Source organism: Lactuca virosa, chromosome 2 (genome assembly GCF_052849685.1).
Source record: "Lactuca virosa cultivar CGN04683 chromosome 2, Lactuca_virosa_CGN04683_v6, whole genome shotgun sequence".
NCBI lineage: Eukaryota > Viridiplantae > Streptophyta > Magnoliopsida > Asterales > Asteraceae > Lactuca > Lactuca virosa.
Window position 1 is genome coordinate 33287310 of NC_136427.1, and position 72089 is coordinate 33359398.

Consider the following 72089-nt stretch of genomic DNA (forward strand, 5'->3'; position numbering starts at 1 on the left):
CATAAACAAGGATTTATAAACAAATTTACAAACTACCATAACTTATACATCCTCTATGTCATTTATTAATAATAAACAACACAAAAAGTAGCATAAATTTTCCAGAATTGTTCAACACACCAACATCTAAAGACATTTCACAACAGAAGTTGATACATGAATACATCCTTTCAAAACTCAACTTTCATTCAACAAATATAATGAATCTATATAAATCATCTACCTACAATTACACAATATCCCCCATAATCAACCACCAAAATCCCATCACCAAAATCTCACTATCAACTCTTTCTTCAACAATTGATTACACAAAATCATCATCTTCTCAAGTAGTTAATACTTGTTTCTTCAATTGCTTTTATAATCAATTCATTGATTAATATTGCTTCTTTGTTTACTCCATTGTTTCTGGTATCAAACCACAAGTCAACCTGTATGCAAATATTGTATACAACCAGGGGCGGAACCAGAAAGTTTCGTAAGGGGTAGCACAAAATATTAAAAAAAGGTTGTACAACCATTGTACCACCGCGCCTTTGGCTGCTATTTGATTTTTTTCCATTATAATTTCCTAGCGAACGATACTCCAACACATTAATAAAGAACTACAACATATTTTAAGTTTGATCCACAAAAACACAGCTTGATGCATCAGATAAAATAATGATCTTCAACTACAAATGAGTTCTGCCATAACATAAATAAACAAACCCATAACATAAATAAACAAACCGACATCATTTATCAAACACATACAAAGACCCAATTAAGAAGATATCATATTGCCTTTGTTTCGAAGAAAAAGAATAAACCTAAACTATGCTCAGTCTAACTAATTACTATCTACAAATTAACATCTACATATATAAAATCAAAAACGAAATTCGACTAAATTGTAAAGGGATTGAAGAATTACCAGTTCTCGGTTTGTAGAAATCAGGGAACTATTCAGTTTCTTTTGTTGTTGGGATACATATGTGGACTGGGGGGTTCATTGCCATCGGAGATGGCAGCGCCGGGGGAGAAGTGGCCAACTAGTGGTGGAGAGGATGGCGGAATCGGAGATGCAGTGGGAAGGACGTCTGTGAAAGAAAGAGAATAGGGAAAGAAGTGAGATATTAGGGAAAACTACAACTTTACCAGTAGAAGATGCCGAGGGCGAAGCAGAAGGACCCGGAGGCGAAGGCGACATAAACGAAGCAGTCGGAGGCGGCAGCGAATCCGGTGACGGCGGCGGCTTTGCAGATCCGACGCAAGCATACGGCTGATGTCGGAGGGTTACAAACGTGCGATTGGAGATGGAGAAGAAGGAGGGGTCCGCGTTTGTGAAAGAAAGAGAAGAGGGAAAGGGTAGACGTACCAGGGCAAAAAAGGAACGCGCCTTCTTTTTTTTTTTAATTCAGACACGTCTCAAAATCTGAAAAGTTAAGAGGCATTTTAAAAATTAAGAGCCATAAATTCAGATGTTACCAAACAGTCTGGATCTTAAAATTTAAGAGACTACCTCTTAATTTTCCAATTAAGAGGCTACCAAACAAGGCCTTAGTGTGCCGGTTACCCACACACGCTCCACCAACGACTTGGTAAGGTACAAAGTGTAATTTCATGGGTTAGCACCAATTTCAAATTTTCCTAAAGTAACTAAGATTGGGAATTTATAAAAGGTTTAGTTACTTTATGTTTATCATTATACTTTTAATGAGAATTATAGTCCTTGTCCTACCCGTTCGGTAACGACCCTCCACCAGTCAAGGAAGCGGTGGGTGAGAGTGGACACCCATTAAACTGTCATTTTATAGGCAGTAACCTTATACCCCCTTATAGACCGACTTCATGAATGAGGCCTACTAACGGTAAGATTGACTTTTACTCTTATACATATATATAAATATTAAACCTATAATATTATAATAGTATAAGGGTTGAACTTTAAACTATTTAAAATTCTAGGGTTTGGAACTAAAGTATTCAAAAGTGCAACTTTACAAATTCCAAAACTTGAGGGCAACTTTTGAACAATTCAAGAAACTTTTGGAATCTATAACATATGAGTTTAATATGGATTTTAATGGCAAGACTCTTGAAAATTCATAACTTGAGGACAAGTTATGGATGTCATAAAACAATTTATGGAAAAAACTCTTCAAAACCATAACTCATGACTTTTAAAGACTCATTAACAAGAAAGACTTTTGGTTTTCCATAACTTGAGGACAAGTTATGGAATCCATTAAAGGCCATTTAAATCATCTAATAAACAAATAAACATGTCAAGAAAAACTATGATCTGGATTAAACTCACATGAACAAGACAATTCAAATCAAAAAAATTTCAAGGAATTAGCCTAACCATTAAACTAATACAAAACATGAAACTTTTGATAATTATCTTTTGAATTGGATTAGAATGATCATTACCACATCAAAAACAGGTTTATAAGTTCAAAAACAGCTTAGGGTAACGATTCTAGTCCAATTCCAGCCTTAAAAGTCGAAAATCTGCACTCAGGGCCTCCTACTCGTCGAGTGTATGAACCTACTCGACGAGTAGGATGAATTTCCTCTTGCACTCGGCGAGTCCCCCAGTGGACTCGACGAGTCGACTGTCCAGAAAGCCAGATTTTCGATTTTTTTAGCAATTGCATCAAGTATAACTGAAAACCAAGTCCAGGCTTTGATACCACTGATGGGTTTTGAGCATTCTAACACTCCTATGGTGTACATGCAACCCTAAAAACCTTGGATCTATGTTTTCTCTATTATACACGCAAATATGATTTTTCCAAGGTTCTCATCCTAACTAGCATACCATGGGGTACTAGTAATATAAAACTTAGTAGGATAACATACCTTTTTTCTTATGGTTGATTCCTTGGAGCTTCAAGAGCCTAGCACCAATAATGTGGATGCCTCAAGTGGAATCACAAATCACCAAAACAACTTGGAAAACTTTAGAGAATAGTAAGCACACTAGAAATCAGCCCACTCTTGTTCACTCAGACACTAGTGTCATTTCATGTGCCAAGGACCTATTTATACAGTATGGTGGATTAGGGTTACATCCATGTAAACCCTAATACCCATGACCTTTCATTTCCATAGGATCCATGGGTTAAAAACTCCATGTACTATCCATGCAAGCTTAGCCCATCCTAAATGAACTTTGGCCCATTCTTTATACATAAGAGTCCATATTTAATTAGTCTCTTTTTTATCACTAAATTAATTCCAAATTAATTTTTGATCAATACTAATTAAATAATATGATTTCATATTAATATATTATAACTTATAATATATTAATAACTCATAAACATACTATTCTCAAAAGGCTATCCATACAAATTGTTCCGGTGAAGTGCAAACCAAATGGACCATGCTACTCTCGGGTCCAGTACATACCAATAATAGTTATGTGCTTAGACATCTAATCCAACACTTATCGGTGGACGTTTTTGATGAGCTAATGGAAGAATTAAAGGAAGACAAGCCAAGCAAATCCACATACGCCCTTGAAGATGACTTTGATGTTGAAAGGGACCTGCAAGAGATAGAGAGAATGCATGAAGAATCTGAATATGAAGAAATAATCAGGAGCTCTGAACAGTCGACTCACCGAGTCACAGTCACTGACTCGATAAGTCCATCAGGAAAATCGCGATCAGTCGAAGATTTTAGCCTGGACTCGACGAGTCCCCTCTATGGACTCGATGTGTTCGGTGTACAGAACACGTAATTGGAGCTGAAAACCTTACCTAAACATTTGGAATACGCATTTCTCGAAGAAGGTAATCAAAAGCCTGTTATTATTGCTTCCGACCTCACCAAGGCTGAAAAAGAAGAGTTAGTACAAGTTCTAAATTAAAGAAAAAAAGGCCATCGCATGGAAAATCACCGATATAAAAGGAATAAGTCCTGCCTATTGTTCTCATAAAATAATTCTTGAAGAAGGTGCAAAGCCGGTTGTTCAACACCAAAGGAGTTTAAACCCAAACATGCAAGAGGTGGTGAAGAAAGAAGTTGTTAAACTTATAGATGCGGGAATTATTTACTCCATTTCCGATAGCCCATGGGTTAGTCCCGTTCAAGTGGTGCCAAAGAAAGGGGGAATGATGGTTGTGACAAATGAGAAGAACGAACTTTTACCAACACGAACCGTAACTGGGTGGCATGTTTGCATCGACTATCGGAAGCTCAATGATGCTACATGCAAGGATCACTTTCCGCTACCATTCATCGATCAAATGCTTGAAAGGATATCCGGGCATCTTTACTATTGTTTTCTTGATGGTTTCTCGGGGTACTTCCAAATTCCAATTGACCCACAAGATCAAGAAAAAACCACTTTTACTTGCCCAAGTGGGACATTTGCATATAGACGCATGCCTTTTGGGGTACGCAATGCATCGGCTACCTTCCAAAGATGTATGATGGCTATCTTCCATGACATGGTCGAGAAATTTATGGAGGTTTTCATGGACGACTTCTCGGTTTTTGGGTCTTCCTTTGACGATTGTTTATCCAACTAAGACCTAATGTGGTCAAGATGTGAGAAGACAAATCTAGTTTTAAATTGGGAGAAGTGCCACTTCATGGTCAAGGAAGGGATTGTTTTAGGACACAAGGTTTCAAAGTTGGGAATATAGGTGGATAAAGAAAAAATTGACACCATACCTAAATTGCTACCTCTAACTAATGTAAAAGGGGTACAGAGCTTTCTAGTCCATGCGGGATTTTACCGACGTTTCATTAAGGATTTTTCCAAGATCATGAGGCCTTTGACTCAATTTCTTTTGAAGGATGCCCCATTTGACTTTTCTAAGGAATGCAATGAAGCTTTTTAATTATTAAAGGAAAAGTTGACTAGTGCTCCTATCATGATAGCCCCAAATTGGAGTCTTCCTTTTGAATTAATGTGTGATGCTAGTGACTATGCAGTGAGAGCTGTTTTGGGACAAAGAATTGACAAACATTTTCAGCCTATCTACTATGCAAGTAAGACTTTAAACCCCACTCAAGAAAACTACACTACTACCGAAAAGGAGTTACTCGCGGTGGTCTATGCTTTTGATAAATTCTGCCCATATCTAGTTTTGTCAAAAACAATTGTATTTACCAACCATTCTACCCTCAAGTATCTCTTTGCTAAACAAGACGCTAAACCAAGATTGATACGTTGGGTATTGCTTTTACAAGAATTTGATATTGAAATTAGAGACAAGAAGGGAATGGAAAACGTAGTAGCTGATCATTTATCACGGTTACAAAACCCGCACTTGGAAGAATTAGAAGACAACAAGATTGGAGATGATTTTCCCGAAGAGTACCTTATGGTTATAGCAGGTGTAGTACCTTGGTATGCAGATTTAGCAAATTATTTAGCAAGTGACTATATTCCAAAGGATTTGACTATACAAAAAAAAAGAAATTCTTTTCTGAAATTAAGTATTACTTTTGGGATGAGCCATACCACTTTCGAAGCTGCGCTGATGGTATGATAAGAAGATGCGTGTTCGGGAAAGAAAGTCGAGAAATCTTGAGACATTGTCATAGTGGGCCCACCGGAGGACATCATGGAGCACAATACACGGCTAAAAAGGTTTTTGATATGGGTTTTTATTGGCCTACAATTTTCAAAGATGCCGCTCAATATGTTAAGGAGTGTGATTCATGCCAAAGGTCGAGGGAATATTTCATCCCGAAATGAGATGCCCCAAAATAGAATTCAAGTTTGTGAAAGATTTGATGTATGGGGGATTGACTTTATGGGAACATTCCCAATGTACAAGGGAAACAAATATATATTGGTGGTGGTAGATTATGTGTCTAAATGGGCGGAAGCACAAGCATTGCCTTCTAATGATGCTCGTGTGGTGGTGCGCTTCCTTAAGAAGTTGTTTTCAAGATTAGGTGTTCAGAAGGCTCTAATTAGTGTACACCATAGATTTTCAACATCTTACCATACACAAACAAGTAGGCAAACCGAAGTTACAAACCAGGAATTGAAGCAAATATTGGAGCGGTCGGTTGGAAGCAATAGAGAAGAGTGGTCGGACAAGCTTGATGACGCGCTTTGGGCATTTAGAACAGCTTTTAAAACACCTATTGGTACTACACCATATAGGTTAGTTTATGGAAAGAATTTCCACTTGCCGATTAAATTTGAGCATAAGGCATTTTGGGCGTTAAAACTATGTAATTTTGACCTAACCGAACTTCGTGCTAACCGGTCGATGCAAATGAATGCCCTTGAGGAACTTAGAAATGAAGCATACACTAGCTCCTTAATATATAAAGACAAGACGAAGAAATGGCATGATGCAAGGTTAAAGGGTAATAAAGAGTTTGAAGAAGGGCAAAAAGTTATCTTGTACAATTCAAGACTTAAGCTCTTTCCAGGAAAATTGCGCACTCGCTGGTCCGGGCCTTTTACAATCAAACATGTCTATCCATACGGGGTAATTGAGCTATGGATCAATGATGGGTCAAGCTTTAAAGTCAACGGACAAAAGGTCAAGCGATACGAAGAGGAACTGCCAAAGGATGAAGGACTAGAAGAAGGATTGTATTTGGAGAAAGCCGCTGCAACGTAGAGCGGGAAGGATTCGAGCTAAAGACTCCTCAAAAAAAGCGCTTATGGGAGGCAACCCTCCATTTGAGTTTGCTTTCTTTTTAACTTTTCCTTTTCGTTTTTTTTCTTTTTAGTTTTATTTTTCTTTGGTATGTTATTAGGATTTACAGTCTACATCTTCATTTTAGCTTAAAATGATTGCTTGAGGGCAAGCAAAGCTTAAGTGTGGGGTGTGGTGGAATAACTTTAGGTAAAACAAATTTTTTTCAAACAGAGTCAATAACTCGATGAGTCCATGATCAGACTCGGCGAGTCCATTTGAGAATTCATGACTTTTCTTCAAAATCAAAAACCTACGCGCCGACTCAGGACCCTACTCGACGAGTCGACTTTTTAACCGGAAAAAAAAAATAATTTTTACACTCTGTGAATTAGGGTTTTAACCCTAAAAGTAAAAACATTGTTCATTCCATCAGCCACCGCCTACCACTCGACGAACAAGGCTTCTCTCAAGCAAGCATCTCCATTTCTCGCGATTTCTTCAATTTCTTGTCAAAGGTAAGATTTTTTTACTCCTAATTATGTTAAAGCTTCGATCTTTGGTAGAATAATGGCCCTAATTTGTGAAAAACCCAATTTTAAAACTTCACTTGAATTCTAGGGTTTTGATTTTGGTCAAATTAGAGTGTCATAGTTGAAATTTTTTGTAAATTAACACTTGATATACAACCCTAGAAAAACCCCTGAAACAAATTTTGAGTTTCCACGGATGATTTGGTCCAAATCGGAAGTACGACTCGAGCAGTTCCTCCGACTCGCCGAGTCTGTTCATGGACTCGACGAGTCCATGCTGCAGTTGTCCAGATTTTAATTTTTAACATTATTGTGGTTTTGTGGTGTTGTTTTGTTTTGTGTGATTTTACAGAAAATGTCCCGAAGATCTGGAAGCAGCCATAGGGATATTCCTTGGTTGATTTTTTCACAAATAAATTAAAAGTCAGCATTGGTTAGGGCAAAGAGGAAACTCGAAATGTTAAGGAATAAAGAAATTTACGTACTAAATGAGATAAATTGGGAATGGATAGGACAAGTAGGGCTGGAAGAGGAGTTGGCTCCATACTTGGTCAAAGCTTTTGTACAAAATAGGGCTTCAGTCACATGCGATAGGTGGAGAAGGTTGTTTAGGATCCAAGATCCGGTTTACCAAGAACTCTGCTGGGAATTCTTTTCTACCATTACCTTCCGAGAGGGTAATGACTATTACAACCCAAATGTCCTCACAATTTGTCTTGGAGGGGAATTCCGTCAGTGTAGTATCGCGGAGCTAAGTTGGAGAATGGATATTTATGACCAATTTGTGGTCATGTCTGGGGCCTTTGGTACTTTTCTAGACAATTGCCATAAGGATTTATCGGAGGGTACAGTTGCTTCAACATGGTGGAACACAATAGCAAACAGAGTTTACATTCCTTCGGCAGCTCAAGAGGGGAGCATACGGTCCCCCATTCATCGTCTAATTCACCGCTTAATTGCAAGCACAATAAATATGCGAAAAGATGATGATAAAGTCCCGACTCTTGATATCTTCTACTTGTGGTGTATTATTATGCCAAATACATTTTGCAATATACCTTATTGTTTGGAAAAATATTTGGGAGAGGGGGCGATGAAGAATCAGACTACTTCAAAGATTAATGGTGGAATGTTTGTGACCCGCTTGGCGAGGTCGTATGGTGTGTTGGAGAAAGGAGCCGGAAGCATGTTAACTTTGTTGCCCACACCTCCATTTAGTATCATGCTTTACCGAAGGGTGAGAATTGTGGAAGATTATGGTGGTGGTCATTTTGCCATCCCGAGTGATGATGCGGTTTTGACGCCCGAGGAACTGGGTAGGCGGGTGAGACCAAGACAAGAAAATGTTCAAGTGAACCTGCCAGTGATCCCGGTTGACGAAGAGATACCAATGGATTGGTACAATATGGAAGGAAGAAGGTATCAAGATGACCTTGGAAGAAGCATGAATTACAACAATAGGTCACTTGCTCACTTGTTCAATCACTTGAATATTCCACCCATGGACAAGCCCGAATACCCGTATGTGAGGAGTTGGGAAGACAGGATTAATTCAAGAAAAAGTGGAGCCGGGGGGAGCGGAGTTGGAGGAAATGATGAAGAAGATAACGATTAGCTATCATTTTTGGTTTTTATTTTGGTGTGGTTGTTTCAAGACAATTTTTATTTTGCTTGTTTCGGTTTGTTTTTATTTTTGATGTGTGAAACTTGTAGTAATTAGGGATTATGTAGGAGTTTTAATTGTTTTCCTTTCCGATTACGTGTGTTTGCTTTTGGTCTTTTCAGTTTGAGGGTGAGGAATGAATGCAAGAGTATAGAGTTAAGACTAACCAAGGAAAAAAATCGAGTCTAGGCGAGAGAAATAGAAGGTGTGAGTCTGATTACGAGTCTGACCATTAGAACACTTAACAGTGTCTTTCTATGGAAGAAAAATGAAGGGGAAGGGTTACTTGATATTACTCAAACACCACAGAAATGGAACTGATGGCAGAAGCAATTTTTGTGCATACAACGCTGACTCGCCAAGTCTATATACCCAACTCGGCGAGTCCAAGTTAAAAAACCCGACTTTTCTGCCAAACGCGCTACAACTCGGCAAGTCCCTATATGAACTCGGCGAATTGCACGGTCTTCTACTTTCACGCTCATAATTTGATAAGGGCAATTGGCTATATTTTTGAAGATCATTTCCTGAGAATTTCCAAGAGTTTTTCATGCATATTTGGAGCTGTTAACCACACAAGATTTGACACCCAAGGCATGGATGAGCTGTTCCCATGTGTAAAGTCAATTGAAGATGGAGCTTTAAATGAAGAAGATCAACCACGCCACTACTATCCCAGGGAAGTTTGTTCCAATTCGCTATTTATTTTATTTTTTTTATCATGCATAATATGCAATGGGGACATTGCATAAATTAAGTGTGGGGTAGGGGGTTGGTTATATTAGTAATTTCGAATCTTAGATTAATTTTAAAAAACGTTTTGCAAAAAATTTGCTAGGGTTTAATTTAGAAAATTTTGGCAATTAGGGTTCATGCTAGTATTATGTTTGATGATTCTATGAGGACCTAAATGTTTAGTTGAGCCTATACACGTTATAATGCATTTGTGGCCTCCTTTATTCTAGTGATGGGACAAAAACACAACCTCGCTTAGTTTGAGGGATGCAACATGTTTAGCATCGTGTACTTGAAATGTATCCAGGAAGACTAGTACCTTTAGCCAATAAGGGTTGAAGTTAAGCTCCCTTGCGTAAGCATGTAGGGATTGAGTGAAAAAAAAAATGAGATATTAAAAAAAAGAGAGAAATTACCAAAAAGTTAGAAGAGTTTTGGAGCCATAAAAGAATAAAATTGCAGATCAAAATTCTGAAGAATTCAAAAGTTGAAGATACCAAAAATCAAACAAAAAGGTGGTGAATTCAAGAAATCAAAGATCAAATGTTCAAGAAACTGAAGAATTCAAAAAGCTCCATTGTGGTATCAAAAGTCTAATTTTTCTAGATTATGTGTGCTTGGGTAGCTTAACCAAAAATACCTTGAGGTTAAGAGAGTTTTCTGCGGATGGATTTGGAGGGATGCAAAAAATGAGCGTTGTTCAAAAGAATTGGGCGAGTGTTTATGAGGATTGTAAGAATTTAAAATTGAGGGGGGTCCTTAGGAAAAATTTTAGACACAAATGCATGCGTTGCGGTCTTGGTATAATGGTTGGGTTTGATTAGGATTGTTTTATATGGTATTAGTGTGTTAAAATTTAGCTTTGCTTGGGGGCAAGCAAAACTCAAGTGTGGGGTATTTTTATATATGCATATTTAGTTACATATTTTGTCTAAAAGCTTAATACGTTTTGGCTAATTTGTCCTAATTATTGAACAAAAGGTACTTAATTGTGTTTAAATTATATTTACAGCCTAAAAAGACATGCTCGGGTTAAAAAGGAAGCGAGAATAGCAAACGAAAGGTCGGGGAACAAACAAAGAAGTAAATGAGGCTAAAAGAATGAAGGACTCGGCGAGTTGGGCATCTACTGGCCGAGTAGACACGAATCTTCGCGAACCATCGGGTGCCTTACCGTGCACGGTTTTTAAGTGAGGGACTCGGCAAGTCGGTCTATGGACTCGATGAGTCGCCCCTGTTTTCAAAAATCTATATAAAGGGCACAAACTCACGAGACAAGGACTTCTCTTTGGATACTTTGGCGACTCCGCTGTGATTGAAGGGTTATTGAAGCTCTGGAGTTCGAAGATTTCACCCTAGAGTTCAATTCGAAAGTGATTAAAGGCAACATATACTCTCTTATTCTTAATCTATTGAACAAAACCATGTTTTTACTTCTAGATTTCGTTTTTGAGTTATTTTTTGCTGTAATTATGAGCTAAAACTCGTAACTTCTGGTTAGGGTAGATTAGCTTGTTAATTTAGTTTGATTTTATGGTGTGGATTATTTGATTTGGTGAAAACTGTTTGGCTAAGCTTGTAATCGATCCTTATGTGTTGACAATAACTGTTTTTCTGTTAATTACCAAGTCTATTAAGTTGCATAAACATCCTCTTAATTACTTGCGTCATATGATTTATGTGAAAACAACATTATATGTCTAGTATTAGTGAATATGAACCTAGGATTAATAGAAAACAGGTAAGTTGATGTGTAAGCTTGTGTGATGAACTACCATACAAGATGTTGATTAAATTAGTCATTTAATTAGCTAAACTACAAGTCTTGCTTAACCAGAATCAAAATACTAGGAAATTCATTAGTTTAACCAATTGGCCACTGTTTAAATTAATTAGTTTTCTAAGGATTAGTAATAGTGAACACGAGCCTAATCACATTTATCGGTAGCCAATGACAAAATAATCCATTGCACTTACCATAAAATCAACTATAGAAACAAGTGAGTCGAACCTAAACAGAAGTCTCTTTTATAATTGAATCTAGTTATCTTCAATTTCCTTAGCTGCTAGTTGTTTTTGTTTTGTTTAAGTATTAGTTAAATGTTAAGTTTCTAGTCTTGCAAAATTAGAGAAAACCCCTTCTTTTTATTATTTGTTTTAATTGGGTAATTTTAGTATTTAATTTAGCTGTTACCGTTCCTATGTTCGATACCCTACTTTCTTGAACTATATTGCTAGCGATAGGTACACTGCCGTTCGTGTGTTTATTTGTATTTGAAGTAGTAGGATTAAACTAGTGCGTTTTACACACATTAGTTATCCAGCGGGTATCGGTTTCGTAAAAATGAGGATTGGAACCGGAACCGCTTAAGGCGGTTCCTAGACTTTAGGAACCGGAATCGGAACCGCCTAAGGCAGTTCCAGTTCTAGAACCGGCAGTTCCGAGGCGGTTCCGCTTCCGAAAGCAGGTACCCACTTCCGCTGCTCATTCCTAAATCCAACAGTCTCCCACTTGGATAAGTCTAATAACTATAGTTGCCAGTATAACTTCTAAAATTAATTAGCAAATTGTAACTCTCAAAAGACGATGTCGAACTCTGACCCAGTCAGTTACGTGTCCTAAGATAAGTGATCAAATATTCTTCCTTTCTACAAGATATCGTACAAACATGAGACATGGATTGTAATCAATCTCAGTGTCTAAGTTTGTTTCCCGATTTTTTATTTATGATGTATGAAATCAGACTACCAATTGAACACATCAATTCAGTCCAGGCTTGGTCAAGGACTTTAGATCTCATCATGAAATCATCAAGGGGCCCAAAGATATCGCTTTTCTCATTAGGGAAAAATGAACGAATAAACTTTGACTTATATGCTTCCACCATTTACTCATCAAATCATGCACAACAATACGTTTTATAACATCAAGTTACTAATGTGTTTACGTATTATCAATACACAACTAACTTGTAAACAACAACTCATATATCTCTGTTTCAAGAATATAAGATATTATCGTCTCAGAATTACTCGTGATAAAATCCATGAAGTAATTCTCTGAACGTGGGTTAATTCAATACTCAAAATCCTCATTTTTAAAGTACTCAGGAACATTGTAGCAAAGCTCTTGCTATGTCTAATCCCCATAGACAATCTACAATTCTATTCATGGCAGTCTTAATTCACTACTTACTTCCAAAAGTACGAGCAACTGTGGATATTTGAATAATCCAATTATTCGGGAAGTAAAACATGCAAAGTAAAACACAATAATAACCTAATTAACTATGGTCTCAAAACTATTGAATATAAATAAAACCCTTATTATTTAATCACCATATTAATTAAACCTTATTTATTGTATAATGTTTCGAGTAGCCAACTAAACACTTGAATTAAACATCAGTCATTCCATGTTATAAACATGCATATCATGTCTCTCTATGGTCCTTCCTTTGTGAACAGATCGATTGGACACTATTCCAATGATACTCATTTCACAATTCCAAATTTTTGTCACTTCTAGAATATGTTAGAGTTCAACCTTACATGCAATTATCTTTTGAAATGTCAAGGCTTTAAGGTCACAGAGACTTAGCCAACGATATTACAAAGCGTTCCATTTGAACTTTGTTACTAAAAACAATTCCAAAATAATGAAGGTTCAAATTCAAGGTACACTCCTTGAACACCTTTCTTGCTGGTGGTTGTCGAGGCCAACAAAAATAAATAACCCTAAATCTTTTACACTAAAATAGTGTATAGTGGTAAAGGGATCGAATCCACGGGGATTGGTTCAATTTAATAACTCTATGAAAAATCTCTTTGTAAAAATACTTGGAAAATGACAATAAATTAAAACTGGGGGTTTTGATATTTTTGAAATACTTAAACTAAAACTAGAATTAAACTAGAACTTAAATGAATAATTTGGCAAAAATAAGAATTTGATGTGAAATCAATAAGAGAAAGATGGTTGACTTAAGGTTTCCTCACTTTGACTTTTGATGAACATATCATTAGAATCCAATGGTGCAATACTTGATTTAAATCCTTAATTTGGCTATAGTAATCCAAGAAGCTTGAGATTACCTAGACTTTTCTTAGTTGTTAAAATGGTTAGAGAAGCTCATAACAATTTCCTTAGTCAAAGTCACAATTTCCATTAAGCATGTAATTAGTGAAAGTCAACTAGCATTAAGAACCAAAAAGTCACCAAATCCAAGAGGGGTCAAATGCTTTCACCACCATGTTGGAGAAAATGTTTTTATGATTGTGTGAAGTAAAACTAACACAAGAATCACTTGTTGCTTGCTAATTTGAAGATCCTTTACTTAATCAAGAAATTAGCCAACTAATCACCACAAACACATTTAAACTCATGAATAAAAACATGCAAGTAATGATAAGATGTTAAAACACAAAACATTTTCATAAAGATTCAAACACAAATTCATGGATTCTTCAATATTCAACAAAAGTTCAAAGGATTCAACAAAAGTCAACCAAGATTAGTTTAGCCAAGCATGACTAAACTCAAGGAAACAAAGTTAGTTAAGATTGTACCAAACATTTAGCAAGAATTAAGAGATGAAATGGTGAAGTTCTTGAGGGTTCTTGGCCTTCAAAAAATGCTCCAAACTCCATAGAGAAAGTATCAAAATCGGACCTCCAAGATTCTGCTAAAGAGGCACACCAACCTTCCCAATATAGAGCTCTAAGTAAAATCCCGAAATTCCCATTGTCAGGAATCCACGCGGGCCGCGGGGAATCTTACGCGGGCCGCGTGACTTCGACGGAAATTTTTGGGCTTCTTCAAGTCTTGGGCCCCCACAGCTAATCCATTGGCCCAGTTCGAATCCAATCTGCTTCTAGCCCATTTCTCTTCAATATTTCTTCAATTTGAGCCCAATTTGTCTCTCCACATCACTCAAAACTTCCGCAAATTCCTAAACATCGATCTTGCACACTCAAGAATTCTCCCGTGGCTTTCAAATTTAAAGTTTAATTCTTCCAACCCTTCAAATAATTGACAATCCCACTCCATGCATCACCTCTATAGCCATCAAGCCTAAAATCCTCGTTGTCCTCCAAGTCCAATTGCTTTCCAAAAGATCCCGCTCCGCTAGTCTCCTTAAAATCTGTAATTAAGCTCACAAAACTCGAAAGAACCCGAAAGTGGTCATAAAATAACAAAAAGGAAAATATGCATGGAAATTATCTAAATTGTGAATGAAATATGCTAAAATAAACTATAAAAAGAAGTAAATAAAATGAAGCTATCAAATCACCCCAAGCTTAAACCTTACTTGTCCTCAAGTAAGACAAGACTAAAATGAACTCGGGATGAACTATCCTAGGGAAAATAAAAAGAATGGATAGAACCGCGGAACCTGATCACCGTTAGTCAACATGGTCAGAATTGATCTTGCTATTACCTCACAAATTTTTCATCCGATGACAATGGGACCATAAACCACAGCCAGGACAACTCCTTTAGGTGAGTAAGGAAGGATGAGCAGTCGCAGCCCAATGGAACATGCATACAATGAAGAACATCTGTAGTAGGGAGAAAGCAGTTGGATGGGCTCGTGTGGAGCTCTTCTTTTAAGTGTACACTCTGATCTCACATCTGCCGGCTACTCTCATGTGTAATTGGGTTTAATCGCTCGGGCACCGTTGTAGGAATCGGTTCACTTAGTGTTGGCCCAAACCTCTTGTAGTATCCGACTCGATAGTCTCCCTAGCATCACCAATTTGCGAAAAAAACAACTCGATCTATATACAATAAAACAACTCTATATAAATGAATATCAAACGCCGGGTGACCAAAATATAGGAAAATTTGTTCAATAATTGAACCGGTCACCTATCTACGATTATTGCAGCTTGAATTTTTTTTTTTTTTTGTTTTATTTATTTTTTTTTTTTTTAGTAAACACTTGAAGGTAATGTATTAACAATCGAAATTTTTAACAAGAAAACCCTTTGACTCAAAATTTGGTTCCCAAAAGTGTGTAAGTGGAACCGAAAGGGTAGTAATATAATCCGAATGGTCTAAGTGTGAAAATGACCATGTGTGGAGCATAAAGATGTAATGTAAGCTCCTTTTCAAACTTGCAATTTTTCAAAAATAACGAAAATGTCCATATGCGGACTAAAAGACTCTCTAAGATCCTAAGAAAATCGCAAAAAGATATGGTGATGTAAAGAGACCGGATATGGATTCTACTCGGGGACAAGCACCAGTGCTTCATCTTAACGGTTTAAACATGATCAAGTGTGATCCTCTCAGCGGTAGTGACCGTAAGGCTAAGAACATCCATTGCTATAGTATATCCTACAGTTGTTAGTATTGCATGCATAATTCTTCATGAAAACTACCTGGCCATGATCACTTACCCCTTTAAGCTTCCAGCATCTGATCCCAAGTATGAAGTCCCAAACTGCAGCTGGTGGTCCCGGTTCGATGGGTGAGATAGCAACAAGATCCTGGACCAATAATGATACAATAACTATGAACCTGTTCCATGGCATCCAAGGGGGTGAGAATAAACAGATAACAAAAATGCATGAATGCTAATGCCCTAAGCTAAATGTTATGCAAAAATAGAAAGTAGAAAAGAAGAAAATAAAATCTTTTTGGAATTTTATAAAAAAAAAATGAATGCAAATTAGCTTAAAACTAAAATGAAATGCAACCTAACAAAAAAAATGCATGAAAAAGTAAAAGCAAAAGGGAAATGCCCCACCCCAAGCTTAAGAACAAGCATTGTCCTCAATGCTTAAGGAAAGGGCGGAAATAACCTAAATCGGAGGGTCGGGTAGAGCATAGGGGTTTGTAGAGGAGGAAAAATGGTGAAGAATGGCGGTGGTCTCGCGGGATTCTGACCGGTAGATCTCTGGGAAATTGAGTTTTTGTACGGAGCGCGGGTAAGGAGCGGGTCGCGTGTTGGCCGCGTCTAGTTTTCTCGAAATCTCACTGATTCTTCTGACCTTTCACGCGGGCTGCGTGCTGGTCGCACGGAGGCCGCGGGACCTGAAGCTTGAAAATGGCAAAGAATCGGAAATCTGCGCGGGCCGCGTGGAACCCGCACGATGGCCGCACAAAGTCTTACGCGGGCCGCGTGGAACCCGCACGCTGGCCGCGTGTGCTGAACAGGGTTGGAGGTGATTCTTCTACGCGGGCAAGGAATGGGCCGCACATAAGCCGCACAAGACCTTACGCGGGCCGCGTGGAATTTCACGCGGGCCGCGTGACTTCCTACACTTCAAAATTTAAAATTTTTCTAAAAACTTGATTTTTGGCCAAAATGATTCCCGCAAAATCCCGGGTTTCAAAAACACAACAAAAGTTTGGACGAAAGGTGAGAATAAAGCTTGAAATTTTTCAAAAATGAACATTTTCAAAATCATTTTATTCGCTTTATAAAAGACGAAAGCACAATGCTTCCCAAAAATGCCCTTCTTTAACGTCTTCGGCGAGACGCCTCCAAACTTCACTTTAACACTTTGGTGCGTCCAAATGGACGACATCTTGGACATTTGAATCAAAACCTTCATATAATGGCTTCAACCAATGTCCATTAACCTTGAAAACTTGCCCCGTGTCAACATTTTTTAATTTCCACATCTCCATTGGGACTCTTTTCTTGTATTTGACTTTCTTTTTACGGAAAAACCATACCGGACTTAGACCTTTGATAATAGAAAGAATCCAACCATATTCTTTCTTGTACTTGTTTAGTAAGGTGACCAACTCTTCCATATTCGACATAGCGGTCGAGTTGGTGACCGGTTGGGTGTCTTCCTTCTCGGGATATGTATCATTTAAAGGGTTCGACAGATTTATCGTTTTCGGCTCTTGTGGTTTGTCTACCACTGGAGTTAGTTTATCAATGGTAGTGGGTGGCTCAAACTCTCTTTCGTTAACCCCCAACACGTCCTCTATAGTTTCATTGACATCTTTCTCAATTTCTTCTTCCTCCTTGACAGCCTCTTCCATTTCTACTCCTTCTTCCTCTTCTCCACATAACACTCTTGGGCCATCAAAACTTTTCTCATCTTTCAAAGGAATGGCACATGTGCTATGCCTTGGGCTCTCTTCAGACGGTAGTTTGTCTTGAGCTTCCATTATACTTATTGTTTGAGAAATTTTTGTTATTTGTTTCTCTAAGCTTTTGAGGCTAGCTTGGGTTGTTTCTTGGAAAATTTGGGTAGATGTGGCAATGCTCTTCACAATGTCCTCTAAGGACATGCTTGGAATTTCAGGTTGTTGAGGAGGTGGAGGATATGGATGTTGGAATTGTGGAGTTGGTTGGTGTTTTTCATTTCTCCAAGCTTGATATGGGCTTTGGTATTGGTTGTATCCCCAAGCTTGGTTGTTGTCCCACCATTGATCATGTTGAGGTTGATCATAAATCCATTGGTTTGACCAGTAGTAGCTTCCCTTCTCTTGCACTTCTTCCCATTCTCCTTGTGAATATGGACACATATCGGAATGATGTCCATTTTGGGCGCAATTATCGCAAAGAAGAGGCGAGGGTTGCACACTTTGGTCACTTTCAATCATCATAACTAACTGAGCTAGCTCAGAAAGTTTATCTTCAATGCAAGGAGTGTTCATTTTTGAACCATAATTTTTTTTTTTTCAATTTTTTTTAGTTTTAAACTAGAGTACCTGCACAATGAGATCTAGGCATAGAGAAACAAACTGATTAAATATAAACCAATCCCCGGCAACGGCGCCAAAATTTGGTGGTTGTCGAGGCCAACAAAAATAAATAACCCTAAATCTTTTACACTAAAATAGTGTATAGTGGTAAAGGGATCGAATCCACGGGGATTGGTTCAATTTAATAACTCTATGAAAAATCTCTTTGTAAAAATACTTGGAAAATGACAATAAATTAAAACTGGGGGTTTTGATATTTTTGAAATACTTAAACTAAAACTAGAATTAAACTAGAACTTAAATGAATAATTTGGCAAAAATAAGAATTTGATGTGAAATCAATAAGAGAAAGATGGTTGACTTAAGGTTTCCTCACTTTGACTTTTGATGAACATATCATTAGAATCCAATGGTGCAATACTTGATTTAAATCCTTAATTTGGCTATAGTAATCCAAGAAGCTTGAGATTACCTAGACTTTTCTTAGTTGTTAAAATGGTTAGAGAAGCTCATAACAATTTCCTTAGTCAAAGTCACAATTTCCATTAAGCAAGTAATTAGTGAAAGTCAACTAGCATTAAGAACCAAAAAGTCACCAAATCCAAGAGGGGTCAAATGCTTTCACCACCATGTTGGAGAAAATGTTTTTATGATTGTGTGAAGTAAAACTAACACAAGAATCACTTGTTGCTTGCTAATTTGAAGATCCTTTACTTAATCAAGAAATTAGCCAACTAATCACCACAAACACATTTAAACTCATGAATAAAAACATGCAAGTAATGATAAGATGTTAAAACACAAAACATTTTCATAAAGATTCAAACACAAATTCATGGATTCTTCAATATTCAACAAAAGTTCAAAGGATTCAACAAAAGTCAACCAAGATTAGTTTAGCCAAGCATGACTAAACTCAAGGAAACAAAGTTAGTTAAGATTGTACCAAACATTTAGCAAGAATTAAGAAATGAAATGGTGAAGTTCTTGAGGGTTCTTGGCCTTCAAAAAATGCTCCAAACTCCAGAGAGAAAGTATCAAAATCGGACCTCCAAGATTCTGCTAAAGAGGCACACCAACCTTCCCAATATAGAGCTCTAAGTAAAATCCCGAAATTGCCCTTGTCAGGAATCCATGCGGGCCGCGGGGAATCTTACGCGGCCCGCGTGACTTCGACGAAAATTTTTGGGCTTCTTCAAGTCTTGGGCCCCCACAGCTAATCCATTGGCCCAGTTCGAATCCAATCTGCTTCTAGCCCATTTCTCTTCAATATTTCTTCAATTTGAGCCCAATTTGTCTCTCCACATCACTCAAAACTTCCGCAAATTCCTAAACATCGATCTTGCACACTCAAGAATTCTCCCGTGGCTTTCAAATTTAAAGTTTAATTCTTCCAACCCTTCAAATAATTGACAATCCCACTCCATGCATCACCTCTATAGCCATCAAGCCTAAAATCCTCGTTGTCCTCCAAGTCCAATTGCTTTCCAAAAGATCCCGCTCCGCTAGTCTCCTTAAAATCTGTAATTAAGCTCACAAAACTCGAAAGAACCCGAAAGTGGTCATAAAATAACAAAAAGGAAAATATGCATGGAAATTATCTAAATTGTGAAAGAAATATGCTAAAATAAACTATAAAAAGAAGTAAATAAAATGAAGCTATCACTTGCATTAAAGTTTCTAACTCACATGTAGATTTTAATAATCAATTCCCTCTATGGAAACATTTCCATATTCCTATATGACAATCAATTCTGATCGAGAATCATCCCAATCTAATATATGTCACTATTGTCCGTCCAAATTAATACTTATACTTCCAACTGTCTACAACAAACTTGTAACGCCCGGGTTTCGGGGCTAAGCATTAATAGATGATGTAATAGTTTAGGTCAACTATTGTAACTCTTTTTGAAGTAATAAAAATGAATTATTTGAGTATTATGTGAATTATGTGAATTTATGTGTTTTATACTTAATTATAAAGGTATAATTAATACAGAATAAAAATAAGCGTCAAAATTAAATTGTGAGATAAACCTGATATCTTTACATAAAGTGGTGGTGGTTGAAACAAGGATTCCTGGGATATAAAGAACGCCCAAATCTAACTTTGTATGAGGAAGTTATGATTTTTCTAAGATTTGGCATAGCAGTGCACGACCCGAAACTCGAATTTTAGTTCGAGCGGTTTTTGGCTTACGCGACCTAAATGAGAGTTAAAGATCTCATTAATAGGAACTCAACGATAAAAAGACAGACGAAAAGGGAGTCCGTATGTAAAAGTTATGAATTTTACGCGGACATTTAACAGTGTAATCACCTCCTACTGTTAAATTTAAGATCGGTCAAGAATTAGCCGACGGAGTAAAAAGGAAAGTTGTAGATTTTATTTTTACCAACGTGTGGATATAAATAACGTCAAAAATGGAGCTCGTATGCGAAAGTTATGGACGAGATTAGTCTCTACTTTTCGAGCGCGACGAATTTGATACAATTTTGTAAATCTGAGATAGAATGAGAATTAGCCAACGGGGTCTAAATGAAAGTTGTAGTACTCGTAAATACCAACGTGTGGATATAAATACCTTCGGAAACAGAGCTCGTATGCGAAAGTTATGGACGAAGCTTAGTCTCTACTTTTCGAGCGCGGCGAATTCGATACAGTTTTGTAAATCCGAGATAGAATGAGAATTAGCCAACGGCGTCTAAATGAAAGTTGTAGTACTCGTAAATACCAATGCGTAGATATAAATAATGTCGGAAACGGAGCTCGTATGCGAAAGATATGGACGAAGCTTAGTCGCTACTCTTCGTGCGCGATAAATACGATACAGTTTTTGTAAATCTGAGATAAAAAGAGAATTAGCAGATGGGGTCTAAATGAACGTTGTAGTACTCGTAAATACCAACGCATGGATATAAAGATAGTAGAAAACAGAGCTCGTACGCGGAAGATACGGACGAAACTTAGGGGCTACTTTACTATAAAATCCCTATAAATAAAGGGTGAACTCTTCATATTTTCTTCACACCATAAGCCTTTCTTTCTCTCTCTAACTTCTCTCTAGCCTCCCTAAACCCCTCCCTAGTCTAGGGAACCTACCTAGAACGAGAAGGAAACCCCGGAGAGCCCGACGGCTCCGAGAAGAAAAGCTTTCGGTTCGGAAACGCTGCTCCAGCGAAGCCCGATTTTTAATAAAAACCCGTTGTTTTGTCGAGGAAAATTGTTTTAAGAGTAAAGAGTCACCACCTTTTCAGGTGAGTGCATAGTCACATTCATCTTACACATAGATATGAAGTATTTAATATAAATTACATGCTATATGTGCATATTGTCTGAATACTTGCTGTCTATGCTGATGAAAGATTTTTATACATGTTTTAAATGATTTAAATTGTATATGTATTTTATATCTACAAAATGTTGGGGTAAAACATGGGTAGATGTAATAGACGATGTGTGATAAAATGATAAGAGGCCTCGATATTGTTGTTGTATATTCTTTCATCTAGCGGAGTATGGATGACGACCACAGACTCTTCTAGACAGTCCAGTGGAACGCTAGCAGGCTCGCAACCTGTAGGTGTTTGTGAACGATGTGTTCACCGGTGTACTCCATCCCCCTCATGGTTGCCTTTAGGACATTTATTGCTGAGGAACCCCCTTAGCAGTAGTCTCCATCCCGATGATGATCCTTAGGCTAGGTCCCTTATGATAGGAGTTTAGGGACGTAAAGTGAGGATAACGGGAACGGGTAAACGGGTTATTGTTGGTTGATGAAATTAATAAACTTATTTATTGTGGGTTGAAAACCCTATGTGCTCACCAGGCTCCCAAGCCTGACCCACTCAGTTTCTTGTATTACAGGTAGTGGTGCACGAGCACAGATATGATGTTTGGGATGAGAGATTACGGATATAGGCCTGTGGATATGAATAAATGTAGTAAGGCTTATATTGTACTGTTTATGCTTTTGATCTGTATCGAACATGAAATCCCAAGGTTTTTAATGAAATACATTTCTACGGAAATGCTTTGATAAATCTTTATCATATTTTATTTTGGGAACAAATTCCGCAACACTTTTATTTAAAATGTTACTCTAATTTTTAAACAAAGCATAAACAAAAAAATCGGTCTTTTCTGGCCGTGAAAATGGGGATGTCACAAAACTGATCCTTTGGTAACCTTAGAATGTTCCTGACAGTTGTTTAACAACTTTAGTCACACCAAGCTCTAGTCCTTTTTCCCTCTCAATGCCCTAGTCATTTGGAAAAATCAGAACAAGCGAATATTATAGCATATGTAATAAATCCTATATCCGAAGCATATGGGACTCGATTCATAATTTCTTACATAAAGACCTGATATCTAATCAGTCTCTTGGTATAATATTTCCATATATCGAATTCCTATGTTGAATCATTTCAGCACGATATTCATATACGTCCAAGACTAAGTTCTTTTTAAACTATTCAATCTAAACTTTTTAGATTCGAAACGAAGTACGAGTGCCCTCTCCCTTGAGCCTAACTATAGCAAAACAATTTTCAAACTTTGTAACTTTCTAATTTGTAGACTTTGTTTCCTACAAATAGTATTTCCAACTTGCAACACTCAGTCATAACAATTATGCTCCTGCCAGCATAACATTTATGCTCCCACTAGCTTTTACATGTACCTAGAAATCAACTGGACTTCTAGAAATCAATACTCTTGATTTTCTTACTAAAGTGTAGATTTCTGATACGTGATGCTTTGATAATTATCTAACTAGACTTCTCAAGCTTATACACCTTCATTAGATAGCATATGTGTGTGTTTAAACCCTTTCAGAAGTTATAGCCATCTGTCTTGAAAGTTCAAACATTTCCTTGCCATTTCTCTCAATTCGAGCTATTAAAAGCGATGTCGTAATCATATTGTGAATTTAAGAATGAAATTATTACAACTACTAACCATAATGATATTTATTAGATCTTTAAAATCTACTAGCGAAAGTGTTTCCTCATAATCGTTCTCATGAATCAGAGTGAAAACTTTTCTTCTTAGATTTTAATGGTTTATATGTTCCCATCCATGTGAATATATCATTTCCAACCTACAATCATAGGACAAGGTTTAGGATAAAACCAAATTCAAATTTAGCTTTCATGGACCGAACTTTGCTTATTCTTAATTTCTTGCCATCTTGTAGCACAAGGGCCTACCAGTGCTTCCATATTGTTAAGCAGCTCACCCATATTGATCAACTTACTTTCACTGACCAACGTGCTCTGCTTTGGCAGTCAAATGAGAACCATAGAACTCATAAGCATTGCCAACCCATCTAAAAGGTGCACAGAAACAAGAATGTATCGACTTAACATGATAGGTTATCAACCTCAGGTCGTGTGCTAGTGATAAATAAAAGGTTTATTCTTGATTGACTCTTGAAACTCTTCAAGATCATTAAGAATCTCACTAACTTCTTGAAATATAAGTTTCTCTCTCAAGGAACATTCTTTCACGAGCAAAACAAATATTCAAAAAAGTTAGTGTGAATTCCCGACAAGAACAACATTTCATTGAATTGGTCTTAGTTTATCCTTTGTTTTAACCAAAACATCATAAATACCAATTCCAAATGTGCTAGAGTAAGAAAAGCTACATAGTTCGAAGTGAGTTTCTAAATACGATTCATAGTTACTAGAGTATGACTCTAAAACTTGATTGAAAACGAAATATGATTCATCTCTTGATTTGAACCATTTCAACAATATCTAATTCTTCTTCTTAGTTATACATTTGCACCAAGATGTTCTTCGAGGATCAATTGTGATATAGTTCCATAATCAGTAAGATGATCATAAAACATGATGCTAAAGTATTCTCCTTTCCTTACAGATTGGAGAAACCTTTATCTTTCTGCCTAATAGATTCTTCTGCTACTCTTTGAACCCTTTCAAAGTATCATAATTATGTTTAATCTTATAAACACAACCATATTTACTGAAACATCACCAAATTATGACGAACAAAATTTTTCATCCTTTGTGGCAGATATGAATTGTCCATATCAAAGGACTAGATTCATTAATCCTTCATTTTGACTCACATAACACATGAGATCAATGAATTAGTCATAATCTTCCAAAGATCAAGATTCTCATACGTCACATAATTCGAATTGTATGACTCTAAGTTTCTATCCAATTGAAACTTGGGTGATGAGAATCCCTTATCACTTAGTCAATTATAACATTTACCACAAGTGAAATAACAAGAATCAAATCCACATTTAACATTGCTAATAAGAGAAATGTAACCAACACTTTCATAGATTCCATTGCAAGGAAATATAAAGTAAACGAACTATGTATAAACCAAAAGTTTCACTTTTATTGATAATAAACGAAAAATCGGAACTTGTCCTTACAATGCATAATATGAAAAGAATGTTTCTAGACATTTCCTAAGCAATCTTATTAAATTATCATAACCCCTAAGTAGTAGCTTCCAAAATCTTATCATTGAACCATGCGACCAAAATCCATATCTCACGATCAGATTCAGCTCACTCTTCTCAAGCTTCCTTCTTTCTATTAGATCCTAGAAAACATCAAAATGTGCTCATCATATCATGTATTACAAGTCTATGAATAGGAACTTATTAAAATAATGGAGTTAGATAATGGATGTACCTAAAGTAGAGTCACACGACTTGAATTTACCATCTCTGAGATCTTTTAGGTAGTCAGGGCAACTTCACAACCAATGTCAATTCAATTGGAAATAGAAACATATGGACCTTTTAGGGTTATCACATGGAACTATCTCAGAACTAGCCTTTATCTTTACCATACAATCAAACGGTTTGACCTTGGCCGATCCTTTTCCATTGGGAAGAGTAGTCTGTTCGGGACTACCATTGTCACCATTGTCAATGTTCATGGAAACTTTTGGAATTTGTTCCTTCAAACACTTTTGCTTCATTTGTTCTCTTAAGCATTTCTGCCTCAACAATAATTAACATATGTGTCAGATCAATTAGGTTCACGTCGTGGTCGCTCATATAAAAGTTCTCAATGAACTGACTATATGACTTAGGAAGCGAAAGTAGAACTAAATCAATGGCATGCTCCCTTGGGAAAACGACACCCATTCTATCCAATTTGTCAATGTGCGATTTCATTTCCAAAACATGCACACACACAAATTTTCCATCTTGATGCTTGCATGCCAATAGGGCTTGAGTAGTTTCATATCTTTTAACTTGTAACATGGGGAGAGTCACCGGAGGAGGAGGAGGTAGAGTTGGAGAAGCATGATATCCATTTCCACCATTTCTTGAAGAAGGGAACATACTTTCACTTTGATCAGAATGTGGAAGACCATCTTCAGAAGGAAGAGGAAAACCACTTCCCAAAGAACGAGGAAGACCATTGTGTCTTGACTTGACATCTACAATAGGAGAAAAGAGAATTCAAGTTAGTTGATATTTAGTCCTTAATTAATTAATCCATAAAATGGTTTAAATTTAATTAAATTAAAAGTTTAATTTATTAAAAGATTAAACCCCTAGAATTTTTAAAATACACCTTATACTATATATAATTAAAAGTTTAAATATATATTATATGTATAAGAAAAGTCAGTCGAACCGCTAGTACGACTCATTCACGAAGCCATACTATAAGGGGAGTTTAAGGAACTCTTGGATTAGGTGTCCAAGCCCATAATTATAATTGATATACACTTAAATTGATAGTAGCACAGTCTTTTTGGGTTGCCCTCAAGACTAGCAACTAGACATGATGACATTTGGAGAGAGAGTTTTGATTTATTACTTGATTCATAAATTGAAATAAATGATTTATTAATATATTATGAAAATAATATATTAGTTAGAAATGGTAATATTTAATTAATGTTTAATCAAAAATTAACCGGAATTAATTTTGGGATTAAAGGAATTAATTAAAAGTGCAGGGACTGAAATGTAATTGTTCAATAGTTGAGCAAGAGGCAATCTAGAACCCTCCATAGGCTATGGACGGTTTTCATAAGCCTTAGGGTTTCTAGAATAGTCTTAGGTGGATAAACATGACAGTGGATAATTACCGGGTTTAAGATGATCTTGGATTTGGACTTATCTAGGGTTTCCTGACTGCATTATAAATAAGGAATAACCCTATGATTTTCGGCTAACTCTTTCTTTGGAAGACCTGGCCGAAATTTATATCATATATCCTCCTTCTCACTCATTCTCCTTTGCTAGTGTTGGATGCGAACCATTAGAGGCATGACATTTGTGACGCTTGCTCTCAAGGCTTCAACAACACAAGGATTTTCATTGTTATTACTATATAGCAATCAAGGTATGGTTCTTCTAACTCTAATTGTGAATTTCGATTATATATTAGTGTTCTAGGGTTTTCTATTTTGTTTTTCAAAGTTGTATGTTCAATTAGAGAAAACATAGATCAATTATTTAGGGTTGCATGCACACATAGGATTTAATGTTTTGCATAATACCCATCAGTGGTATCAAAACGTAGGTTTAGTTTTCTATTGAATTGATACAATGGTTGAACTTAAACAAGGAGAAGAAAATAGAATCGTCATTCTGTTCTGCCAACACGGCGTGGTGTTCTTCCACCACGGCGTGTTGACCTGAGAAATTGTCCAACCATGACATGGTGATTGTTTACGACGACATGTTGGACAGTCAGATCCACAAATTTCATATTTTCTGCTTATCTCATGATTTGATTAGGATAATTACCTTGAATAATGTTTTAAATAAGTAAAACTGAATAATTATCTAAGTAATTGGATATCCTTATCTTGAATTCATGATTGGTTTATTTTTAAAATTAAAAACTTATTTATTTATTAATTAATTTTTGAAATTTAAAATATAAACCCTAGTATTTTAAAAAGTTTAAAATACATCCCTGTGGATCTTATTATTAATTTAATTAAGTGATTAATTAAAAGACAATTAATAAATCCAACATCAAGTACTTCCGGATCCAATGGGAGGAGCTCAAGGTGATCGCATCATACACACCACATTGTTCCACATTTTATTTAACTCAGATGTATTTGGATGTTTTGGTTATACTTTGATTCTATTATGGTTTTATCAACATGTTTTCAAAGATGGTTTTATTATTCTAAAAATTAAAATTTTTGGACTTGATTTTTGGGACGTTACAATTATACTACAATTATCATGAAAGTATTATAATAGAAATACTTACCTCCGGCATTACATCGTTGACACCACCATTGTTGCATAGTTGCTCGAAAGAAATCAGTCAACACTTTATTGGGTAGTTTCCGTGCGTCTCTTGATAACGCATTGATGGACTCGACGCTGTTTGATGTCATAATATTATACCAAACCACAGGGAAACACGACCTTTCCCATTTCTCGTAACCTATTTTGTCTAGCCATGTACGATAGTCTTTGTTTAGTGCACGACGTAGCCTAGCCACGCTTTCTTTGAAATTAGACTGTCGGTAAGCTTTTGCAGCCTCCCAAAACAAAATATCCATTCTCTCTTGTCTGCCGATCTTTGTTCTCATATTCATCAACAAATGGCGACAACAGAGTCCTTGATATGCGTTTGGGAACACAACCTGAATGACCATTTCAATTAAATGTGTTCTATCTAATATGCCAAAGAGAGCATCTCCCCAATACATGCTTTGAGTCTTCATAAAACCATATCCATGACTCCCCACTTTCTGTTTTCCTAACACTAAATGAGATAGGGAGGATTTCGTTATTACCATCCATGCCTACTGCTAGGAACATGGTGCCTAAGTATTTCGCTTTCAGGTGTGCTCCGTCAATGATAATAATAGGATGCAAACTTGTTTGAAACGCTTGAACCTAAAAAGTAATTAATATTAATCTATAACTCATTAAATCGAACACATGCGTAACAACAATAAATATAAAGAACTCATTATATAAGAAATATTATTACCGCACAACCGATAGCCATGAAAAGGTATTCAAATTTGTTGTCATAAATCGTCTTTATATGTGTAATTGTTCATGAATTCTTCTTCTCCAAGTTATAACAATATAAAAAAGTGTTTAAAAGATTTCTTCAGGGGTCCCTCTCAATAGATTTAGAGCATACATTTTAGCACTCCATGCTTTCCAGTATGAAATATGTACACTATGATGGTCATTTAAAGTTTTTTGTATTTATTTCCGCCGCAACATATTACCCGTACTATAAGCTAATATGCCCATCAAGAAGTAACCCAATACCTTTTGTTGGATTGTCTATGATGGAGACGTAGTTGTGTGTTTGAGAAAGTATAGCTCTCCGATAGTTTAACCACTTGCAATGTATCAATATTTTTATCTTTTGTCGCCCGTATCCGTCAGTCACAGTTTTCCACAAAGCAAACAACTTCAAACCTGTCTTTGGTAGATTTTATCACTTTATATTGGAAGCCTTCAGTAACACCTTTGAATCCTAATTTAAGCTTAAGTTCTTCTTTGCTTTTGAAGAGATGGAATAACTTCATATAGGAAGTATAATTGTGGGCTGTGACACCTTTACGTTTTTGTTGAGCTAATTCAGGCAATGCTAAAGGTTCAGGCATACCCCAATGGGTGGTTTGTGGTTCTTCAGAATCAAAAAAATAAAAAGGAAACTTTTACTCTTGTTGTTTTTGGGGGTTTAAGGGCTCGGTTTCCTCTTCTTCACATTCAGTATCATCCGATAAAATTCAAGTGTAACTATGAAAATGTTCAACTGCCTCTCCATGTGGAATTATATTACCATCATCAACCAACATCATTAGTTTTGCCTAATCGTTTGCAGATTCAACAACATCAACTGTAGGAGAAGCGTCAGCAACAACCTTACCTTTATACTTATAATCAACCTCATCTATAGGGTCATTGTAAGAAGGAACATGGTTGGTTTTCATAGCTAATAAATTACAAATTTGGTTACTTCCAACACCGGGAGACCCATTTCCACCTGAATGATTTTCCCCGGCAAATTGATGAATACCACTTTCCATTACATTATTAACAACAAACAATTGTATTGTGCTAGGAGGCATACTACTAACAAAACTAAGAATTATATATGACATCACTATCGTCAAGAATCTGCATAACTATATTTGATCCAAGACATTGAAAAGATAGACGTACTTGATTAGTGTGCAACATGGAGTTGGAAGCAACCAACATAATTAACCTAATGAAGTTGATATCATTGCTTATATCTACACTAAAGCATGTGTAGTCTGGAACAATATACTACATAGATCCCTCGACAAGCTGCCATTGGCCTCCACTAGAAACTGACACTTGAAAAAAAATCTTGTATACATACTCAATCCGGAACCTATATGAAAAATATCAAGAACACAAATATGCAATCTATTGCATATATGAAACAAGACACACAAATACCCCAAATTTACCTCTGCGGAACAGCCATCCGGAATGTAATGCCATTCCGGACATAAGTCCGGCACGTACGGGGTGTCAGATTTCGAACTCAATTCCTACCAACCACCACCACTAACTTCAGAACGAAAATAAATATCCTCCAATATTCTATTCCGTAATACTTTGAACGACCCATGTCCAGAATGACCTTACGTACTCCGGAATACAATATTCTAAAGAAAGTGGTCATTTCTCAAAAAAAAAAATATGGTGGTTATTTTTATTAACAAAGTCGTTTATAAGATTAGATTACTCAATTTCCCATTTATCAATTTTGAGTAGATTAATAGTTTTCTCTTTTTTTCATTCACCAACATTATCATTCAAACACATTTGTTACGTGTCTCTATGGCTGTAGGGAGTGGTGCCATGTTTGCCATGGTCCACGTATGTCACACTGCTTCAAATTTTTGCCATTTACATGGCGTGAGTTGCCACATTTGTCATGCTATTTTTTTAAAATTAATTAATATAAAAATAAACATTTTAAACATACTATTTTTTTTAAAAACTAAAATCATTAAAATAGAAAAGAAAGTTACAACACAAAAAAAAACAACAAAGAATTTCAAATTACGAACCTAGAAATTTAAGTAACGAAACCACAAAACTCAAATAACGAAACCTAGATGTTATATTTTTTCGCAATCTCTTCTTTCACTTTTATCGTCATTTCTTTTTCACGCCCGATGATATTGCTAGTGTTTTTCGTTAAGATCGCCATGGCACGTTTTGTTTCTTTCTCTTGTTTGACCGCTTAATATTGTTTCAATGACGACTTCAAGTTGTCCATTTTGGTTGTTAGTTGCTCGATGTCACCCGAACCACTTGCCACCGCTTTTCCTTTTCACTTCGCTTGGTCTCTTCTCATGGGACGAGTGACTCTTGGAACCTCAAAAGGCTCCACTTCATTGAGGCCGGTCACAATATGCACATCGGACAATTGACTATGCGTCGTTTCGTCTTGCCAATTTTTTTTGACAATTTTACAACATTCCAAACATGTAGAAATTTGAAATTCGCCCAATTCTGACTCTGGTATAGTGAAAAAGATTTTGGACTCAATTCCTACCAACCACCACCACTAACTTCAGAACGAAAATAAATACCCTGCAATATTCTATTCCGGAATACTTTGAACGACCCATGTCCAGAATGACCTTACGTACTCCGGAATACGATATTCTAAAGAAAGTGGTCATTTCTCAAAAAAATAAAATTATGGTGGTTATTTTTATTAACAAAGTCGTTTATAAGATTAGATTACTCGATTTCCCATTTATCAATTTTGAGTAGATTAATAGTTTTCTCTTTTTTTTCATTCACCAACATTATCATTCAAACACATATTTGTTACATGTCTCTATGACTGTAGGGAGTGGTGTCATGTTTGCCATGGTCCACTTGTCATTTACATGGCGTGAGTTGCCACACTTGTCATGTTATTTTTTTAAAATTAATTAATATAAAAATAAACATTTTAAACATACTATTTTTTTAAAAACTAAAATCATTAAAATAGAAAAGAAAATTACAACACAAACAAAAAACAATAAAGAATTTCAAATTACGAACCTAAAAATTTAAATAACGAAACCACAAAACTCAAATAACGAAACCTAGATGTTATATTTTTTCGCAATCTCTTCTTTCACTTTTATCGTCATTTCTTTTTCATGTCCGGTGAGATTGCTAGTGTTTTTCGTTAAGATCTTCATGGCACGTTTTGTTTCTTTCTCTTGTGTGACCGCTAAATATTGTTCCAATGACGACTTCAAGTTGTCCATTTTGGTTGTTAGTTGCTCGATGTCACCCGAACCACTTGCCACCGCTTTTCCTTTTCACTTCGCTTGGTCTCTTCTCATGGGACGAGTGACTCTTCCTCTTCATTGAGGCCGGTCACAATATGCACATCGGACAATTGACTATGCGTTGTTTCGTCTTGCCGTTTTTTTTTGGCAATTTTACAACATTCCAAACATGTAGAAATTTGAAATTCGCCCAATTCTGACTCCGGTATAGTGAAAAAGATTTCGGACTCAATTCCTACCAACCACCACCACTAAATTCAGAACAAAAATAAATACCCTGCAATATTCTATTCCGGAATACTTTGAACGACCCATGTCCAGAATGACCTTACGTACTCCGGAATACGATATTCTAAAGAAAGTGGTCATTTCTCAAAAAAATAAAATTATGGTGGTTATTTTTATTAACAAAGTCGTTTATAAGATTAGATTACTCGATTTCCCATTTATCAATTTTGAGTAGATTAATAGTTTTCTCTTTTTTTTCATTCACCAACATTATCATTCAAACACATATTTGTTACATGTCTCTATGACTGTAGGGAGTGGTGTCATGTTTGCCATGGTCCACTTGTCATTTACATGGCGTGAGTTGCCACACTTGTCATGTTATTTTTTTAAAATTAATTAATATAAAAATAAACATTTTAAACATACTATTTTTTTAAAAACTAAAATCATTAAAATAGAAAAGAAAATTACAACACAAACAAAAAACAATAAAGAATTTCAAATTACGAACCTAAAAATTTAAATAACGAAACCACAAAACTCAAATAACGAAACCTAGATGTTATATTTTTTCGCAATCTCTTCTTTCACTTTTATCGTCATTTCTTTTTCATGTCCGGTGAGATTGCTAGTGTTTTTCGTTAAGATCTTCATGGCACGTTTTGTTTCTTTCTCTTGTGTGACCGCTAAATATTGTTCCAATGACGACTTCAAGTTGTCCATTTTGGTTGTTAGTTGCTCGATGTCACCCGAACCACTTGCCACCGCTTTTCCTTTTCACTTCGCTTGGTCTCTTCTCATGGGACGAGTGACTCTTCCTCTTCATTGAGGCCGGTCACAATATGCACATCGGACAATTGACTATGCGTTGTTTCGTCTTGCCGTTTTTTTTTGGCAATTTTACAACATTCCAAACATGTAGAAATTTGAAATTCGCCCAATTCTGACTCCGGTATAGTGAAAAAGATTTCGGACTCAATTCCTACCAACCACCACCACTAAATTCAGAACAAAAATAAATACCCTGCAATATTCTATTCCGGAATACTTTGAACGACCCATGTCCAGAATGACCTTACGTACTCCGGAATACGATATTCTAAAGAAAGTGGTCATTTCTCAAAAAAAAATTATGGTGATTATTTTTATTAACAAAGTCGTTTATAAGATTACATTACTCGATTTCCCATTTATCAATTTTGAGTAGATTAATAGTTTTCTCTTTTTTTCATTCACCAACATTATCATTCAAACACATATTTGTTACATGTCTCTATGGCTGTAGGGAGTGGTGCCATGTTTGTCATGGTCCACGTATCTCACACTGCTTCAAATTTTTGCCATTTACATGGCGTGACTTGCCACACTTGTCATGCTATTTTTTTAAAATTAATTAATATAAAAATAAACATTTTAAACATAATATTTTTTAAAAAACTAAAATCATTAAAATAGAAAAGAAAATTACAATGCAAAAAAAAACAACAACAAAGAATTTCAAATTACGAACCTAGAAATTTAAATAACGAAACCACGAAACTCAAATGACGAAACCTAGATGTTATATTTTTTCGCAATCTCTTTTTTCACTTTTATCGTCATTTCTTTTTCATGTCCGGTGAGATTGCTAGTGTTTTTCGTTAAGATCACCATGGCACGTTTTGTTTCTTTCTCTTGTTCGACCGCCAAATATTGTTCCAATGACGACTTCAAGTTGTCCATTTTGGTTGTTTCTTTCTCTTGTTCGACCGCCAAATATTCCCTTAAGATCGCCATAGCACGTTTTGTTTCTTTCTCGATCTCACGGGATGAGTGACTCTTGGAACCTCAAAAGGCTCATCTTCATTAAGGTCAGTCATAATATGCACATCGGACAATTCACTATGCGTCGTTCCGTCTTGCCATTTTTTTTGACAATTTCACAACATTCCAAACATGTAGAAATTTGAAATTCACCCATTTCTGACTCCGATATAGTGCAAAAGTTTTTTACAAAATTTCTTTGTCATTTGCACCACTTTTCCATTGCTGCTTGACACTCGAAAACACTACATTAAACACCGTCATAACTTTGTTGACATTTCTCCACTTCGAGTAAATTTGGTACTTTTTCCTTTAGTCTCCAAGATTCATTTCCGTGAGAAAACAACTAGTAATATTCTGAAAAAAGTAGGACAATCTTGGTTGTTGCCGACCACCGGATCCTCAGAAACATCCACCCACCCACGCACGAGCAAACGACGTTTCTTCGGCTGCAGTCCATTGCCTTAGAGCCTCCTTTCCACTTTTCTTGGGTTGAAGTTGATTTTGAAATTGAAGTTGGTTTTTGATTTGAGGTTGGTTTTGGACTTGATATGGATAGTAAACCACACCAAAGTGTAAATTTGGAGTGAATAAATAGGCTGATCACTTTAACTTTGAATGAAATTAGGTGAAGAATGTAAGATTGAGTTTGTGTTTTTGGTGTTTCTTTTGGTATTTTTTTGAAGTTTTTGGGTTGGAAGGAGAAACTATTTTTTCACAAAAATGAGGTTGTTTAAGTAAAAAAAATTAAGGGTAATTGTCACTGTAGCCCAATATCTTTCGTATATTAGTTTAAGTGGTCCCTCATGACTATTTTTTGCATTTAAAGGGCTTGTACTTGTAATTTTATGGTTTAAAAAGTCACATTTTAACATTTGAAGGGTGCCGCCGGTTACACCCATCCTAATAGGATCTTTGTTTATGCCATATCATTGCCTAGTAGATTAAAGATGCCATGTTATTAACATGTGTGTGTGTGAGTAAATGAATCCTAATATCCATTTAAACCCCCCTGAACTGTCCTTTTCATCTACTTTGTTTTACTACCTTTTCATCCATATCCTTTTCTCAAATTGCTCTTTGTACGAATCTGTTTCTTAAACTCCTCGTCGCTCAAATCGGCCAACATAGTCATTGCTATGGCTGTTTACATGAAGATAGATCTCTATTTTTCTGGAATTTTTATGAGTTACCCCGCTATTTGTTACTCAGATGGAGCAGATCAAAGGTTTGATGATGTCAATTTTGCTGGAATGGACAAGAACAAGTTGTTGGTGTTCCTTCAAAGATTTGCTAATGAGTTATGCGTGAATGTTTACTTTTGCATGCCCGATATTGCATTCCCTAGTGGATTAAGGATAATAGCTAATAATTTAGACTACCAGGAGGTCATCGAAGTATGGTATGCTTTTGATTGTGTAATTCATGTCTACATGGACCATCTTGGTGTTAATGTACATCATTGGATACCTGACGATCTAGCCGAAGTATGCAGTTCATTAGACGAATTGTCTGTTGGAAATGAAGTTCATGAAGAAGTGCAAGGTGGTACGGATGGGAATGATGGAATTGACATTGAGTCTAGAAATGAAGTTCATGAAGAAGTGCAAGGTGGTATGGATGGGAATGATGGAATTGACATTGAGGATTTGCTAGGTCATAATTTGCAAGGTGATACGGAGGATTTGCAAGGTACTAGGGAGGATTTGCAAGGTGAGGAAGATGATGGCATTGACATGGAAGTTGAAAATGAACCTGATGAGTGTATTCCTATGAATAAGACAAAAGATGATGAGTTTTTGAGCTAGTTGTGCCCATAGGACCAAGTTACCCCTAACAGTCCACCTCGTGAAGAGCCATATGATCATCCACATGACGATAAGGTAATATATAATGACCAAGCTATTTACAATGAGAATGTTTATTGGAAAAAACAAAAGTATGTATTAGGTATGAGATTTGTGAGTCCTAAACAACTGAAACACATGATGTGTAACTATGCTGTTGCAAATGGTTATTGGTTATGCTACAAGAAAAATGATAGCATGAGACTTTTAGTGAAATGTTGTTATGGTGCTTGCAAGTTTAGAATGTGGGCTTCTTGGATGAGTGAGGAAAAATGTTTCCAAATTAAGAGTCTCATAAATGAGTATAACTATGCAAGAAACTTCAAATTAGGTTCAATTGTGAACTATGCCTGGATAGGTAGCCATTACACCACCCAATTCTTACAGAAACAAAACGTTAGTGTGAGGCTCCTTAGGGAAGAGGTTAAAGAGAAATTTGGGATAGATGTAAGTATAGGACAGTGTAGAAGAGAAAATAAGTATGCAATTGAATTGATTGAGGGAACACTAGTGCAGCACTATGCAAAGCTATGGTCATATGGGGAGGAGATAAGAATATCAAATCCTGGATCAACAGTCAAAATCGATGTCAATGTTATGCTAGATGGTAAGACTTGTTTTAGCAAGTTTTACATTTGTTTTGATGGCCTAAAGCAAGGGTGGAGAGGGAGCTGCAGAAGAGTAATAAATTTGGATGGTTGCTTCATAAAGGGTTTATGTTCAGGAGAGCTAATATGTGTTGTAGGAAAGGATGCTAATAATCACATATTACCAATTGCATGGGTAGTTGTATGTGTAGAAAACAAAGCAAATTGGAAATGGTTCTTGGAAAATCTAAAAGATGACCTTCAACTGGATAATGGTTTTGGTATAACATTGATGTCGGATCAGCATAAGGTATTCCTATACTTTCAACTTTTATATATTTCACATTTAGGTTACATTATGTCTAACATATCACCATTGTTTGATAGGGGTTTTTAGAGTCCGTCAAAGAAGTGTTTCCTACTGCTGAACATAGGCAGTGTGCAAGGTATATTGTTTCCAACTTTAGGAAAATATTCAGTGGTGTACACTATGAGACCAAGTTTTGGAAGGCAAGCAAAGCATCCACTGAGCCTTTATTCAGTGCTTCCATGAAGGAGATTCAAGTGCCTAACCCTGTAGCCTATGAATACCTTATGGAAATAAACCCCAAATCTTGGAGTAGAGAATTCTTTCAAGAAGGAAGGATGTGTGATGCAATGGAGAATGGATTATCTAAGAATCATTAAACTAGAAAAGAAAATTATAAAACAAAAAAAACAACAAAGAATTTCAAATTACGAACCTAGAAATTTAAATAACGAAACCACGAAACTCAAATGACGAAACCTAGATGTTATATTTTTTCGCAATCTCCTCTTTCACTTTTATCGTCATTTCTTTTTCGCATCCGGTGAGATTGCTAGTGTTTTTCGTTAAGATCGCCATGGCACGTTTTGTTTCTTTCTCTTGTTCGACCGCCAAATATTGTTCCAATGACGACTTCAAGTTGTCCATTTTGGTTGTTAATTTCTCGATGTCACCCGAACCACTTGCCACGGCTTTTCCTTTTCGCTTCGCTTGGTCTCTTCTCACGGGATGAGTGACTCTTGGAACCTCAAAAGGCTCATCTTCATTAAGGTCAGTCATAATATGCACATCGGACAATTGACTATGCGTCGTTTCGTCTTGCCATTTTTTTTGACAATTTCACAACATTCCAAACATATAGAAATTTGAAATTCGCCGATTTCTGACTCCGGTATAGTGCAAAAGGTTTTTTTTCAAAATTTATTTGTCATTTGCACCACGTTTCCATTGCTGCTTGACACTCAAAAACACTACATTAAACACCGTCATAACTTTGTTGATATTTCTCCACTTCGAGTAAATTTGGTACTTTTTCCTTTAGTCTCCAAGATTCATTTCCGTGAGAAAAAAAATAGTAATATTCTGAAAAAAGTAGGACAATCTTGGTTCTTTCCAACCATCGGATCTTCAGAAACATCCACCCTCCCACGCACGAGAAAACACTGTTTCTTTGACGCACTCCATTGCCTTAGACCCTCCTTTCCACTTTTCATGGGTTGAGGTCGAATCTCTTCCGCCTCCGAATCCATTTCGGGGACGACTTCGGGTTCTACTTGAGTTTGGAATTGGTGTAACGTCCCAAAAATCATAGAATAAAAATTTCATTTTTATGATAATCAAAACACTAATGTAACTTTTATCCAAATATTTAAAAACAATCTAAAATAAAACTATTATCAGAGTTCATTCCCAAAATCAAATATTGCGGAAAACACGGGTGTATGCGCTGCGATCAAGCCGGGCCCTTCCCTTTCAAACCAGAAGTACCTGAAACCATAAACCACAAACTGTAAGCACAAAGCTTAGTGAGTTCCCCAAATACCACATACCATACATATCAAACGAGTCATACATATCATACATATCCAATCAATCAATAAAAGTGTTATGTGCCAACCATAGTCTTGCCATTATGCCACGAGCCGCCTCGTGATCTTCCTTGTCAGAACGGGGGCCAAAAACCCTGAGTCTTACAGACAAGTGCCAAGATCCACCTCATGGTCTTCCATGCAAACATCACAAAGACAACTAGCATACAATATATAGCTACTTAACTAATAACTGCCAGAGTTCAGACTCTGGTCTTGCATACAGGTTGCCAAGGGCCACCCCCTGGTCTTCCTAAAATAAACAACCCAAATGGGCCGACATTGGTGATGGGTTTTTGAGCACAATAACATCCTTATGGTGCACATACAACCCTAATTCTTTGGATCTAAGTTTTCTCTAGTTATACATGCAATTTTCTTTTTCCAAAGCATGAAGCCTAACTAGCATACAACATTGATAATTGAAACATAAAAACAAGTAAGATGATTACCTCTTTGTTGTAGCTTGTATAACTTGGCCTTATAAGAGCTTAGCACCTCAAATGTGATGCCTCAAATAAGTCACAAACACCAAGAACAATGGAGGACAATGAGAGAGAGCTTGGAGGCACCAAAATCGGCTAGCTTCTTCTTAGAATACTCTTGTCTCCGATTTTAGGGCTTAGGGGTTACATATATAGTGTAGAATTCCAAAAGTCACTTGTAAACCCTAATCCATTCACTTAGGCTTTTGATCCAATAATTCATTTGGACTAACACTTCATGAAACCTCACATAAGCTTAGACCATTTCTAATCAATTTTGGATCATTAGCCCAAACTATATGTATCACTGATTAACATAATCAGTCCCCGTTAATTTAATTAGTCTCTTTTGATCACTAAATTAATTTTTGATCAATACCAATTAAATAATATGATTTCTCAATTAATATATTATTCTTATAATATATTAATAAATCACAAATAACCTTTTTCTCAAATATCCATCCTATCAAATTGTTGAAGGCAACCCAAATGGACCATGCTACTATCGGGTCAAGTACATACCAATTATAGTTATGAGCTTAGACACCTAATCCAACAGTCTCCCACTTGGATAAGTCTAATAACTATAACAGAAAGTACGAATTCAAAATCCGATTAGCAATCGTAGCTCTCAAAAGGCGTTGTCGAACTTTGACGCGTCCTTTAGATAATGGATCCTATAATCCTCTGTTCTTCAAGATATCGTGTGGACAAATACATGGAACATAGCCATACTTATTGTCCAGCAGTCAGTTTCCCGATTTCTGATTTGTTTGACATAGAACATAGTTGAACACATCAAATGAGTCTTGACCAGGCCCGACACATAAGTCAAAAAAAATCATCAAGGGGCCCAAGATATCGCTTTAATTCTCTTAGAATAAAAGGAACAAATAAACTTTAACTTATATGCTTGTACTGATTAGTTGTTAAATTATACACAACAACACGTTTTATAACATCAAGTTACTGGTGCGTTTTCGTACTATCAATGCACAACCAACTCGCAATCAACAACTCATATATCTTGGTTTGAAGACTATACGATATTATCATTGTTGGATTAATGTCTAAGTCCATAACTATATTTGGTATGTACTTGACCCGACCCGGCATGGTCCATTTGGGTTGCACTTCACCGGCACAATTTATATGGATAGTCTTTTGAGAATAGTATATTTATGATTTATATTAATATATTATAAGTTCTAATATATTAATATGGAATCATATTATTTAATTAGTATTGATCAAGAATTAATTTAGAATTAATCAAGTGATCAAAAAGAACTAATTAAATATGGACTTTTATATATATGGAATGGGCCAAGTTCATTTAGGTTGGGCTAAGCTTTCATGGATGGTCCATGGAGCTTTTAACCCATGGATCCTATGTAAATGAAAGGTCATGGGTATTAGGGTTTACATGGATGTAACCCTAATCCTCCATAATATATAAAGGGGTCCTTGGCTCACAAAATTGACACAAGTGTGTGAAAATAAGAGTGGGCCGAATTTAGTGTGCATACATATTCTCTCAAGTTCTTCCAATGTGTTTTGGTGATTTGTGATTCCATTTGAGGCTTCCACACTATTGGGGCTAAGCTCTTAAAGCTTGAAGACATCAAGCTACATCAAAAGGTATGTCATCTAACTAGAACTTTGTAGTATAGGTGCTTCATAATATGCTAGTTAGGATGAAACCTTGGAATATTTAATATTTGCATGTATAATAGAGAAAACATAGATCCAAGGTTTATAGGGTTGCATGTACACCATAGGAGTGTTAGAATGCTCAAAACCCAACAGTGGTATCAGAGCCATGGGTTGTTTTCTGTTATATTGATGCAAATGTATTTTTGTTTTTCAAGTTGAAGGAAAAAAGAAGAAAAAAAAACATGAAGTTTGTCAAATTTTATGATAATTACTTGATTTTATGAAAAACTAATTATTTATAAAATTTGAGTCACTTTACTACAAGAGTTGAATTAGGTCAATTTATTAAAAGATAGAATGATATGATTATTTTATTTGTTTTAAAAGTTTGATCTAAATGGTTTTAAGGAGTTACAAATTTTGTCATAAAATTTTGGAACTCAAATTTTTTTTTTAAAGTTATGATCTTAAGAGTTTTGAAACTTCCATAAGTTATGGATGTGAAATGTCTCATTTATTAACTATTTAGGTTATGAATTCCAAGAGTCTTCAAAGGATAATTGTCAAAGTTTCAAGATTTGTATTAGTTTATATGATTATCTAATTTCTTGAAAATTGTTGATGTGAATTATATTTACTTATGAGTTTAATCTAGATCATAGAAAAATTATTTGATTATTGTGTTAATTGGAATATTTGATCTTAATGGTTTTTATGAACTCCATAACTTGTCCTCAAGTTATGGAAAGTGAAGAGTTTTTCTTTTTAAAGTGTCATTAAGTCTCATAGGTTATGAAAATAGAAGAGTCACTATTTTTAATGTCATCATTAAATGATTTAATGTCTTCCATAACTTGTCCTCAAGTTATGGAACTTGAATTTTTTTTTTCATTTAACCTTAATTAAACTCATAAGTTATGAAATGAAAAGTTTTGAATAGTTTCAAAACTTGCCCTCAAGTTTTGGAATTTGTAAAGTTTTCACTTATGAATATTTTAATTCCAAGTTAAGCCCTTAGAATTTTAAAAGTTAAAATTCAACCCTTATACTTTATAATATTATAAGTTAATAATATTTATATATATGTATAAGAGTAAAGTCGTCTTACCATTAGTAGGCCTCATTCACGAAGTCGGTCTATAAGGGGGTATAAGGTTACTGCCTATAAAATGGCAGTTTAATGGGTGTCCACTCTCACCCACCGCTTCCTTGACCGGTGGAGGGTCGTTAGCCGAACGGGTAGGACAAGGACTATAATTCTCCCTTCATTAAAAGTATTAATGATAAATACTAAGTAACTAAACTGTTATTAATACCCAATCTTAGTTACTTAGGAAAATGTGAATTTGGTGCTAACCCATGAAATTACACTTTGCACTTTACTTAAGTCAGTTAGTGGAGTGTGTGTGGTTAACCGGCACACTAGCTTGATTTAACAAGGTAGCCAAAGGGTAACTTAATGTTTATCATAGTATCGGTGGAGCGTGTGTGGTTAACCGGCACATCGATTGAGGGGTAAATATTAAGGGTACCAAGTATATTTGCATGGTTATTCACACCTTGTTTTGTGATCCTCGGCATCCCAGTCACAAAACCTGAAGGGCACACTCGAGATTGAAACATGCCTTTGAAAAGTTCAATGAATCTCAAAAGAATCTAGGAGTTTCAAAACCAAATAATACATTTCGTTTATCTTGGTGGAAATTGGTGAATCGTCATTCACCTACCTTCAAATATTTTATAGCTTGGATTACGGCATCCCTTTTCCAAGTTATAAAATAGTTTGTTGGGTCCTAGCCTTAATATTTCATATTGGGTGTTATATTAAGGACTTTAGATCAACTATCTTGAATATCTCCCAAAAAGATGTCTGGTTCAGACATCTATGATCCTCCCAAATCTCTTGGAACTTCACTTCCTCCACCTCCTCCAATTATTCTCCCTAACCCACAAGTTCAAGGTCACTCAAGCCCTATTGGCAAGCAAGGTCTATGTGTGATCGCATCTTGGAGATGAAGTCACATATTGACAAGCCGGGAGAGTTGGGTGTCAAACTCTTGAGAAAGTTGGTGGTTCAATCACTTTCTAAGTCACATAGTGAATTCCTTTGGGACTACTATGAAACAGACTATGACATGACCCTTAATGATCTTATCTATTTGCTTGGTGCTGCTGAATCAGCAATAATTTGGAGCACTGGGAGAGCAGATTTGATTAGTAGATCAACTTCCCAAACTACCATGGACATTGACAATGGTAACATTGGATATCTAGAAAAGCCTTCTCTTCCCAAGGAAAGGGATTAACCATAGTCAACTAGGTTGACCAAATGGTAAAGAGAAAGGCTATGTCTGAAAAAGTCCCATTACCAAAGGGTCCATATGTTTATTTTGCCAAAGGAAGGGGCGTTGATTGCAAAGCTGCCAAATTTACCTAAGGATGTTAAAGTCAATAAGTTTGACTCTACATCAGGTAGAGCCCATTATCTAACTCTGTTAAGTTCTATTCTGAGATCCTCATTACATGATGTGACTGGGTCACATGTTGATGTTTTAAGAATCAAAGAATAGAGAGAAATCTTAAAGGAAGTATATGCTGATTCTGATCGCGAAGGTGGATTTCGATCGCATCAGAATTTTGAGCAGTTGCTTAAGAAGTTATGATATATTGCTAAGGAATAGATAACAACAATTTTCCATGTGGATTGTAAGGATAAGTTTTTCCGGAAAGTTTTAAAATAAAAGAAAAATTGTTTAATTTTATTTATTTGAAGTATCCTTACAATGGCATTTGTGGAAAATTGTTGCTTATATGATTCCACTGACAGCAATATTAGAAAATGGATTTGATTCTTTCATTTGTGGTAGTGTCTAAATTTACCAAATCAGGAAAGTTCCTCATCACCCAAGTTTCAATTGGACTGAAACTTGGAATCATGCAAGTTGAATACTATGATGAATGAGAACTTTCAAGCATTGGAAAATCAAGACTAATTACTTGTTCACATGGATGTGTGGGTCAAGTGAAGGACTAAAGGGATCGAGTACACATTCTTGTGCACTGGTCATGTCCACCACAAAGCTCGTTAAGACTATTTGATTTACTAAAGTTTAGTAAATATGGTTATACTTACAAGTTTAAGTATAATTCTGAAACATTGGAAAAGTCTCAATGTATGGCAGAACGAATGGGAAGAATCAAATTAGGCAGAAAGATAAAAGTTTCTCAAATCTGAAAAGATGGGAGAGTACTTTAGTATCATGTTTGTGATCATCTTAATGATTTAGAAATCATATCACAATTAGTCCTCTAAAGGTCATCTTAGTGCATTCTTATGACTAAGAAGACGAGTCATGAATTGTTGAAATGGTTAGATCAGGAAGATGAGTCATACTACGTTCCAAAACAATTCTTAGAGTCATACTCCAAGATTGTAACTTGAGTGACATATCTTAAAGAAAGGTTTAAAACACTTGTCAAATGTAAGAGTAAAAGTGTCCTACTCTTGTACATTTGAAATTGGTAAGTTGTGATGTTTTGGATAAAACAAAGACCAACTAAGGCCAATTGTGTGAAGTGTTTGTCTTGATAAAGAATCTGAACTATCTCTTGAATATTTGGCAAGATAGTCTTATATGTCAAGAGGATAGTGGGAGTCTTAAAGATCCTAAAAAGAATTTCAAGAACTAATCAAGAATAAAACCTGAGGTTCTTCACTAGCACACGGCTTGAGGTTTATAACCTATCGTGTTGACATATTCTGTGCCCATTCCAGTTAAAGTTGGCTTTGCATAGGAGTTCTGAAAGTTCTTAATGGGTTGCATAACAACTTGGAAGCAATGGCAGGCCCTGTACTGCCAGGTGGCAAGAAGTTAAGATTGCATAAGTTCAGTCCATATGAGTTTGGATTTGTCATTATCCTTGTCTTGTGACTATGGTTTTGACGATTCACATGGATAAGAACACATACACCATAAAATCTAAGGGTCATAAGCTTTCTCTCCGATTCATGAAAATGATGGTGAGGAAACACTTCCACCAAGTAGATTTGAAGAAGATGGCAAAAGGTCTAAACAATTGAGACTATGATTACGGCATCCCTTTTCATAGTTCTGAAATTGTTTAGACACACATGCATGCTATCTAAGGAAAGGTGTATGATTTTGATAAAGTTTTATCAAAGCATCTCGTATCAGAAATCTGAACTTTGGTAAGAAAGTCAATAAAGTATTGATTTCTAGAAGTCCAGCTGATTTCTGAGTACATGTCAAAGCTAGTGGGAGCATAAGTGTTATGCTAATAATCATCATGTTAGTAGGAGCATGATAATTATTGTTAGTGTTGCAAGTTAGCAATGTTAATTATAGAAAACAAAAGTTTCAATTCGTGAGGCTGCAGGGATTGAAAAAGTGGTTTTGCTATAATTAAGGGAGAGGATATACTTCATTTCAGTTCTAAAGGCTTAGATTGAGACCTTAATCATCTTTAGTCAAGAATATATATATGAATTTCATGTTGGATTGGTTCAACTTAAGGAAATTCTATATATTGTGTTCTCAAAATTCGATTATGATTACGGCATCCCTCTTCATAGTCAAATTTTGAAAACATGGCAAATAAAAATATTGTAGCAAAAGACTGGTCTAGAATCATGTCTTTATGTGAGACATCATGAATCGTGTACCATTTGCTTTGGGTACAGGATCGATTGCATGTGCTATAATATTTGTCATTTCTAAATTTTTTCAAATGCCCAGAGGCATTAAGAAGGGAAAAGGTCTAGAATTAGATATGACTAAAATGATTAAGCAATTGTCGAGGACAATATGAGGTTTACCAAAGATTGGTTGCTCAGGGACAGTTGGAAGTATAGTGCTAATTTTAGAAGGACCATATTGACATATTCTGAAAAGAGGCATCTCTTATTCAGAAGTGATAGTCAAAATGAGAATATGGAGTTGTCTCCATAGGTGGAAGTTATCTGTGTAAGATTAGAAAACTTAAGGCAAGAAGCATGTCCAAAGCAATGTACTTTGAATATGAGACTTAGTTTCCATGGAGTTGATCTCCATTGGAATACCTTATAATGACTGTTGACAAGTCTTTGTGACTTTGTACATATTCATTACAGGAGGGTCAGTGCATATAAGTTTAAAATCTAAACAGATTTCGATAAATGATAGGAATTTGAAATTCTCACATTTTTCGATAAGGATTTGGGAGTGTGAAATTAGAATCATTGAAATTATGTTCAATTGGTTTATTTCACAAAGTAAGGATCATAGACAAACATAGAGTGCATACTTGGTGTATGGCAAAGCTATTGTTTAACAAAAACATAGTGTACATGCTTGGAGCATGGGACAACTAGTGTTTTTAATTCAAGTATAAAGTTGATAAAACCGAAACAATGAATAATGAGTAATCAGTATGGTGATAAATAAAAGTGTTTATTTATATTCATAGGGTTTAATACCATATTTGATTCATTTATTCTTGTGTTTCACTTTGCATGTTTTGACTTCCAGAATAACTAAGTCGTTCTTCCTGAATGATTAAGTTATTCAAACCAACCACAGTCGGTCATATGTTGGAAGTAGATATGAATCAAGACTGTCATGGGTTGGTTTGTAGAGGTCCAAGTTGGTGGACAAAGTGGTGCTACAACACTCATGAGTGCTCATAAGTTCTGAGTATTGGATTCAACCCGCGCTCATTTGAATCACTTCATGGATTTTATCACGAGTGATCATGAGACGATAATATCTTATATTCTTCAAACCTAGAGATATGAGTTGTTACTATGAGTTGGTTATATATTGATTGCACGAAAATGCATTTGGTAACTCGATGTTATAAAACGTGCCTTTGTGTATGATTCAACAAGTAGTAAAACAAGCCATATGAGTCGAAGTTTATCCATTCCTTTTACCTTCGGGATAAAAGCGATATCTGTAGGCCCCTCGATGATTTAGCGATGACACATGTGAGTGCTTGGCCAAGCCAGGACTGATTTGATTTGTTCAATCAGTCAGTCATCATAAATCGAAAATCGGGAAACAACAAATGGACAGAGAGAATGATTATAATCCATGTCTCAGTCCATATGATATCTAGAATGGAGGAATATATGATCCCTTATCTAATGGACAAGTCATTGACAAGGTCAGAGTTCGACAGCGGCTTTAAGAGCTACGATTGCCAGTTAGGTTTTTAAGTCATACTCAATAATAGTTTTAGACTTTTCCAAGTGGGAGACTGTTGGATTAATGTCTAAGTCCATAACTATATTTGGTATGTACTTGACCCGACCCGACATGGTCCATTTGGGTTGCACTTCACCGGCACAATTTATATGGATAGTCTTTTGAGAATAGTATATTTATGATTTATATTAATATATTATAAGTTCTAATATATTAATATGGAATCATATTATTTAATTAGTATTGATCAAGAATTAATTTAGAATTAATTAAGTGATCAAAAAGAACTAATTAAATATGGACTCTTATATATATGGAATGGGCCAAGTTCATTTAGGTTGGGCTAAGCTTTCATGGATGGTCCATGGAGCTTTTAACCCATGGATCCTATGTAAATGAAAGGTCATGGGTATTAGGGTTTACATGGATGTAACCCTAATCCTCCATAATATATAAAGGGGTCCTTGGCTCACAAAATTGACACAAGTGTGTGAAAATAAGAGTGGGCCGATTTTAGTGTGCATACATATTCTCTCAAGTTCTTCCAAGGTGTTTTGGTGATTTGTGATTCCATTTGAGGCTTCCACACTATTGGGGCTAAGCTCTTAAAGCTTGAAGACATCAAGCTACATCAAAAGGTATGTCATCTAACTAGAACTTTGTAGTATAGGTGCTTCATAATATGCTAGTTAGGATGAAACCTTGGAATATTTAATATTTGCATGTATAATAGAGAAAACATAGATCCAAGGTTTATAGGGTTGCATTTACACCATAGGAGTTTTAGAATGATCAAAACCCAACAATCATCTCACAATCACTCGTGATAAATTCCATGAAGTGATTCATGTGAGCGTGGGTTTAATCCAATACTCAAATTCTTATTTCAAGAGCAATCATGAATGTTGTAGCAAACTTTTGCTATGTGTAAAACACCTTAGACAATCTACAAGCCAATTCATGGCAGTCTAACCTCATAGCTTACTTCCAAAGTATGATCGACTGTGGATAGTTTGAATGATCATATTATTTTAGAAGTCAAAACATGCGAAAGTTAAACATAGAATAAACAATTGACAAAAGACAGTAAACTTTACTTATAAATAAAACTTTATTATTTATTCATCAAATGTCAATTACATTTATTTATTACAAGTTTCTAACTGTTTATCTAATTACTAAAACTAATATTGTCCCTCAGGCCAATGCTCTTAGCATGCTGCAAATGCTTAACCCTACTCAGTCCCTTCGTAAGGGGATCTGCTGGGTTATCCTCTGACGATACCCTCTTCACTACAAGGAGTCCCTCTTTTACTCGATGTCTTATGAAGTGATATTTTCTGTCGATGTGCCTGGATCTGCCACGATCCCTCGGTTCCTTGGTTAAGGCAACCGCACCCTCGTTGTCACAGAAAATTTCCATAGGCTCCTTTATAGCTGGTACAACTCCAAGGTCTCCAATGAAGATTCTTTAGCTATATTGCCTCCTTCGACGCTTCGCTTGCTACTATGTACTCTAATTCTCACATTGAATCAGCTTCAGTCTCCTGTCTGGAACTGTTCCATATTACTTCTCCTCCATTTAGGGTAAATACCCAGCCCGAATGAGAGCGGAAATTATCTATGTCGGTCTGAAAGCCGACGTCACTATACCCTGTTACTCTCAAGTCATCACTCCCACCGAGGGTAAGGACATTGTCCTTAGTCCTCTGCAGGTACTTAAGAATGTTCTTTACCGCAGTCCAGTGAGCTCTACCAGGATTCCCCTGATATTTGTTGACCATGCTCAAAGCAAAGGCCACATTAGGGCGAGTACATGTCATAGCATACATGATCGAGCCCACTACGGAAGCATATGGTACTCGGCTCATCTCTGCTATCTGGGAATCGGTACTCGGACTCGGAGTCTTACTCAGTTTGGTATTGCTCTGCATAGACAATTCTCCTTTCTTGGAATTCTCCATGCTGAAACGATTCAACACCTTGTCCAAGTAGGTACTTTGACTAAGTCCTATTAGTCTTTTACTCCTATTTCTCAATATCCTTATCCCCATAATGTAAGAAGCTTCCCCGAGGTCCTACATAGCAAAACACTTTCCAAGCCAGGACTTAACCTCCTGCAAGGTTGGAATGTTTTTTCCTATGAGAAGTATGTCATCTATAAACAACACCAGAAACCTAACTATACTCCCACTAGCATTGCATACACATAGGAATCATCCTCGCTTCTCGAAAATCCAAACTCTTTGACTTTCTCATTGAAACAAAGATTCCATCTGCGAGATGCTTGCTTTAATCCATAAATGGATTTCTCAATCTTACACACTCTATTTGGGTACTTTGCATCGACAAAACCCTCTGGATGACTCCTTTATAGTTGGTACAACTCAAAGGTCTCCAATGAAGTTCTTCAGCCATATTACCTCCTTCGCTGCCTCGCTTACTGATATGTACTCCAATTCGCAAGTTTAATCAGTTATTGTCTCCTGCTTGGAACTTCTCCAAGTTATTGCTCCTCTATTCAGGGTAAAGTCCCAGCCCGACTGAGATCGGAAATTATCTATGTCGCTCTGAAAGTTGGCGTCACTATACCCCAACACTCTCAAGTCATCACTCCCACCGAGGGTAAGGACTCAGTCCTTAGTCCTCCGTAGGTACTTGAGAATGTTCTTAATCGCAGTCCAGTGAGCCTTACCAGTACTCCCTTGATATCTTCTGACCATGCTCAAAGCAAAGGCCACATCAGGGTGAGTCCAAGTCATAGCATACATGATCGAGCCAACAGCGGAAGCATATGGTATTCGACCCATCTCAGCTATCTCAGCCTTTGTACTTGGAATCTAAGCTTTACTCAGTTTGGCATTGCTCTGGATCGGTAAGTCACCTTTCTTGGAATCCTGCATGCTGAATCTTTTCAGCACCTTATCCAAGTAGGTACTCTGACTAAGTCCAATTAGTCTTTTACTCTTGTCTCTCAATATCCTTATCCCAATAATATAGGCAGCTTCTCTAAGGTCCTTCATAGCGAAACACTTCCCAATCTAGGACTTAACCTCCTACATGGTTGGAATGTCATTTCCTATGAGTAGTATGTCATCCACATACAATACCAGAAAGCTAACTATGCTCTCACTAGCTTTGACATATACACAGGACTCATCCTCGCTTCTCGAAAATCCAAACTCTTTGACTTTCTCATCGAAACAAAGATTCAATCTACGAGATGCTTGTTTCAATCCATAAATGGATTTCTCAAGCTTACACACTCTATTAGGGTAATTTGCATCGAAAAAACCCTTTGGCTGACTCATGTAAACATCTTCAGCCAACTTTCCCTTAAGGAAAGCGGTTTTGACATCCATTTTCCATATTTCATAGTCATGAAATGCATTTATGGCTAGCATAACCCTTATAGACTTGATTTTGGCCACTGGTGACAAGGTCTCGTCATAGTCAACTCCAGGAGTTTGAGTAAAGCCCTTCGCAACCAATCGTGCCTTATATGTGTGTACTTTCCCATCCATGTCGGTCTTCTTCTTGAAGATCCATTTGCATCCGACCGTTTTACGACCAGGTACATTGTCAATCAAGTTCCAAACTTGATTGTCATACATGGACTGAATCTCGATGTCCATAGCCTCTTTCCATTTTGCAGACTTGGGGCCCGCCATGGCTTCCTTGTAGTTATTAGGCTCATCTAAATTTATCAGTGTACTATCACTGATAAATGTATCACCATCTGTAGTAATATGGAAACCATAAAACTCAGGTGCCATTCTTGTTGTATTAAATATCTAAGCCATAACTATTATTGGTATGTACTCGACCCGAGAGTATCATGGTCCATTTGGGTTGCATAACATCAGGACAATTTGTTAGGATGGACTTTTGAGAAGAGGTTATATATGATTTATTAATATATTATAAGTTCTAATATATTAATATGAAATCATATGATTTAATTAGTATTAATCAAGAAATTAGTTTGGAATTAATTTAGTGATCAAAAGAGACTAATTAAATCTATGGGGACTAATTATGGTAATTGGTTATATTTATATGTGTTGGGCTTATGATCCATATTGGACTAATTTTATGTATGGATACATAAAGAGTTAGGCCACATGAACCATGGATCATAAAGCCCATGGGTATGGATTTGGGTTATACCCATGACTCTTGGAATCCTACATATAAATATAAGCTCCATAACCTAAAAACGATACTTCTAGTTCTTGGAGTTCATGGAGGTGTTTTTGGTGCATGGAAAATCTCTCTCAAGAGTCACCTTTGTCCTAGGTGAGTTGTGATTTCATTTGAGGTGCAACACTTGGGGCACTAAGTTCTTAAAGGCCAAAGTCTTCCTAGCAACATCAACAACATCAAGAGGTATGTCTAAAACTTGTCTTATTATACATATGTTATTTGTATGCTAGTTGTAGGCTTAAAGCTTTGGAAACCATATGCATGTATAATTAGAGAAAACATAGATTCAATGCTTTTAGGGTTGTATGTGCACCATAGGATGTTGTAGTATACAAAACCCAACAGTGGTATCAGAGCCATGGGTTGTTTTCTATTATATTTTATGATTGGTTCTTGAAAAAATCGTTTTTTTTTTGGATTCTGCCTGATCACCACGAGGTGGTGACGGGTCTGGCAGATTTTTGGATTTATTGGCTTAATTTGGATTTGGATAATTGCTATAAAATGTTTTCTTGATAAAATTTCGATTTTATGTTGTGAAAATAATTATCCTCATCCAAATAAAAGATAATTGTCATAGTTTCAAGATTTTATTAGTTTATGTAATAGACTAATTTCTTGTAAAATAGTTTATATGAATTATCTTGTTATTATGAGTTTAATCTAGATCATGGAAAACTTATTTGATTATTGTGTTAATTGGAATATTTGATCTTAATGGTTTTTATAAACTCCATAACTTGTCCTCAAGTTATGGAAAATGAAGAGTTTTTTATTTTAAAAGTTCATTTAGCTTCATAGGTTATGAAAAAATGAAAGGTCTTATTTTTAATGTCATCATAAAATAGTTTTATGTCTTCCATAACTTGTCCTCAAGTTATGGAACTTAAAAAGTCTTCCTTAAAAACCATATTAAACTCATAAGTTATGGAAACCAAAGGTTTTTGAATTGTTCAAAACTTGCCATCAAGTTTTGGAATTTGTAAAGTTACCCCCCCCCCCCATGTATACTTTAATTCCAACTCTTAGAATTTTAAAAGTTTAAAATTCAACCCTTATACTATTATAATATTATAGGTTTAATATTTATATATATGTATAAGTGTAAGTCAGTCTTACTGTTAGTAGGCCTCATTCACGAAGTCGGTCTATAAGAGGGGTATAATGTTACTGCCTATAAAATGGCAGTTTAATGGGTGTCCACTCTCACCCACCGCTTCCTTGACTGGTGGAGGGTCGTTAGCCGAACGGGTAGGACATGACATTAATTCTCCCTTCATTAAAAGTATAATGATAAATATAAAGTAACTAAACTTTATTAAATTCCCAATCTTAGTTACTTTAGGAAAATGTGAATTTGGTGCTAACCCATGAAATTGCACTTTACACCTTGTTAAGTCGTTAGTGGAACGTGTGTGGTTAACCGGCACACTAATCTGGGACTGACAATGTGTGGAAAAGGGTAGCTTGATGTTAATCGTAGATCAATGGAGCGTGTGTGGTTCACCGGCACATTGATTAGGTGGTTGTAACATTAAGTGTACCAAGTTAATTTGCATGGTTATTCACTCCTTGTTTGTGATCCTCGGCATCCCAATCACAAACTTGAAGGGCACAATCGAGATTTAAACATGCCATTGAATAGTTCAATGAATCTCAAAAGATCTAGGAGTTTCAATTCATTTAAAACCTAATGTTCAATTTCATTTTTCATGGTGGAAATTGGTAAATCATCATTTACCTACCTTCAAATATTTTGTAGCTTGGATTACGGCATCCCCCTTCCAAGTTATAAAATATTGTGTCGGGTCCTAGCCTTAATATTTCATATTGGGTGTTATATTAAGGTTAAATCAACTAAACTTGAATTTCTCCCTCATAGAAGTCTAGTTATGACAACTATGGTCTTCCTTGTCCTTTTGGATAAAGCTTTCCTAATGAAGATGATATCCCAAATGGCGATCAAGGTGAAAGATTAATCCCTTTGTTGTGCATGAATGGGACTGGAAATCATACTTCGCTTCCTCCACCTCCTCCAATTATTCTCCCTAACCCACAAGTACTTGAAAAGTGCAAGGTCACTCAATCCCTATTGGCAAGCAATGTCCATATGTTCTCACATCTAGGAGATGAAGTCACATATTGACAAGCTGGGAGAGTTGCGTGTCGAAGACTCAAGGAAGTTGACTGTTGACTGGGTTCTTCAGTCACTCTTCGAGTCATATAGTGAGTTCTTTAAAGGACTAGTATGTGATAGACCACGACATCACCCTTATCGATCTTACATATTTGCTTGTTGTTGCTGAATCAGCAATGATTTGGGGCACTGGTAAAGCAAATTTGATTGGAAGATCTACTTCCCAAACTTACATGGACATTGACAATGGAAACATTGGAAGTCTAGAAAAGTTTTCTCTTCCCAATGGAAAGGGATCAGCCTTAGTTAACCTGGTTGACCAAATGGTAAAGAGAAAGGCTAAGTCTGAGATGGTCCCATGTACCATTACCAAAGAGTCCATATGTTTTTATTGCCAAAGGAAAGGGCATTGGTTGCGAAGCTGCCTTATTTACCTGAAAGTTCACTAGGATGGTAAAAGTCAAAAAAATTTGACTATGCTTCAGGTAAATCCACTATCTAACTCTATTAAGTTCCTATTTGGATATTCTTATTACATGATGTGACTAGGTCGCATTTTGATGTTTTGTAGAATTGAAAAAGGAGATGAAGCTTAGAAGAAGAGTATGTTGAATCTGATCGCGAAGATGGATTTCGATCGCATGATTCGAAGATCAGAATTTTGAGCTGCTGCTTAAGAGTTATGATAGATTGATTAGGAATAGATAACAACATAGTTTTCATATGTATTTGCATTGTAAGGATAACTTTTTCCGCAAATTTAAAATAAAAGGAAAATTTTTGATTTTATTTATTTTAAGTATCCTCACTATGGGATTTGTAAAAATTGTTGTTTATATGATTCCATTGATAGCAATATTGGAAAATGGATTTGATTCTTTTGTTTGTGGTAGTATCATAATTTACCTAATAAGGAAAGATTCTCATCAACCAAGTTTCAGTTGGATAGAAACTTGGGATCATGCAACTTGTATTGTATGATAAATGAGAATTTTCATCTTTGGGAAATTAAGACTAATTCCTTGTTCACATGTATATATGAGTCAAGTGAAGGACTAGGAGATCAGGTACACTTGGTTTTGTGCTGATCAGCTCCACCACAAAGAAGGATAAGGCTATTCGTCATGATTTACTAAAGTTTAGTAAATATGGTTGTGCTTACAAGTTTAAGTATAATTCTGAAACATTGGAAAAGTTTCAGTGTATGGCAGGACGAATGATCATCTGAAAAGATGGGAGAGTACTTCAGTATCATGTTTTATGATCATCTTAATGATTAGGAAAAACAATATCAAAATTGATCCTCTAAGGACATCTTAGTGCAATTGTTTGACTAAGAAGAGGAATCGTGAATTGTTGAGATGGTTAAATCAAAAGATGAATCATACTTCGTTCCAAAACTGAGTCTTAGAGTAATACTCCATGATCGAGCCTTGAGTAACATAATGTTAAGAAGGTTTAAAACACTTATCAAATGTAGAGTAAAATGTTTTCTACTCTTGTACATTTGAAATTGGTGAGTTGTGATGTTTTACATAAAACAAAGACCAACTAAGGACAATTGTGTGAAGTGTTTGTCTTGATAAGAATCTGTACTAACTCTCGAATATTTGCTTTGTCAAGCAATGGTCATTGGGAGTCTTAAAGATCTTGAAAAGTTTCAAGAACTAATCAAGGGTATTGTTTATCACTAGCACACGACATGAGGTTTATAGCCTATCGTGTTGACATATTCTTGTTTCTGTGCCCATTCCAGTTAAAGTTGACTATGCATGTGAGTTCTATGAGTTCTCAGTTGTTTGCATAACTACTTGGAAGCAATGGTAGGCCCTTGTGCTGCCAGGTGGCAAGAAGTTAAGATTGAACGAGTTCATTCCATATGAGTTTGTATTTGTCACTAACCTCCTCTTATGGTTATGTTTTTGACAAATTCATATGGATAGGAACACATACACCATAAAATATAAGTGTCATAAGGTTTCTCTTCGATTCATGAAAATGATGGTGAGGAAACGCTTTCACTAAGAAGATTTTAAGGAGATAGAAATTGTGATATTTGCATTCTCAAATTCAATTATGATTACGGCATCCTTTTTCATAATTCGAATTGTGAGCAATGGAAAAGGTCTAAACATTTGAGACTATGATTACGGCATCCCTTTTCATAGTTCTAAAATTGTTTAGACACACATGTGAGCTATCTAAGGAAAGGTGTATGATTTTGGGAAGCTTAGATAAAGTCTTATCGAAGCATCTCGTATTAGAAACCTAAACTGTGGTAATAAAAGTCAATAAAGTACTGATTTCTAGAAGTCCAATTGATTTCTGGATATATGTCAAAGCCAGTGGGAGCATAAGTGTTATGCTGATAAGAAGATAATTATCATGTTATTGGGAGCATGATTATTATGTTAAGTGTTGCAAGTTAGAAATGTTAATTATAGAAAACAAAAGTTTCAATTTGCAAAGTTGCAGGGTTTGAAAAGTTGTTTTGCTATAATTAAGGGAGATGAAATTGTACTTCATTCCAATTCTAAAAGCTTAAATTGAGATTTTAATCAAATTTAGTCAAGTATATATATGAATGTTATGTTGGAATGGTTCAAAATAAGGAAATTTGATATATGGAAATATTAATTGCATTCCCAATATTCGATTATGATTACGGCATCCCTCTTCATAGTGGAATTTTGAGAACATGGCTAATAAAAAAATTATAGCAAAAGGCTGGTCTAGGATCATGTCTTTATGTGAGACATTATGAATCGTATCCCATATGCTTCGGGTATAGGATCGATTGCATATGCTATAATATTTCTATGTGTTCTGAATTTTCCAAATGCCTAGGGCATTAAGAGGGAAAAAGGACCAAAACTGTATATGAGTAAATTGATTAAGCAATTGTCGAGGACAATCTGAGGCTTACCAAAGATTGGTTACTCATGGACAGTTGGAAATATAGTGTTAATTTTGGAAGGACCATATTGACATATTCTGAAAAGAGGCAACTCTTGTTCAGAAGTGATAGTCAAAATGGAAATATGGAAATGTTTCCATAAGTGGAAGTTATTCTTTAAATCTATGTAAGATTAGAAAACTTAATGCAAGAAGGATGTTCAAAGGAATGTACTTTGAATGTGAGACTTCGTCTCCATTGGAATATTTTGTAATTTCTGTTGCCAAGTCTTTGTGACTTTTGTACATAGTCATTACAAGAGGATCATTGCATATAAGTTTAGAATCTAACAGATTGGCAAAGAATCTTGTATTCTTACATTTGTCATAAGGATTTGGAATTGTGAAATGAGCATCATTGAAATGTTTTCAATTGATCTATTCCACAAAGAAAGGACCATAGGCAAACATAGTGTGCATTCTTGGAGCATGAGACAACTATTGTTTTAATTCAAGTATTAAGTTGATTATTCGAAACATTATACAAAAAATAATGAGTAATCAATATGACTCAAAGTTTTGGGGCCATATAGGATTAGTATTATTCTTGTGTTTCACTTTGCATGTTTTGACTTCCCGAATAACTAGGTTATTCAAACCGTCCATAGTTGATCATAGTTTGGAAGTAGGTATTGAGGCAAGACTGTCATGAATGGGTCTGTAGTTTGTCTAGATGGCCTAGACATAGCTGCAATATTCATGAGTGCTCCTGGAATAAGATTCGAGTATTGGATTAACCTCACGCTCATTTGAATCACTTCATGGATTTTATCACGAATGTTCATGAGACGATAATATCTTATATTCTTCAAACAGAGACGTGTAAGTTGTAGTTGCGAGTCGGTTGTACATTGACATATGTAAACGCACCAGTAACTTGGATGTTATAAAACATATTATTGTGTGTAATTTGATGAGTGAGTACAAGTGAGCATTTGGGTCGAACTTTATCCATTCCTTTTACCCCATGTGGATAAAAGCGATATATGTGGGTCCCTTGATGATTTAGTGATGACAACCCTAAGTGCTTGGCCGGGCCTGGACTGATTTGATTTGTTCAATTAGTCGGTCGTCATAAATCAGGAATCGGGAAACAATAGATGGACAGAGAGAATGATTTTAATCCATGTCTCGGTCCATATGATATCTAGAATGGAGGAATATATGATCCTTTATCTAATGGACACGTCATTGACTAGGTCATAGTTCGATAGCGGCTTTTAAGAGCTCTGATTGCTAGTCGGGACTTTGGAGTCATATTTGCAATAATAGTTTTAGACTTATCCAAGTAGGGGACTGTTGGATTAGATGTCTAAGCTGATAACTATTATTGGTATGTACTCGACCCGAGAGTAGCATGGTCCATTTGGGTTGCATAACATCAGGACAATTTGTTAGGATGGACTTTTGAGAAGAGGTTATATATGATTTATTAATATATTATAAGTTCTAATATATTAATATAAAATCATATGATTTAATTAGTATTGATCAAGAATTAGTTTGGAATTAATTTAGTGATCAAAAGAGACTAATTAAATCTATGAGGACTAATTATGGTAATTGGTTATATTTATATGTGTTGTGCTTATGATCCATATTGGACTAAGTTTATGTATGGATACATAAAGAGTTGGGCCACATGAACCATGGACCATAAAACCCATGGGTATGGATTTGGGTTTGTAGAGACCCATTTTTATAACGAACGGTGAGTGCGGAAGTAAGATATCTCGAGATTAATCGTGTTTTTGGAAGTATGAACACGAAGAACATATTATGAGTTCATAGAAAAAGACTAAGAACAAAGAGAGAATAATATTGATATTCATGAAGAACATGTTGGAATAGTGTCTAAGCCCGTAACTATATTTGGTATGTACTTGACCCGGTTGTGCATGGTCCTTTTGGGTTGCCTTCTCCAAAGCAACTTGACAAGGTAATTTAAGGAGAAAGATAGAATATTATGGTTTATTAATATATTATAAGAATAATATATTAAAGGAGAAATCATATTTATTTAATTAGTATTAGTCATAAATTAATTAGGAATTAATTTGGTGACTAAAAGAGATTAATTAAATAAAGGGGTATAAACTGTCAAATGTATGATAGTTAAGTTGTGGGTTAAGGAAACCTAATGGACTTAAGGGGGAACGAAATTATGATGGGGATCCATCATATTTTCGTCCAAGGCCTTATTCCAGAAGGTTCCTTGGGCTGCTTGGTGGCTAAGCTGTCCATTAGGGTTTAGACTGAAACCCTAGTAGCCTGCAAGTATAAATAAGACCCCTAGGTTGTGGAAATCGGCTAGACTTCATTCTAAGAGAACCCTAGGGCCGATTTCTAGCACCTCTCACCCTCTCTCATATTGCCTTCTTGCTTGTGGGGTTTTTGAACCATTAGAGGAGTTACAATTGTGACTCTAAGCTCAAGATCAAGAAGATTACAAAGGATTCATGCTAATTAAAAGAGGTAAACCACTTAGATCTGTTTTCTCTATGATAATTTCGAATTATATATGATAGATCTAGTTTTGTAAGTCTTGGATTCAAAGCATGTACAATAGAGAAACCTAGATCAGAGCATTAGGGTTTGTATGAGCACATAGGATTGTTTCTTATGCATAAAACCCATCAGTGGTATCAGAGCCTTGATTGGTTTCAATTGTATGTGAAGCTTAACTGTTTTGCTTGCTGAAAATCGAGTTTTTTGCCTCTGCCCGACTCAACTCGGCGAGTCAGTATCTGGACTCGGCGAGTTCGTGCGTCAGGCAGAGGGTATTTCGGGATTTAGTTGCTGTTTTGACTTGGATTTGATGCCTAAATCGTTTTTTGAAGTTAAAATCCGAATTTTATCTTAATTAAATAATCATCCTTGCCAAAACAATAGATAATTTCAAATCTTTTGAATATTGGTTGTTTATATGATAAATATGGATTATTTAAAATTATTTGGTAATTATCTAATGACTAAAATAAGATTAGCTCAAATATAGATAATTTTGAAATTAATTGTTTAATTTAAATTATTTGTTATTTGATCCCTTATGTTTTGAAAAAGTTCAAAACTTGCCCTCAAGTTTTGAAATTTGAATTTTGTGATTAAAAGTTTAATTTTGAATAATTTAAATTTCAAAACCTTAGAATTTTACAAGTTTAAAATTCAACCCTACACTATTATATATTATTACAAGCTAATTAATATATATATATATATATATATATATATATATATATATATATGTATAACTTAAAATGCTAGTCTTACCGTTAGTAGGCCTCATTCACGAAGTCAGTCTATAAGGTGGGTATAAGGTTGCTGCCTATAAAATGGCGCTTAATGGGTGTACACTCACACCCACCGCTTGCTTGACTGGTGGAGGGTCGTTAGTCGAACGGGTAGGATAGGGCAACCCTCTCCTCATTAAAAGTATAATGAAAAATACAAAGTAACTACACGTTTTACAAATTCCCAATCTTAGTTACTTTAGGGTAAAATGTGAAAATGATGCTAATCCATGGAATTACACTTCGTACCCTTGTCAAACGTTGGTGGAGCGCGTGTGGTTAACCGGCACATCAATTTGGGGATGACATTGGTAGCGAAGGGTGACTCGATGTTTGTCATAGATCAATGGAGCATGTGTGGTTTACCTGCACATTGATTAGGTGATAGAGACATTGAGTGCACCATGTTGATTCGCATGGTTATTCACAATTTGTTTGCGATCCTCGGTATCCCAGTCGCAAATTTGAAATGCATATCGAGATTTAAACATGCCATTGAAAAGTTCAATGAATCTCAAAGATCTAGGAGTTTTCAATACATTTAAAACCTAAATTTCTTTTTCGTTTTTCATGGTGAGAATTAGTGAATCGTCATTCACTTACCTTCAAATTATTTACTTTTAGAGTACGGCATCCCTTTCTAAGTTGTAAATAATGTTGTTGGATCCTAGCCCTAATTTCTCATTTGGGTGTTTAATTAGGGATTCATTTCTAATCAAACTTTGTTCCTTTCTTTTTCAGATGTCTGCAAACAACAACAACAACAACGCTTCTGGGTCATTCTCGTTGATGAACCTGTGTCAGAAAGTGACATTTGATGGGTCAAACTTCAACGAATGGATGAGGTATATTCGCATGATCACACGCTATGAGGACAAAGAATATGTCCTCGATGAAAAGCTTGAAAAGATCATCCCAGATGTTGCTACTCCTGAAGAGCTGGCCGCCTTTGAGGCCCACGAGCGTGATGCTACGAAAGTTCACTGCATCATGCTGGCCACCATGAACCTCGAACTCCAAAAGTCCTATGAGGACATGTATCCGTATGAAATGCATCAGGATTTGTTGGACAGGTATCACCAGAGCGCGAGGCAAGAGCGCTATGAGATCATTACTAACATAATCACCGCTAAGATGGGGAGTGGAGAATCCCTAACCTCTCATTTGCAGAAAATGCAGAGGTATGTTGATCGTCTTCTCAAACTTAATGTTAAGTTTGATGACGATTTGGCTATCGACATAATCCTCCACTCCTTGCGCTCCTGCTACAACCAGTTTAGGATGACCTTGTTGGGTTTTGAGCATTCTAACACTCCTATAGTGTACATGCAACCCTATAAACCTTGGATCTATGTTTTCTCTATTATACATGCAAATATTAAATATTCCAAGGTTTCATCCTAACTAGCATATTATGAACCATCTATATTACAAAGTTTTAGTTAGATGACATACCTTTTGATGTAGCTTGATGTCTTGAAGATTTAAGAGCTTAGCCCCAATAGTGTGGAAGCCTCAAGTGGAATCACAAATCACCAAAGCACCTTGGAAGAACTTGAGAGAATATGTATACACACTAAAATCGGCCCACTCTTATTTTCATACACTAGTTACCAATTTTGTGAGCCAAGGACCCCTTTATATATTATGGAGGATTAGGGTTACATCCATGTAAACCCTAATACCCATAACCTTTCATTTACATAGGATCCATGGGTTAAAAGCTCCATGGACTACCCATGAAAGCTTAGCCCAACCTCAATGAACTTGGCCCATTCCATATATATATATAAGAGTGCATATTTAATTAGTTCCTTTTGATCACTTAATTAATTCTAAATTAATTCTTGATCAATACTAATTAAATAATATGATTCCATATTAATATATTAGAACTTATAATATATTAATATAAATCATAAATATACTATTCTCAAAACACTATCCATATAAATTGTGTCGGTGAAGTGCAACCCAAATGGACCATGCCGGGTCGGGTCAAGTACATACCAAATATAATTATGGACTTAGACATTAATCCAACAGACCTACCACATGAACAAGGAGGAGGTCTCCTTGAGCAAGCTCCAAGGACTTTTGAGGACTGCTGAGAGAAACCTTAAAGACAAATCTGTTGCATCATCCCCTGCTGTGGCCGCTCCTGTGATGGCAATAGGTCAAGGAAAGGGTAAAAAGAGGAAGGCTCCATGTAAGAGCCACCATAAGGGGAAGCCCCGTGATGGTTCGTCCTCAAGTGGGACCAAAGCAGGCCCTGCTAAACCCTCATCCGATCCCAAGGAAGCAGAGTGCTTCTATTGTCACCAAAAGGGCCACTGGAAACGAAGCTGCCCTCAATATCTGCAAGATATAAAGGATGGGAAGATTAAGCCCACCTTTGCAGGTATGTATTCTATTAAATCTAATAACTCATCATTTGCTACTTCATGGGTTCTTGATACAGGGTGTGGTTACCACATTTGTTCTGATATGCAGGGCCTAAAAAGAAGTAAGGAGGTGGAACATGGACAGATGAACCTGATTATGGGAAACAGAAGATCGTCGCCTGTAACCAAAGTCGGTGTTTATTCTTTAGTGTTGAGTAATGGGTTAGGGATATATTTAAACAATTGCTGCTATTCGCCAGATATGGCAAGAAACATTATCTCATTTCATGGGTTGTTTAGACAAGGTTTCAGATATTCTTTTGATAATAGTAATGGTTCTATTAATGTTTATTTGAATGGTGTCTTTTATTTCAATGCATTACCTTGTAATGGAATTTATGAATCTGTGATGGTTGTTGATAATTTAGGAAATAATGTTTTGAATATTGATTCGTCTACTAGTCTAGACAAAGCATGCTTGTGGCATTGTCGCCTTGGCCATGTCAACGAGAAACGCATAGCCCAACTCCAAAAGGATGGAGTGTTGGAGTCATTCGATCTAAGGGACGATGACACGTGTGAATCTTGTTTACTTGAGAAGATGACCAAGTCACCCTTTACTGGCACTTGTGAAAGGGGTGAGGGTCTATTGGATCTCATACATACCGATGTGTGTGGGCCCTTTAGATCCACCACAAGGGATGCTTGCCACTTCTACGTGACTTTTACAGATGATTATAGCAGATATGGATATATCTACTTAATCAAGAAAAAATTGGAAACCTTTGAAAAGTTCAAAGAATTTAAGAATGAAGTGGAGAATCAGCTGGGCAGGAAAATCAAGATGCTTCGGTCAGACCGAGGATGAGAGTACCTAAGTCTTGAGTTTCACGACTATCTAAAGGAATGCGGAATTTTTTCGCAATTGACGCCTCCGAGGACGGCACAATTGAATGGTGTGGCTGAGAGACATAATCGGACCTTGTTGGACATGGTTCGTTCTATAATGAGTCGGACTTCGTTACCAATAGCTTTCTGGGGGTATGCCTTAGAGACTGCCGCCCATATCCTTAACTTAGTTCCCACCAAGAAGGTTACCAAGACTCCTCACGAAATGTGGACAGGGAAGGCTCCCTCGATGGCACATATCAAGGTTTGGGGTTGCGAGGCTTTCGTAAGACGAGAGACTCACGACAAGCTCGAACCTCGTAGTGAGAAGTGTTATTTCATCGGCTATCCGCAGAAGTCTTTTAGCTACCTTTTCTATAGACCGAGTGACAATGTTTTCTTCGTTGCTAGAAGAGGAGTTTTCCGAGAAAGGGAATTGATAAGCCAAGAAGACAGTGGGAGGCAAATTGAACTTGAAGAGATTCAAGATCAAAGCGATGAAGGAACCTCTGACACTGGCACTCAACCTGAGGAGGAAACTCCTGTTGAACCTGTTGACGAGTCCTTACCTCTTCGACGTTCCACTAGGGCTAGTGTTCCACCCCAGTTGTATGGATTTCATATTACTACTGAAGGGGATACATTTATTAGTGATAGTACACTAGTAAATTTAGACGAACCTAGCAGCTACAAGGAAGCCATGGCAGGCCCGGAGTCTGCGAAATGGATAGAGGCGATGGACAGCGAGATTCAGTCCATGTACGACAACCAAGTTTGGAATTTGGTTGATCATGTACCGGGTCGCAAGACAGTCGGGTGCAAGTGGATCTTCAAGAAGAAGACGGACATGGATGGGAAAATGCATACTTATAAAGCGCGATTGGTTGCGAAGGGCTTTACTCAAACTCCCGGAGTTGACTATGATGAGACCTTCTCACCAGTTGCGAAGATAAAGTCTATTAGGGTAATGCTTGCAATAGCTGCGTTTCATGATTATGAAATATGGCAGATGGACGTGAAAACCGCTTTCCTTAATGGAAAGTTGGCTGAGGATGTTTACATGAATCAGCCAGAGGGTTTTGTCAATGCGAAGCATCCAAATAGAGTATGCAAGCTTGAGAAATCCATTTATGGATTAAAACAAGCGTCTCGCAGATGGAATCTTTGTTTTGACGAGAAGGTTAAAGAGTTTGGCTTTCTGCGAAGCGAAGATGAATCTTGTGTATATGTCAAAGCCAGTGGGAGTATAGTGAGCTTCCTCGTATTGTATGTCGACGACATACTACTCATAGGAAACGATGTCCCAACCTTGCAGGAGGTCAAGTCCTGGCTTGGGAAATGTTTCGCTATGAAGGACCTCGGAGAGGCTGCTTATATTCTGGGAATAAGGATAGTAAGAAACAGGGAAAAGAGACTGATAGGACTCAGTCAGGATACATACTTGGACAAGGTACTAAAGCGTTTTAGTATGGAAAATTCCAAGAAAGGGGAGTTGCCAATCCAAAGCAATACCAAGTTAAGTAAGACTCAAAGCCCGAGTACAGAGGCAGAGATAGCTGATATGAGCCGAGTACCTTACGCTTCCGCAGTAGGCTCTATCATGTATGCTATGACTTGTACTCGACCTGATGTGGCCTTCGCTTTGAGCATGGTCAGCAGATATCAGGGGAACCCTGGTAGAGCCCATTGGATTGCGGTTAAGAATATTCTTAAGTACCTGCGGAGGACCAAGGAATGGTTTCTAGTCCTCGATGGGAGTGATGACTTAAGGGTACGAGGGTACAGTGACGCTAGTTTTCAGACGGATCGGGATAATTTCCGATCGCAGTCGAGCTGGGTCTTTACCCTAAATGGAGGAGCAGTGACTTGGAAAAGTTCCAAGTAGGAGACCGTAGCTGATTCAACATGCGAATCAGAGTACATTGCGGCGAGCGAAGCGTCAAAGGAGGCTATATGATTGAAGAACTTCATTGGAGACCTTGGAGTTATGCCATCCATAAAGGAGCCGATGGAAATTTTCTGTGATAATGAAGGAGCGGTTGCCTTGACCAAGGAACCGAAAGATCATGGTAGATCTCGACATATCGACAGAAAATACCATTTTATCAGACATCGGGTAGAAGAGGGACTCCTCGTTGTGAAGAGGGTATCATCAGAAGAAAACCCAGCAGATCCCCTTACGAAGGGACTGAGTAGGGTCAAACACTTGCAGCACGCTAGGAGCATTGGGCTGAAGGATGATATAAGTTTGGATTAGATAGGAAACGTGTAATAGATAGTTTGTACTTGACATTTGATGAATAAATAAAATTGTGTTATTTATGAGTAAAGCTACTATTCGTGTGTGTTATTTATCTATTGTTTCAATTTTGCATGTTTTGACTTCCTGAATGATAGGATTATTCAAACAGTCCACAGTCGGTCATATTTTGGAAGTAGATATGAATGAAGACTGTCATGAATTGTTTGTAGATTGTCTAAAAGGTTTTAGGCATAGCAAAGGTTTGCTGCAAAGTTCATGAGTGCTTATGAATATGATTTGAGCATTGGAATAAACCCGCGTTTGCTGGTATCACTTCGTGGTGTTTTGCCTTAAGTGATCGCAAAGCGATAATATCATATAGTCTTAAAACTCAGAGATATGGTTGTTGTTTGCTGGTTGGTTATGCATTGATGATGTGTAAACGCATCAGTAAATTGATGTTATAAAACGTATTATTGTGCATGATTCAATTAGTGAATAATAGATGCATATGAGTCGAAGTTCATCTGTTCCTTTTATTCTATGAGAATAAAAGTGATATCTTGGCCACTCGATGATTTGGTTTGACTTATGTTCCGGGCCCGGTCGGAGTGAAGTTCATGTGTTCAACTAAATTCTGTGTCAAACAAATCGGAAATCGAGAAACAAGTGCTGGACAATAAGCATTGTCAGTATGATATCTAGAACGGAGGATTATACGATCCCTTATCTAAAGGACAAGTTGATCAGAGTTGACAGCGTAGTATAAGAGCTACGATTGCTAATCGGATTCTGAAATCATATGTGAGATATTGTTACTAGACTTATCCAAGTGGGAGACTGTTGGAATAGTGTCTAAGCCCGTAACTATATTTGGTATGTACTTGACCCGGTTGTGCATGGTCCTTTTGGGTTGCCTTCTCCAAAGCAACTTGACAAGGTAATTTAAGGAGAAAGAGAGAATATTATGGTTTATTAATATATTATAAGAATAATATATTAAAGGAGAAATCATATTTATTTAATTAGTATTAGTCATAAATTAATTAGGAATTAATTTGGTGACTAAAAGAGATTAATTAAATAAAGGGGTATAAACTGTCAAATGTATGATAGTTAAGTTTTGGGTTAAGGAAACCTAATGGACTTAAGGGGGAACGAAATTATGATGGGGATCCATCATATTTTCGTCCAAGGCCTTATTCCAGAAGCTTCCTTGGGTTGCTTGGTGGCTAAGCTGTCCATTAGGGTTTAGACTGAAACCCTAGTAGCCTGCAAGTATAAATAAGACCCCTAGGCTGTGGAAATCGGCTAGACTTCATTCTAAGAGAACCCTAGGGCCGATTTCTAGCACCTCTCACCCTCTCTCATATTGCCTTCTTGCTTGTGGGGTTTGTGAACCATTAGAGGAGTTACAATTGTGACTCTAAGCTCAAGATCAAGAAGATTACAAAGGATTCAAGCTACTTGAAAGAGGTAAGCCACTTAGATCTGTTTTCTTTATGATAATTTCGAATTATATATGATAGATCTAGTTTTGTAAGTCTTGGATTCAAAGCATGTACAATAGAGAAACCTAGATCCAAGCATTAGGGTTTGTATGAGCACATAGGATTGTTTCTTATGCATAAAACCCATCAGAACATGGTGGGAGAGAAACTCTCCCTAGGTGGGAGAACCCACCAACTTTCTCTCTCTAGACATTACATGCTGAGAAGTGCAATAGTAATACATAAAAAGTGACCACCTCTCCCTTTATATATGAGGGAGAGTAAATACACATAAAATACAATAAGGGAAAATACAACCTAACAAACACTCATTATTTGTGGAGCATTTCCATGCACCAACATTCTCTCCCTAAATGCTTACAAATGATGAGAGATCCAATAAGTGATATAAGGCTATAATACAGTAATCCGACTAGCAAGTGTGGTAATAAAATGAAACCAAGTGCTGAAATGTCTCTGAAACTCTTAAGTGTCTGTGAAGTCTGAAACTGGTCATAAATCTTTAACAATGAAGGTCTTCGGCTTCAAAGCACAACCAATCAAGCAGAAAAAATAAGATCCAAATCTTCAAACCAGTCATAATCACCCGAAGAAGGAGGTCACCATGAGCAAGTAGAAGATCCAATAAAAGAAACACTTCGGCTTCAAAAGTCTAAAAAACATCTCAAGTTCTCGACTCATAATACACCGAAATTCTTCAAAGAATAACCTGCTAAAAATGTGAAGCATCCATAAAATGAAGTCCGGATAAAAATAATGTGAGTCCAAAGACATGGTCCAGCAATGCCAAAAATTTGATCCAAGGACCAAAAATAAGTGCCATGTCACATCGCCAAAATAATCTTCGTCTTTAACATATCACAAATCCAAACTCGTGAAACCATAAGATCTGAACCGGATGCAAACACAAAATCATCATGTGGTAGAGTCCGAATAATAAATAATCTGAATCGGAAAACATCAAGTAATGCCAAAAATTTGATCCGTAAAGACCAAAAATGAGTGCCACATCGCATCACCAAATAAATAATCGTCTTCAGAAGTATTCAAAATCCAAACTCAAACAATCATAATAACCAAATCCGGATGATATTCTCTCCCTATTTTTGATAACCAATGATCGGATATCAAAAATCAACAAATCATCGGATGGAGAGTGTCGGATACCAAGAGCTAATAGAGAAGCTCTCCCTAGATGTATGAAGGGTCTCGATAAGAAACGAGAAAGAGTAAAAGATATACTCTTACGGTCATGAGGAGGCGGGTGACATAGTTGCTGAAGTTGTGCTGAGAATAATATGTTGTGCCAAAAATGTATCCAAATATCCAAACTGTGGTGCCGGAACACTTGAAGTGGTCTTCAATAGAGAATAAAGTCCACATGCTCAAGATACATGATTCGTCAACCAAAACTCAAGAGCGACAAGTCATAAAATCCCATAAAGTGAAGAATGCGAAACAACTTTGTTGATCAATCGCCGTTGCAGTGCAATCATCACAAAAAATAATATGAAGTCCGACTGCGGTAGGAGTATTCTTCCAATAATAACCGGCATGAAATGAACAAATATGACAATCCAAGGTTCGGTTGTGGCAAAAATTGGTGTTAAATAAAAAAATTGGTGAAAAAAAAATTGGTTTTAATAAAAAAAAATTGTCTAAAAAAATAATTGGTGTTAAAGAAAAATAATAGCTGAATAATAAATAATTGGCGTTAAAAAATTGGTATTAAAAAAAAATTGGCTGAATAAAAAAAATTGGCGTTAAAAAAAAGGCTGAATAATAAAAAAAAAACAAGTTTAAAAAAAAGAGGGTTAAAAAGAAAGGGGGAAGGGCTGATGAGAGGGGAGGAAAAAAGGAGGGGAGGAGAGGAGGAAGAAGGAAGAAGGGAAGGGGAGAAGGAGGGAGGGGATGAAGGAGAGGGAGATCCGAAGTTGGAGGGTGGACCGGAGTCTTGAGTGGTTGCGGTAGGAGGTGATTGCGGGTGGAGGTTGATGATGGAAGGGGCTCTTGGGTGCGGACGAGGATGAGCATGGCGAGACAGCTGCGGAGCGAGCAGGCAGACGTGACTGAGGTCCGAGCCTTCAGTCAGCTCGCTGCGGTCCGAACCGAGACATTAGAGACTGCGGTCCGAGAAGCTGATGCAGGATTGCGGTAGACCAAGGCTTCGGTCCGAGGAAGCATCAATCACCAGTCAATGATGGACTTCGGTTCATCAGCAAGGGGGGTTAGGCTGCGGTCAAGAGGCTTCGGATCAAGGCTTGAGAGGGGCTGCTGGGAGGCTTCTTAGGAGGCTCCGGTAGGCAGTTTTTGGCTGCGGTTCGGGGCTCCGAGAAGGGCTGAACAGGTGACGAAAAATACTATTTTTTCATGAAAAATAGTACCGCAAAGGCCATTTATTCATATTTTAATGAGGGAATCTTTTTATAAAGCATTCTAAGTCAAAAGTGGGTCTTGGGAAGGCAAAAAGAAGAGTGTGCAGGGGGTTTTTAGGGACAAAAGGTGATGGGAAAGGACAATGTCACATGGTTTTTGCTTGGGAAGGCAAAAGTGAGTGGAGTACTCTTTACCCAAAAGAGTAACAAGGACAAGATGCTTTATGCAAACACTACATTACGTCCAAACAATTCAATTTGAAGATCTACAGCTACTAAAATGTGAGAATCAAGAGCTTCATACCTCATAATGATAAGAGTTGCTGGAAGATAAAATCTCCAAAAAAAAATGTTTTTTCTCCACTTTCTTCAAGAATAATAAGCCCATAATTTTTGTGTCTCATTTCCAAGGCATAAATAAAATGCCTGGAGCACATCTTCAACCTTTTGGAGACCACAAAATTAATTTCTCTTCCCATTTTTCTTCATTTCTTCAACAGCAAAAATAACAACTTTTAAGAACATATTTTTCCAGCAACAAATAGAACTAGCAGCAGCAACAACAATTTATTTATTACTAAGATTTGAGTCAACCCGAAAGATAGAACTAAGAACGAACTCATAAAAAAAATTCCGGAAAGAAACCCGAAAATTTTTCTTGCAGAAACACGGAAAAATCACAAGATAATCACCGAACGGGAGTCGCTCCCTTGAAATAATCGTGAGATCTTCAAGGTACGGCTCTGATACCAATTGTAGAAACCCATTTTTATAACGAACGGTGAGTGCGGAAGTAAGATATCTCGAGATTAATCGTGTTTTTGGAAATATGAACACGAAGAACATATTATAAGTTCATGGAAAAAGACTAAGAACAAAGAGAGAATAATATTGATATTCATGAAGAACATGGTGGGAGAGAAACTCTCCCTGGGTGGGAGAACCCACCAACTTTCTCTCTCTAGAGATTACATGCTGAGAAGTGCAATAGTAATACATAAAAAGTGACCACATCTCCCTTTATATATGAGGGAGAGTAAATACACCTAAAATACAATAAGGGAAAATACAACCTAATAAACACTCACTATTTGTGGAGCATTTCCATGCACCAACAGGGTTATACCCATGACTCTTGGAATCCTATATATAAATATAAGCTCCATAACCTAAAAACGATACTTCTAGTTCTTGGAGTTCTTGGAGTTCATGGAGGTGTTTTTAGTGCATGGAAATTCTCTCTCAAGAGTCACCTTTGTCCTAGGTGAGTTGTGATTCCATTTGAGGTGCAACACTTGCGGAACTAAGTTCTTAAAGGCCAAAGTTTTCCTAGCAACATCAACAACATCAAGAAGTATGTCTAAAACTTGTCTTATTATACATATGTTATTAGTATGCTAGTTGTAGGCTTAAAGCTTTGGAAACCATATGCATGTATAATTAGAGAAAACATTCATCCAAAGCTTTTAGGGTTGTATGTGCACCGTATGATGTTGTTGTTGGATATAGTGTCTAAGTCATAACTATATTTGGTATGTACTTGACCCGACCCGACATGGTCCATTTGGGTTGCATGGCATTGCAATAATTGGATAGACCAAAATGAGAGAAAGGACACTTAAGGTTTATTAATATATTATAAGTACTAATATATTAATAATATTATTTAATTAGTATTGATCAAAGAATTAATCTTGAATTAATTAAGTGATCAAAAAGAGACTAATTAAATATATGGGGTTGATTATGTAAATAATCTATTCTTGTATAGTGGGCTAATGATCCATGGTTTGTATGGATTGGGTTAAAACCCATAAGGTGCTCCATGGATAGTCCATGGGGGTTACAAACCCATGGATCATGGAATATGGAAAGCCATGACAATTAGGGTTTACATGGTGTAACCCTAATTGTGTCACAACTATATGAAGGCTCCTTGTCTAGCAAAATTGGACTACTACAAGCAAGTAAGAGGGCTAGCCAATTTTTTGAGTATAGTGTAATTCTCTCAAGGTTATTCCAAGAATTGTGGTGTTGTGTGAAGCATTTGAGGTATCACATTTGGGGTGCTAGGCTCACAAAGTCATCAAGAAATCCAAGCTTCTAAAAGGTATGTTATTCTACTTGAATTTGTATTGCAAGTTATTATGAACCTTGGAAAAATCATTTTGTATATATCTTAGTCAAACATAGATCCAAGGTTTCTAGGGTTGCATGTACACCATAGGAGTGTTAGAATGCTCATATCCTAACAGTGGTATCAGAGCCTAGGCTTGTTTGTTTGATACTTGATGCAAAATAGCTGAAAAAATCAAAATTCTTGTTGTCTGCACAGGAGACTCGTCGAGTCCATAGAGGAACTCCACGAGTCCAAGCATATCTTCAACCAACTCGGCGAGTCAGTTCTTGCACTTGACGAGTTGGCCATGCAGAGTGCAGATTTTCAACTTTTGCTGCTGGAAATGGACTAGAAACATTACCCTAAACTGTTTTGGTGTTATAAAACTTGTTTTAGATGGTGTAATGCTTATGCTAATCCATTTACAATGGCTAATATCAAAATTCCATGTTTTATATGTGTTAATATGATTCTTGAAATTTTGATATAAATGTTCATGTTCTTATGAGTTTTAGAAGATCATAGGAATTATGTGTAACTTGCTTCTAAGTATGATTCTTGATCTTAATGGCTAATCATGGAGTTCATAACTTGTCCTCAAGTTATGGATTACCAAAAGTCACTTCTTTAAAAGTGTCATTAAAGAATAAGAGGTTACATAAAATGAAGAGTCTTCATTTCAATGAACCATTAAGCCCATAAGTTATGAAATGAAAGGTCTTGAATAGTTTCAATACTTGCCCTCAAGTTTTGGAATTTGTAAAGTCTTACACTCTAATACTTTAATTTCCAAATTGAACCTTAGAATTTTAAAAATTTAAAATTCAACCCTTATACTATTATTATATTAAAAGTTTAAATATATAGATATGTATAAGAATAAGTAGTCTTACCGTTAATAGGCCTCATTCACGAAGCCGGTCTATAAGGGGGGTATAAGGTTGTTGCCTATAAAATGGCAGCTTAATGGGTGTCCACTCTCACCCACCGCTTCCTTGACTAGTGGAGGGTCATTAGCCGAATGGGTAGGACAAGGACTTTTACTCTTCATTAAAAGTATAATGAAATTATAAAGTAACTATACTTAATAATTCCCAATCTTAGTTACTTTAGGAAAATGTGAAGTAGGTGCTAACCCATGAAATTACACTTTCTACCTTACCAAGTCATTAGTGGAGCGTTTGTGGTTAACCGGCACACTAACTAGGACTAGTAAGAGTGACAAAGGGTAACTTAATTTTATCATAGATCGGTGGAGCGTGTGTGGTTAACCGGAACATCGATTAGGTGATAAAAAGTTAAGGGTACCAAGTCAATTTGCATGGTTATTCACACCTTGTTTGTGATCCTCGGCATCCTAGTCATAAACTTGAGAGGGCACATTCGAGATTCAAACATGCCATTGAAAGTTCAATGTATCTCAAAAGATCTAGGAATTTCAAATCCAGTAAAACTTAATAATTTATTTCGTTTTCATGGTGGAAATTGGTAAATCGTTATTTACCTAGCTTCAAATATTTTATAGCTTGGATTACGGCATCCCTCTTCCAACTATAAATAGTTTGTTGGGTCCTAGACTTAATACTTCATTTGGGTGATTTATTAAGGACTCTTCATCTAATAAAACTTGTCTTTCTTTTCAGATGTCTTCCAACAATGCTAATGGCTCAAACCCTAAAGGCTCCTTTTTCCTAATGAACTTGTGTGGGAAAATCACTTTTAATGGTTCAAATTTCAATGAATGGATTA

General features: G+C 36.4%; 2 protein-coding genes across 2 annotated transcripts; one reads left to right on the top strand and one right to left on the bottom strand.

The window, feature by feature from the left end:
* Positions 1-26768: 26768 nt before the first annotated feature.
* LOC145157345 (uncharacterized) lies at positions 26769-29041 on the bottom strand. Its single transcript, XM_079076401.1, has 5 exons — positions 29023-29041; positions 28679-28866; positions 27921-28112; positions 27475-27856; positions 26769-26881 (listed from the first exon to the last, which is right to left on the bottom strand). The coding sequence occupies exons 1-5, from the start codon at positions 29039-29041 to the stop codon at positions 26769-26771; spliced, it is 894 nt and encodes a 297-aa protein (XP_078932527.1).
* Positions 29042-35538: 6497 nt separating this feature from the next.
* On the top strand, positions 35539-36674 carry LOC145157346 (uncharacterized). The gene is made up of 3 exons (XM_079076402.1): positions 35539-36007; positions 36125-36297; positions 36375-36674. The coding sequence occupies exons 1-3, from the start codon at positions 35539-35541 to the stop codon at positions 36672-36674; spliced, it is 942 nt and encodes a 313-aa protein (XP_078932528.1).
* Positions 36675-72089: the final 35415 nt, after the last annotated feature.

Excerpts from the sequence above, each read along its gene's own strand:
- LOC145157345 (XM_079076401.1), bottom strand. Across the intron at positions 27,857-27,920 it reads TTTATGAAGACTCAAAGCAT|GTTGTGTTCCCAAACGCATA; the intron begins GTATTGGGGAGA and ends ATGGTCATTCAG. Across the intron at positions 26,882-27,474 it reads TCAACGATGTAATGCCGGAG|GTCAACACGCCGTGGTGGAA; the intron begins GTAAGTATTTCT and ends ACAATTTCTCAG.
- LOC145157346 (XM_079076402.1), top strand. The coding sequence starts at position 35,539 with ATGATGTGTAACTATGCTGTTGCAAATGGTTATTGGTTATGCTACAAG. Across the intron at positions 36,008-36,124 it reads TGTCAATGTTATGCTAGATG|GAGAGCTAATATGTGTTGTA; the intron begins GTAAGACTTGTT and ends GTTTATGTTCAG. Across the intron at positions 36,298-36,374 it reads TGATGTCGGATCAGCATAAG|GGGTTTTTAGAGTCCGTCAA; the intron begins GTATTCCTATAC and ends ATTGTTTGATAG.